This window comes from Emys orbicularis, chromosome 8 (genome assembly GCF_028017835.1).
Source record: "Emys orbicularis isolate rEmyOrb1 chromosome 8, rEmyOrb1.hap1, whole genome shotgun sequence".
Lineage (NCBI taxonomy): Eukaryota > Metazoa > Chordata > Testudines > Emydidae > Emys > Emys orbicularis.
In genome coordinates, this window is record NC_088690.1 from 102045280 (window position 1) to 102117368 (window position 72089).

The 72089-nt window shown below is 41.6% G+C and overlaps 3 protein-coding genes across 3 annotated transcripts in view; all 3 read left to right on the forward strand.

Moving 5' to 3' along the window:
- TXNDC15 (thioredoxin domain containing 15) overlaps nt 1-4248 on the forward strand; it is a 5408-nt gene extending 1160 nt beyond the window's left edge. Inside the window, exons 2-5 of the mRNA XM_065409548.1 lie at nt 1-35; nt 1639-1802; nt 2483-2613; nt 3642-4248. The exon at nt 1-35 is cut by the window's left edge and continues 441 nt beyond it. Of these exons, the coding sequence (XP_065265620.1) occupies nt 1-35; nt 1639-1802; nt 2483-2613; nt 3642-3838 (527 nt within the window). The 3' untranslated portion in view covers nt 3839-4248. The remainder of the gene's footprint in view (nt 36-1638; nt 1803-2482; nt 2614-3641) is intronic.
- Nucleotides 4249-7148: 2900 nt separating this feature from the next.
- PCBD2 (pterin-4 alpha-carbinolamine dehydratase 2) lies at nt 7149-46297 on the forward strand. Its single transcript, XM_065409480.1, has 4 exons — nt 7149-7185; nt 17619-17750; nt 42247-42327; nt 44396-46297. Exons 1-4 carry the CDS (start codon nt 7183-7185, stop codon nt 44489-44491), a joined length of 312 nt encoding a protein of 103 aa, XP_065265552.1. The 5' UTR covers nt 7149-7182; the 3' UTR covers nt 44492-46297.
- A 9887-nt stretch (nt 46298-56184) lies between these two features.
- CATSPER3 (cation channel sperm associated 3) overlaps nt 56185-72089 on the forward strand; it is a 19828-nt gene continuing 3923 nt past the window's right edge. Inside the window, exons 1-6 of the mRNA XM_065409990.1 lie at nt 56185-56297; nt 56909-57062; nt 59572-59811; nt 70110-70292; nt 70860-71000; nt 71771-71890. Coding sequence (XP_065266062.1) covers nt 56185-56297; nt 56909-57062; nt 59572-59811; nt 70110-70292; nt 70860-71000; nt 71771-71890 — 951 coding nt within the window. The remainder of the gene's footprint in view (nt 56298-56908; nt 57063-59571; nt 59812-70109; nt 70293-70859; nt 71001-71770; nt 71891-72089) is intronic.

Below are 72089 nucleotides of genomic sequence, written 5' to 3' on the forward strand. Positions count from 1 at the left end.
GAAACTTCACGCTACAAATCCTGAATGTTTCGCAAGTAAGTAGGAAATCATTCTGTTTGCTACTTTCTATGTTTATCTTGATACCTGGGTAGGTGTTACACAAATATATGTAGCATTTGGGTAAAAACTCTATAATCCTTCCAGTATTTGCCCTTGTGAGTTTAGTAGCACAAAAAGGATAACTTAAAACAAGTGTTTAGTGTGCTGGTGGGAGGGGAGTTAGCATACAGGGCAGTGCACTTTCCATATTGTTTTGAAATACAGAAATAGTAAGATATTCAATTCCACTATGTACCATGCCTATGTTCCCCAAGTCTAAAGGGTCTCACGGAACCCATCGTGACTTGTGCCAGCTTCCCTGCAGCACTTTTTTCTTTAGACCAATTTCCTTCCCTCAGGAATGCTTGGCAGCACTTGTTTCCACTAAATTCTAATTTAGGTGGCTTTACTTAAAGAGAGGGTAGAAAATAAAATTTAAAAAAAAAAAACAGATTTCAGATAAATACTACTATGAATTACAGCTGGTAGGAAAATGGAAACTTTTCACAAATTTTAGTTGAAATTTCATTTTGGACATTTCTGATCAGCTCTACTAAGTATGGAAAATAATTGAGACACCTTAAAAGTCCTTCAACTGACCCATAGTTTAAAAAGCAGCTTGTCTTGTTAGAATCTCAGTAAGGCATTCTTGTTCCCAGGAGGCTACAGCAAGTCTCTCTCCCCTTTGTTAGCTCCCAGCTTTGTCTTAAAGACTGGTTTAAGTATTTGAGATATTACATCACCCCAGACCAAACTATAGGGTAGCAGAACCAGTTTGAGTCTGGTTCATACAACAGAGGTTTCTCTCTGTTCCCCCAAATGCTGGGGAGATAAAGGGAGTCAGAAAGGAGCATGGGCCTGGGCACAGTTTATTTGAATAAGTTTAGCTTACCAGGTCCTTGCTTGCCTTCCTTCCTACCTACCCTTCCACAAGCCATCCTTGCCTGTGATTCCCTAGCCTGATCAGTTCTCTGTCCTGTGACTAAGTAACTTCCTTTCATATCCTTGTTCATCTCCCGCTTTCTCTTCTGGCCCTTCACTTGTCTTGTTTTAGGAACAGCTCCACTACCCTTTTATCCCACAAATTAGCTTCTTGGCCCTGTTAAGGCTTGGAATTCCCCTATTAGAGAAGAAATGAAGTGGTGGATCTCCTAATTTCCCCTTCAGAGCTGTCAGCCCCACTTCCTGATGAACAGGATTCAGCTCCTACATTACACATCTGCAGCCAGGGAGTAGGGCCTCTTAGGTAAGGGAGGAAAGAATGCCTTTTTTATTTAGTAATAATCCCCAAAGTATTATTTGTCTACCAAGGAGATTTTTACATTTGAAAAATGCAGTTAGGATTAAAATCAGTCTGACTAAATTTTGTTCGTTGAATGTTTATGTACTGTTGAAATATTGCTAAAAACAGACTTCTGACTGAAATGCCAACTCAAATTTGCTTATGATGGTACTACAGTGTTCTCCTGAAATTAATCTGTTACCAGAGTATTATGCAATGATATGTAATAGAACCCTTTTATGCAATGATATGTAATAGAACCCTTTAAAATATTTTATTGGCCCCTCCTTTTTAAATCAGCATGTTTTCTTTCACAGGACCTGATGGAATTTTTAAACCCAAACAGCAGTGACTGTACATTAGTCTTGTTTTATACACCCTGGTGTCGCTTCTCTGCCAATCTGGCCCCTCATTTTAATTCTTTGCCCCGAGCATTTCCAACTCTAAACTTCCTGGCATTGGATGCATCTCAGCATAGCAGGTAACTTGCAATAAATACACTTCTCCTTATAAAGCTTCACATGCTACAGTATTAGCACTTTGTTTCTGATTCTGACAAACCTTATGTTTTTAAAATGTATTGATGGAGTAATATGTACTCCCTGAGTAAATTAGAGTTCTCTGCCCCTCTGACTCTGCCTTTACTTCCTTTAGCTTTTCTTCAGGCAATTTTCTCCCTCATTCATCTTTTAATAATGAAGTTAATATTTTCTTAAATGTTCAAATGAACATCTTGCTCTTCAAGATGAGGGATTAATAGCACTGGCTAAAATTTGACCTAGTGTAGATTGATGCTGGGCTCTGCTAATTCATCTAAATCTTGACATGCAAATTCATTTCTGGGTTTCTTCTGAGCAGAGACTGTAAAATATGCCACATCCATTTCTCTGACCACTTCACAGTGCATCCTCAAAGGACAAGAACAAGACCCTTGTACCCTAAGACAGGATTGAAACATGGGTCTCCAAAATGAAAGTTAATGTACTAACCCACTGCAGAATTTTGAATTGCCTAAATTCACTAGTGAAACATTCCCTAATGCCATAAGAAAATAGTTGTGCCCTTGTTCTTGTTATTGAGTTAAATTAAATGTTAATTTAGTAAAGCAGACTTTTCCTTCTTGTATTGTGACCTCATTTCTTACCTACTTATTTCCTTCAGTTTATCAACCAGATTTGGAACTGTGGCCGTTCCTAATATCCTCCTTTTCCAAGGAGCCAAACCCATGGCCAGATTTAATCATACAGACCGAACCCTGGAAATGCTGAAAGCATTCATTTTTAATCAGACAGGTATGTAGGCTAAACTTAAGGTCAGGATCAGGTATAGCCTCAAACTGACTTCTCCCTTTTTTTTAAGAGGCTATATTAGGGCCTCCTAGAGCCTTCCTGCTGCCAGGAACAGAGCCTTAGGAAGTTCCTATTCAGTCACCATAGCACTGAGTGGAATTTCATGACAAGGTAGAAGCAAACAGCCCAGTTATCGAAAGCTGTTTTGGTCGGGGTGGGGGTGGGAGGGTGCTTGGAGCTCAGGCAGAGAGTGTAAGTAGGAGGATCAAGCACTTCCCCACTCCTGAAGTCCTGGATTATTCGGGAATAGTTCTGGACAGATATTAGTACTACCCTTATCTCCACATTCCAGGAGGGGAAAGGATCAGACTCCTATGTCCCATTGCTGTAGGCTAGGCAACAGGTGGGGGACATGGCAGCCTCAGTTCTTATGTTGGTGGGGACATAGGAGGAGCAGAGGGAGCCCTGAATAGTTTTCCTGTTGCTGGGAATCAGCTGTCCAGGCTCTGATCTCCATGGGCTGAGTTTACCCAGCTCCCCTCTCTCTTCCAACAGCATAATTAGCCTTATGAGAGTAGAAGAAAGAACATGCACTAGTATTGTGACAGATTAATGGAAGAGACTGCTAAATCGTTATTAAAGCAGGATTACCTTTACTGTTGTTGTAGATTCCCTGACTGGTACTTCTACCAAAGATTACACTGGGAATGGGGAGAATAAAACTCTTCTAATGACACAGTACTAAGGAAATATGTATTAAGATACTTTGACAGTTTGAAAATGGAAAACTGACTTTTAGCATAGGTCACTGAAAACAGATCTGTGCTGCTCTACTGTCTAAAACGCATGAGCAGATGCCCCATAGTTATATAGTAAAATCCTGGGACTATATGAACCAGAGTTGTGTTAAGTCCTGTAGCACAAGCTGCTTAATTTGGAGATGAGAATACAGTTCCTACAATGAACTAATCACCCATAGATTTAAAAAATGCCTATTGCTAGCAGCTTTTATCACTGGTTTCTTCTTTCAGGAATAGAAGCTAAGAATGATGTGGTGGTAACTGAGGAAGACCGAGCAGGCCCTCTACCGAGTGTCCTGACAAAAGGAATAGATTGGTTACTTTTATTCTCTTTATTGTTTCTGGTTAGTTTTATTATGTATGCTACCATTCGGACTGAGAGCATTCGTTGGCTAATACCGGGACAAGAGCAGGAGCATCAGGAATAAGTTGAGATAATGACGTGAGAACACACTTCATGCCTACAGATAAAGCAGGAATTTATATGAACTGAAATTGCATAAACTTGTACAGTGAATTAGATGGTTGTAATTTATAATCTTATTAGTTAATTTATAATAAATAATAAAATCACTTTTGTTCATTAACTACTGTATGTGTAAAGTCAAACTGCTGGTAATTAAGTAAACAAATACAAAAAGGTTCAGTAGAAGGGTTTTTATTTATTTATTTAGGAAGTACTAACAGGTTTACAAATCCTTGCTGTGTAAATATCAGAAAACAATAATTATTATGAAGATTGTTTTTTAATAAACTGACTCACTTTTTTAGGAATAATGTTAATTTGTTGCAAAATTTTACTTTGAACTTGTCGTTATCAGTAGTATCATACAGTGGGACGTTGAAATATTGCAGATGATCTTTATAGGGAAAGTAAGAGTTCTACAGCCAGCGGTACTGCTTTGGCAGCAGTAATATACAACCACTTCCATTATTTTGGAATTGAGGGATCTCAGCCTTTTAATGTGTTTTTCCTTTTCAAGACCCATGACTACAAATTAAAACTACATACATGGATAGATGATGTGTATTGTAGAAAACCACAGAAATTACTAGTAATAGGTGTAGACCTACATGGAAGATGCCCATGTTATTGCAAGAAGGGAGAAGCCAAAATAAAAGGTTAAAGGATATTATATGTCCTTAAATAAAGGTATCCAGCATTTTAAACAGAGGTCACTAAACAAATTCAAATTGGTGTTTTTCCACTAAGACAAGAACAGTAACACAAAGGGAAAAGATTACAGTAGAACCTCAGCGTTATGAACACCAGAGTTACGAACTGACCAGTCAACCACACACCTCAATTGGAACTAGAAGTACGCAATCAGGCAGGTAAGACCAAAACAAAACAAAAAGCAAATACTGTACAGTTCTGTGTTAAACGTAAACTACTAAAAAAAATAAAGGGAAAGTTTAAAAAAAGATTAGACAAGGTAAGGAAACTGTTTCTGTGCTTGTTTCATTTAAATTAAAATATTAAAAGCATTTTTCTTCTGCAGAGTAAAGTTTCAAAGCTGTATTATGTCAATATTTATTTGTAACATTTTGAAAGAACAACCATAATGTTTTGTTCAGAGTTATGAACATTTCAGAGTTACGAACAACTTCCTTTCCTGAGGTTTTTTTAACTCTGAGGTTCTACTGTATTTTTAATAGGGTTTTTAAATTGTTTATTAATATGTTTCACTAATATATTATTAAGAGTAGTTATTTCTCCCATCTTATATTTTAATGGTACCTACTGGAGGAAAGACCACTTCCAAAGGAGTTTAGTATTGATGTTTGGGGTTTGAGGAAAGTGTGTTTTGCACTTGCTGGTTAAGTTTAGCAATAATAAAAATCTTCATTTTGCAGCTGCAGAGACGGTGACCATGTGTTACATTTGACCCTGAGGCTGGATGTTGTTTGATATCCTTGGTTTACCATGCTCTGTGAGGGATCTGCCTTTCCTTTCTAAGGATTGTGCAGAAAAGGCATTTTATTGTGTATTTATTCTTCCTTGCTTCCCTACACACTTAAACTTCACTTCCTACTTGTTTTTCTACAGCAGGGTTTTAATGTAACTTTTGAGGTCAGAATTGACTTCCTTTTCTCTAGGTATTGATTTCTGGCAGGAATAAAAATGGCCATTCAGCATTCCATACAACTTCAAGTACTGATCTCCCATCTAAATAAGCAGGACCAGTCATGAGACTTGTTTGTATTTACATAAAACTTTGTTCATTGTTAGTTTGAAAGCCTCAGCTGCTGAGTGTGTAAATAGTTGATAAGCTTACTCTAATTATGACTTTTAGTACTAATAATCTGATTTTATTAACTTTGAGGCTCTAGAATAAGATACAGCTTAGCTTTAGACATACAGGGTCAGATTCTCAGCTGGGGTAAACTTGTGTAGCTCCCTTGGCTTCAATGGAGCAATGCTGATTTACATCAGCTGAGGATCTGGCCCACTTAATTTCCCTTTTGGCATGCATTATTCCTCACATGGTTAATAGAGATCTGTAGAATACTCTTGAAATTGTTCCATTTCTGCAAAAGACTAAAGATAAGATTTTCCTTAAGAACCTACACAATTTTATACTACATTGGGCTGTATTTACCCTCCTGGCTGTTGGCATGTGGCTATGTATTTAAAACAGCCTATGAAGTTTTGTCTATGAATATGCACTTAGCTGAAAAATATAGAACTTCAGAATGTGGACTTGATTTTGTAGCTACTCTTCCCTTTCCCCTCAGCAACATTTCTACCCTGAAAAGTGATTTGTAAAAAAGACAGGTCCATGTTTTATTTCATTCCATAGCAAAGGCAAGCAATTTTTTTTTGCATTGTTTTAGAATAGAACCATATTTTTCAAGGCCACAATTTATACCCAAGTTAAAACTTTTATAAGCAATCCTTTACAGAACATAAGCCCTATAAAGAATGGTAAAGTCCTCTCTTTTTTTTTAACCATTCCCTGCTGAGTGGGAAAGGCTGCCTTTGCAGATCTAAGAACCTGGACATGAAACTAACTTCACTGGCCAAACCGAACTGAATGGAAATAGGAACAACCCCCTTGAAGGCTGAAGATTAAAGGCCTGGCACTCCCTTGTTTTGATAATCGAAGCCACTAACAGGTGGTGATAGGGTGACCAGACAGCAAGTGTGAAAAATCGGGACGGGGTGGGGGGGGGTAATAGCCACTATAAGAAAAAGACCCCCAAATCGGGACTGTCCCTATAAAATTGGGACATCTGGTCGGTCATTCTAGCCAGTGAGGCGTTCTCCCTGCAGCTGCACGCTGCAGCTGGCGGTACCTGCGCCTTCTACTGCAGCTGCCATTGACAAAGGTGAAGGGTTGGGGTCCCGGGGAGGCTGGGGTTTTGCAGCAGAGGTGCATGGACCACAGCTGGGGGGAGAGTAAGTACCATTCGCCCAGCGCAGGGGTGCTCTGTGCAGATGAGGGGGTAAGTACCATTCTTGTCGGGGTTTGGGGGAAACCCCCTGACGGGTTTGCTGCGGAGGCGCGGGCGCAGACGAGCCTGTGTCCCTCCCTGGGCTGCGTGACGGGAGGGGCCGCGCTGGGGGTGACGGCCCTGGCGGCGCAGGCACTTGCGTAGGCCCCTGCACTGGGCCCTTCGAGCCGTGAGGGGGCGGGGCCGCGGCCGCGCTGAGGCGATGGGAGGCGGCGGGGTCGGGCTGCGGCTGGCGCTGCTCGGAGCGCGCCTGGCAGCGACGGCGAGCGCGGGGCAGGGCGGCTCGGGACCCGGCAGCAGGAGCCTCTCCGCCATGGTGAGAGGCAGGCGGCTGCCGCCCTGGGGGTGCGGGAGGGCAGCAGACCTGGGGAGCTCCCCAGAGATAATGGGGCAAGCGAGCAGCGATCTAGGGGCTGGGCAGGGCGAGTCCCCCAGGTGGCGGGGGGGGGGGGGGGGTGGACAGAGGAAAGCTCCCTAGGAGCAGGAGTCCTGGTCGTCTCTCCTAAGCTTAGCCCTAACCCAAGCCCCGCACTCTGGGGACCCCATTCCAGATGTTACTTGTGCTGGATGCTTCATAGTAGGATCATCCCTCTTCTTCCCTCTGTGCTGTGAAAGGGCGAACTGCCTGGACACTGACATCACCATCATTAGGGTTCAGAGCCAACGCTGCTGAGATAAATATGGCAGTTCACCTCTGCCAGAGCTTTTGTTTCATGCTGTCTGCAGAGGTAGTTGGGCGCCTACCTCTACGTAGGCGTGTTTTGTGATTTTTCTTTGCCTTTATAAGGATGTGATGCTTAATTTGTTGGGGTTTGTTTTAAATGAAAATTTTAATTGTGGAGCACAAAATGTAGCTACCATGAAGAAAATACTTTCCAGTCACAGCATCGCAAATTTGTTTGATTTGTTTCCTGCTAAAGGGCCAGATTAGGTGGGTAAGGGGGTGGCTTTCTGGGGGTCAGATTGGTATCAGCCCCTGAAGGCAGGCAAGAATGACTTCCCCAGAGAAATGGGGTGAAGGGTGAACAACAGCCTCTCAAAATGTTGCATGATCTGTTTTGTATATCACCAGTAATGTGCCAGGCGCGATTCACACTGAAGCAAATAACAATTGGTTTAAAAAGTTCTCCCAACTCTTGGTGCTTAGTTTAATTAAATATTCAAGGGGAAATGGTGGGAGATAATGGACTCAAATGCGCTTTTAAAATCCTCCCAAACTAAGGAACTAAGAAATTACTATTCTAATCCTCATGTGCTTGATTACCCATCACAAAACTTTTCCTGCTGGACTGACTTTGATGTTCCATTTACCAGCTGAAAGCTCATGATCTGTCAATGTGAGAAGCAACTTTGGTTCTTCATATCTGTCAACATGTGAATGGGTGGGTTATGTAGATTTGATACTGGGAAGCACAGGATTTATAATTAGGAGATTTGAGTTTTATTTCTAGCTCTGACACAAATTCACAATTTGACCTTGAGCAAATCACTTGACCTGTCTGAACTTCAGGTTACCCATTTTTAAAGTGGGAGTAATACCTGATTCCTAGGGTTGCACAGAAGTGCAATTCACTCATATTTGCGGCCCTGCCCTGGAAGGTTCTAAAGAAGTGAAAGGTTTCAGAGTAGCAGCCGTGTTAGTCTGTGGCCTGGTCCACACTACCCCCCCACTTCGGACTAAGGTACGCAAATTCAGCTACATTAATAACGTAGCTGAATTCGAAGTACCTTAGTCCGAACTTACCGCGGGTCCAGACGCTGCAGGCAGGCTCCCCCGTCGATGCCGCGTACTCCTCTCGCTGAGCTGGAGTACCGGCGTCGACGGCGAGCACTTCCGGGATCGATCCGGGATCGATTTATCGCGTCTAGACAAGACGCGATAAATCGATCCCAGAAGATCGATCGCTTACATCCGGACCAGGAAGTAAGTATAGACGTACCCTGTATCCGCAAAAAGAACAGGAGTACTTGTGGCACCTTAGAGACTAACAAATTTATTAGAGCATAAGCTTTCGTGGGCTACAGCCCACTTCTTCGGATGCATCCGAAGAAGTGGGCTGTAGCCCACGAAAGCTTATGCTCTAATAAATTTGTTAGTCTCTAAGGTGCCACAAGTACTCCTGTTCTTTTTAAAGAAGTGAAAATTATCTTGTGCAGGTTGTCTGAATGTGATTTTCCTGGGCAAACCAGTTGATGGAGTTTTCAGGCTGTGCCCAGTTTATCCATCTAAACCTTGATTGCCCCAGATGCTCTTCACACCCAGCCCAGCCATCCCATCTCCTAATTTCTCTGAACGCAGAGTCCTTTAAAAGCCACTGCGTGAAAAAAATGTACCAAGTATGTATTAGGCAGAATAGTAAATCTGCTAAGTCAAAGGAATACCAAAGTTAGGATGCTGCATGGGCCTAGGAGCCAGGATCCTGAGTAGGAGTATGGTAATTCTTTAGGAATTATCCTTGGGATAGTTGAATTAGCTCTTTATCTAGTATTGCTAATAACTAAACTATATCTTTAAATGTTCATCTAAATGTGGGTTATTGCTGTTTATTTACTATATGTACTGTATGACTTTTAAACCAACCTTTGTACTTTCACATAATTTAAGCACTATACCCAGATGTACAGACACTCTTTTCTTAACCTATGTATTATATAATTTTAACATTAGCTTTAATAAAAAAAATTAAATCTGTTTCAGTCTTGGATCTACCCCCTCTTCTCTCAGAAGATATATGATTATTTACATCCCCTGCATTTCAGTCTCTATAGAGCATAGGCAGTCTGACATCAAGTAATAGTAATACATAATTTTGCATATATGATTATCTAATAGCCGCCCCCATTACCCCCAAAACATATTTTATTATGCAAATCTTTGATACAGGATAATGGATGCTTTGGCATCAGACTCCTCTCTTTCTTTCCTGGACTACTTTCAAATAAAGCTGTTATTTTTTAACTAGCTTAGGGCCCATCATATGACAGGATATAATCAGTAAATCATGGGTCAGTTTTGTATGCTAAGTCTTATGTTTACATTTCAGTGTCCATACTCTGTTTGTTTTTGTTGTACCTTTCCACCTCTTCAGTGGGTTTGCACTGTGCTTCATTGTGTGTTACCACAGATACATACATGTGAGCATGTTTCTGGAGCTTGCACCTCCTTAAAGTTGTCTTAAAATAAATCAGCATGTGCTCAGTATACTGCTTTTTACTAAACTTTTTAAGTCAGTGGCAGGTGCACGTGTATTTGCAGCCAGAATGCAGAACTTGGCTTTTGCGACCATTATTTCTAAGTTAAATTTCTTCAGTGTCAAAAGAGCTGCTGTGCACCAGGACCAGGCCGGTGGCAAACAAAATAAATCTATTTATTAAAATCTGATGATTAGCTCTGAAATGAGTGGATGGACTCTCCATTACTCCAGTGGGGTTTGGATAAGGCCTCAAGAAAGCAACTGAAATGTCTTAACTGGTTCTAAAAAGTAAGAACACAAAAATCTCCAACAAAACAAAACAATTTTACCTCCTGGCTGACTATAAACATGATAAATTTAAGCCCAGAGACTATCTGTACATGCTTTAAAACAGGCTTAAAGGGAAATTCTAATCAATAAATGTTCCTATAGCAACACTAATATATATGTTTGTGGAACATTAATGTTTATTGTTCTTATAAAATATGAACTTTCATATTTTATAAGAAAGACTAGATAGACTAAATTGAAATGTTAGTTTTTGGATATTTAAAACTTGTCTGTTAGAATGGGTGAATCCAGTTGAAAACAATTGTTTAATTAGTTGCATTAACTGCATCTGTACAGAGTGCTCTTTTTATCCCCACTGTTAGTGAATGTGTTATATTTGGCTTCTTGGAGTTAATTAGTAGGTTACAGTAATAAGTATATTTCATCTGTAAATGATGCATGTGTGTTTATCATTACTTTCTGTGCCAATATCATTCAGTAATAAGGAACAATCTTAAAACCTTTCTGCTGCTTAATTAGAATTAATTGAATTAACTTCTGATTTGACATGCAGCACCATCTAGTGGTGAAGTGGTAACTTTATATTTATAATAAAGATGTGTACAAAGGTACAGCACTTATACACATACACAGCAGACTATATTTTCAAAAAAAGTTCACATCAACATTGCCAAATGAGTGTATAATTAAGTGTGAGAACATAGCAGGTGGACTATACATGGTCTGGTACTTCTAGAATGAAGTATACACACACTTTAAAACCGTCAAAATAAAAACTGTTTACAAAGTCAGATATATTGGGTGGAACTCCCATCTTAGATTCTATTTTGCAGTTTTTGGTAGATAATCATTCAGCTAATTGCCAGTAAGTTTTCAAAAATGAGGATGGTTGATTATTAATATATGCAAAGACAAAAGGCAACTGAGAATTTCTGTTCTACCTATTAATGAAGTGGGTTTTAGCCCATGAAAACGTATGCCCAAATAAATCTCTAAGGTGCCACAAGGACTCCTCGTTGTTTTTGTTCTACCTATTGTGTTCTTAGAATGAGTTTGGGATGGGTCTGTGACCAGGGACAGAAAATTGGATAATCCACCTTTGGATGAAATACTTGGATTTTAGCTAAGATCAAGTTTAATATCTCATACATTCTGTCAGAGGGAGGGAGTGTGTTCTGTATTTTCAGGGAGAAATTTAGTAAACTTTTAGGATCTTATTCTACTCTCAAGATCGGATTCTGACCTCATACCAGTTTTAGGTCCTGATTCAGCAAGGTACTTAAGCATGTGCTTAAATAGTTAGGTTTCAGAGTAGCAGCCGTGTTAGTCTGTATCCGCAAAAAGAACAGGAGTACTTGTGGCACCTTAGAGACTAACAAATTTATTAGAGCATAATAAACTAATAAATTTGTTAGTCTCTAAGGTGCCACAAGTACTCCTGTTCTTTTTGCTTAAATAGTTAGCGTGTGTGTAGTTCCATTGACCTCAATAGGGGGGTACTCATTTGCTTAAAGTTAGACAGATACTTAAGTACCTTGCTGAGTCTGGGCCTTTTAGTGGGAACTCTATTTAACTGAGGCCTGGTCTACACTAGGAGCTTATATCGAATTTAGCGCCGTTACATCGAATTAACCCTGCACCCGTCCACACCAGGAAGCTACTTAGTTCGAAATAGAGCTCTTTTAAATTCGACTTCTGTAATCCTCGAAAACGAGAGGAGTAGCGCTAAATTCGAAATGGCAATATCGAATTAGGCTAGGTGTGGATGGAAATCGACGGTAATAGCTCCGGGAGCTATCCCACAGTGCACCACTCTGTTGACGCTCTGGACAGCAGTCTGAGCTCGGATGCTCTGACCAGCCACACAGGAAAAGCCCCGGGAAAATTTGAATTCCTTTTCCTGTCTGGCCACTTTGAATCTCATTTTCTGTTTGGACAGCGTGGAGAGCTCAGCAGCACTAGCAACGATGCAGAGCTCTCCAGCGGAGTTGGCCGTGCAATCTAATAGAAAGAGGGCCCCAGCATGGACTGATCGGGAGGTCTTGGATCTCATCGCTGTGTGGGGCGATGAGTCCGTGCTTTCAGAGCTGCGCTCCAAAAGAAGGAATGCAAAGATCTATGAGAAGATCTCTAAAGCCATGGCAGAGAGAGGATACAGCCGGGATGCAACGCAGTGCCGCGTGAAAATCAAGGAGCTGAGACAAGGCTACCAAAAAACCAAAGAGGCAAACCGACGCTCCGGATCCCAGCCCCACACATCACGTTTCTACGAGGCACTGCATTCCATCCTAGGTGCGGCCGCCACCACTACCCCACCAGTGACCGTGGACTCCGAGGATGGGATATTGTCCACGGCCGGTTCCTCCTCGGAAATGTTAGGTGACGGGGAAGATGAGGAAGGAGATGAGGAGGACGAGGCAGTCGACAGCGCTTGCACCGCTGATTTCAACGACAGCCAGGAGCTCTTCATCACCCTTACCGAGATCCCCTACCAACCGTCCACAGCCCTTACCCCGGACACCGAATCAGGGGAAGGATCAAGCAGTGAGTGCTTTAAACATCTAAACATTTCATTTTAACATAAGTGGAATATTTATATTGTTAAGAATGGGCTTTTCAGTCACTCAGTTAAACATAGAAACTTTTATTAATAACAAAACAGGAATAATAACTATATCAGTAATTTGTTGTTCATGATTTAGTTGGCTTAGTAAACTTTTTTCTACTAACTATGTATAGAAAATCAAGTACTGTCCGGATATTCATGATTAGTCCACAACACGGCCCCTCCACTCTGTAGTCCGTTATGCTCAACTTAAAGGAAAAGGCGGTCAATGTGCCCGGGAATGGACAGACAGTCCTCCTGTGATAGCTCCGCATAGCTCTCCTGGAGGTACCGCTCCAGCATGCGCACGAGGTTCAACGGCAGGGCAATCTTGTTTGGTCCCCCGTGGTAGCACACGTTCCCAGGCCATGAGTCCATGAGGTAGTCGGGGATCAGTGCGCGGCACAGCATGGCGGCATATGGCCCAGGCCTCTGCATGCATTCACGCAGCATCCTTCCCCTCTCGGTCTCCGAGATCCTCATGAGGGTTATGTCACACATGACGCCCTGCTTTAAATTAGGGAGGGGAATGTTAGTATTTGGACTGCTTTACAGCCACGCGGTGGAGGCGGCAGAGGGGCAGCATACAGGGATCTTTCCCGGGGACAGCCGCGAGGTGGTGGGACAGGGGCAGAGCTCATGCTTCCCTGATTGCTGCCAGCAGAGAGTGGCCTTGCATTCAGTGCGAAAGGAGCCCAGTGCTACTATTACATGTTTAAGCTGCCACAAGTCTACGGCTTACCATGTTTTCCCGCAGCAGAAGTAGAGGTGTCCTGCAACGCTTCTCTGATCGCAACTGCAGGACCCCAGACACATAAGGCGAGGGCCGAAAATTCGACCTTGTCCTGAGTGCGCATGTGAAAGGTGCAGTGCATGGTGTTGTTCACAGAGAAAGACTATGCTCTTTGTTAGCAACTTCATTTATCTGTCTCAGGAATTTACTCCCTTTTTCCCATTCCAACAGACACATCTGCGAACGTCTCCCAACCCAGCCTGGCATCACACTCCCAGAGGCTAGCGCAGATTAGAAGAAGGAAGAGAAAAACTCGTGAAGACATGTTTTATGAACTTATGGAGTGCTCACGAGAGCAGGCAGCCCAGACGACACAGTGGAGGGAGAACTTGTCACAAATGCACAGAGCAGTCATGGAACGGGAGGAGAGGTGGCGCCAGGAGGACCAGCAGGCTACTCAAACCCTGCTTGGACTAATGAGGGAGCAAACGGAGACGCTCCGGCGCCTAGTGGATGTTCTGCAAGACCGGAGGCAGGAGGACAGAGCACTGCTGCTGTCTATCTCTAACCGCCCTCCCCCGCCACCAAGTCCCACACCCCCCTCACCAAAAGTACAAAGAAGGAGGGGCGGCAAGGGCCGTTAAAACTGTCAGTCGGCCACTGCACACTGCTGCAGCAATGGAAGGCTCTCGTTCCAAAGTTTGAAAAGTCCTTTCCTACCCATCTCACACTAGCCCATGTCCAAGTTTCCTTCCCCCCCCCCCCTTTTCATGTGCGGTTCGTAATAAAACATCGGTTTCTGTTAAGTACTGTTTCCGAGAGTGTCTTTTGGAGGGGATTCTGTCTGAAGGGGGGGAAGGGGTTTGTTACTTGGACAGGACAGTCACCTGTAGCAGGCTACAGAGGCGGGGGCAGGTCCAGCATCAGGACACATACACAGCACAGTCACCAGTTACCCTGGTCAGTCTGGGAGGCGGTTTTCTTGTTCTGGGGTGCGAGGGGGATTGATCTGTGACTTTGTGTCGGGGGAGGGCAGTTAGAGATCCTATGCCGCGGTCCTTATCCTGGATCACAGAGCCACGCAGCAGGGGATCTGTTACCCTCCGCCCCCTGCCAGAAAGTCACTTGGCCGACACATACATCCAGTCCCGCCCAGGACTGCTGGCAGGCTGCGTTGAAACAACCAATGCAGCACTGCGGAGCCTGTCATTCCCGGACTTTAGAAGCATCATTTGCATCAAAACAGTAAGCCCGCCCCCCGCCACAGTCTGCGTCCCCGGTTTAAAACATTCCCGCGAAAACAGTAAAAAAGAAAACCTTGTTCATTAACAGAACAGAACAGATTTTATTTGTTGGGAAGGTGGGGAAGGGGGTATGTAACTTGGAAGGATAGTCAACAGTAACTGGGTAAAGAAACGGGGGCAGGTTCAGCATCTGTGTCCACAAAGTAAAAAGTCACTGGAGACCCTGTTCAGTCAGGAACCTGACTTTCAAAGCCTCCCTGATGCACAGTGCGTCCCGCTGTGATCTTCTAATCGCCCTGCTGTCTGGCTGGACGTAATCAGAAGCCAGGCTATTTGCCTCAACCTCCCACCCCGACATATAGGTCTCCCCCTTGCTCTCACACAAATTGTGGAGCACACAGCAAGCAGCTATCACAATGGGGATATTGGTCTCGCTGAGATCACAGCGAGTGAGTAGGCTTCTCCATCTGCCCTTGAGACGGCCAAAAGCACACTCCACCACCATTCTGCACTTGCTGAGCCGGTAGTTGAATAGTTCTTTCCCTGAGTCCAGTGCGCCAGTGTAGGGCTTCATGAGCCAGGGCATTAGCGGGTATGCAGGGTCCCCGAGGATGACTGTAGGCATCTCCACATCCCCAACAGTTACTTTGTGGTCCGGGAAGTAAATACCTTCCTGCAGCCGTCTACACAGACCAGAGTTCCTGAACACCCTAGCGTCATGAACCTTGCCAGGCCATCCAACGTAGATATTGGTAAAACGTCCCCGATGGTCCACCAGTGCTTGCAGCACCATGGAAAAGTAGCCCTTCCGGTTGATGTACTGGCTAGCCTGGTGGTCCGGTGCCAGGATAGGGATGTGAGTCCCATCTATAGCCCCACCGCAGTTTGGGAATCCCATCTCGGCAAAGCCATCTCTGATGAGCTCCACGTTTCCCAGGGTCACTACCTTAGATAGCAGTAGCTTGACGATTGCCCTGGCTACTTGCATAACAGCAACCCCCACGGTAGACTTGCCCACGCCAAACTGGTTAGCGACGGACCGGTAGCTGTCTGGCGTTGCGAGCTTCCAGAGGGCTATGGCCACTCGCTTCTGGACAGTCAGGGCTGCCCGCATCCGGGTGTCCTTTCGCTTCAGGGCAGGGGACAGCAACTCACACAGTTCGAGGAAAGTCCCCTTCCGCATGCGAAAGTTGCGCAGCCACTGGGATTCATCCCAGACCTGCAGCACTATGCGGTCCCACCATTCCGTGCTGGTTTCACGGGCCCAGAATCGCCGTTCAACAGTATTAACAAGACCCAGTGACAGCGAGATGTCCTGGGTGCTGGGTCTCATGTTCTCAGAGAGGTCGGAGCTAGTGTCCGACTTCATGCCGTCACGGTAGTGCCGTAGCCTCCTCTCATGATTGATCTGCAGCTGCCTCTGGTACAGGTGGAGGAGAAGCTGCGAGGCGTTGAGAACTGCCACAACTGCAGCGATGGTCGCAGCGGGATCCATGCTCGCACTGCTGTGGCGTCCGCGCTGTCAGTAATCAGAAAAGCGCGCGAACTGATTTCCCGCCGGCGCTTTCAGGGAGGGAGGGAGGGAGGGCTTGAGTGACTGACGGATGACGACAGGCGCCCAAAAGCACCCTCGACACATTTTTTTACCCAGAAGCCATTTGGGGCTCGACCCAGAATTCCAATGGGCAGGGGGGACTGCGGGAACTGTGGGATAGCTGCCCACAGTGCACCGCTTCCAATGTCGACGCTTGCCCCGTTAGTGTGGACTCACAAAGTCTCACAAAGTCGAATTACTGTCCTTAGTGTGGACACACACGTTCGACTTAGTAATATCGATTCCACATAGTCGAATTAACTAAAATCGAAGTACTCTCGTAGTGTAGACAAGGCCTGAGTTACTTTTGGATTTGTAATGGAATGAGAGTGGCCCATGCTTCATATCCTTATACAGAACTCCTCAGTGCTGTCTGTGGAATGCCTTGGGCAAATTGGGGGTAGCACATATCCTTAGTGCCGGATTGTTTTTCTTTTCAGTGCCAGAGAGAAACTATGTTACTATTTGAGTTCAGTAACTATCTTGCTTTTTGTTTTTTAAACTTTCTTCTTAGGAAATACAGGGTACAATAATTATACATAATACACAGTGCTTTCTGGTATAATCTGTGCTTTTCTAATTTAAAATTGGTCATGCTTAGTATTTTTCAGGTGATATTCCCCTTTTAACTTCAACTAATTACTGTACATTACATTTAACTTTAATATTTAAATGAGGGGAAATGGCAAAATTGGATTGTCGTCAAATATTTCAAGCTTCACAGTATATGGATAATTCAGATAGGCCTAGTATAAATGAAAGTAATAATACTACTGGACAGAGGTATTATTGAGTCCATATTTCATCCCAGCAAAAGAGTAAAAAACTCTTATATGCAAGCACATAACTATTTTGGTGAATTAAGTTTGGTTATGTTTCATGGCTCAGTTAACTGGCAAGAGATGGTGTTCTGTTAAATTATAAAGTGGAACAAAACCGCACAGTAAATTTTCTACTTCTGTTGTCCTGAAGGATTATATTTTTGAAATGCATAAATCATAATTTCAGCACATAATTTTCTTATTGTTGTGTAAAGAAATGAGAGGACATTAACCCTAGTTCTGGAATGTATTTCTTTTTCTTTATAGTCTTCACAGTCTCACTGGTTGACAACAGAGGAAAGGACCCAAGTTTTACTTGACCTCAAAGCTTCAGGATGGTCTGAGCTGGGTGAAAGAGATGCCATCTACAAAGAGTTCAATTTCAAAACTTTTAATCAGGTAACTATTGCTATATATTATTCCTAATATAAAAGGAAATGTAATTATCCTAGTTTGTATTGTGTTCCTAGTGAAGAGATGTTCACATCCACAAATCTAGGAGTATTTGGGACCAAATCCTGTTTGCTTTCCTCATGTCAGTAGTGTCACTGAAGTTATCGGGCCAGTTACCTCAGGTGTAATTCATTGACTTTATTGGCATTGTTCCATGGTAAGGCAAGCAGAATTTTACTCTTGATATCTTTGTTATTACTAGCAGTCCTAACTCAATGATAAAAATATTTAGCTATCAAGAACTTTATAAAGGTGCGTAAGAATGAAAGTACTGATATTTATCAAGCCAAACTTGGGGGAAAAATGTGAAGAGAAGTGTCATAAAACTCACCTTTTATACAGGAAGGGAGTGTTATGGTACTGTCTTGAATGAATTGCAATAGACACTCTGTGAGGCTACCTTGGTACAGCAGATTGTAAACCCTGTTGGGCTTGAATTTTAAGTCAAAACCCTGGGCCATACTGTGTCATCAATTTTTAAGAATTTTTAAATTTGAAATCAGAGATGAAACCTGCTTTGAAAATTGGTGGCACCATATGGCCAACTATTATTTAATATATTTTCTTAAGATAAGATTGTCAACTAGATTCTTGCTACCATATCTCATTTCGGAAAGAAAATTTGATTTCTGATTAATCAAGTGAGACGTACAAAAAGATACAAGTTAGAAGAGGAATAATTAGCTGTATTATGGCCCTGCTAAATAAGACAAGAATTAGTCGTAACATACCCTTCCCATTTCAGTGCCATTAAACTTGGGTTTATTTGGAGAAAATGCATTAGTTTCAGTTATGTCTTATTTAATTTTCTCATTGCTCTTTTTTTTAAAACCTGGCCTTACTGATATTTATTGCACCTTTTATATAAGTGACCTATTTTTATTCTAGCTTGGATCTTCTTATGCAGATTTAGGGTCACATTATCAAAAGGTTAAAGCTTAGCCTTATAGCATGTGACTCTGCAATTGTGCACATGTTTGTGTGTAGATATCCACCCAATGTTTTTGAAAAATTGCCACTAAATGTGTTTGTTTAGGTCTCCTACTCCCCTTCCCCTCATTTCTATTGCTCGGGTACAGTCAATTTAACAATCCTCAGTTCTGATAAAAATAGTAGTAGATTGTTATATACTAATGATTAGCTGTGAAAGATCAGCTATTCTTACAGTTTTAGGCAGATGATAACCTACGTGTGGAATGGGAACAGATGAAGATAATTCCCAGTTCCTACTTTATTTTTGAAAGGGCTATGCTCTCCCAGGGGTGAAGGGTAAGATTACATTTTTTTAAAAAATGCCATATTCCTCTGAAGATATCTCTTCTCCTCCTTCCCCCCCCTCCCCGTCCCATCCACACCACACTCAATTTGCAGTGTAATATCTATCTACATTTGTAGACTGAAGCATGTAAGTGTTGTATAATGTGCTGTTTATTCTCATGGCCATAATATAATCCAGACAAAGGTCTTTAGCAGACCCTGTATGGTGAAATGTAAAAATGACAATTTGCAATGCCCACCCTTTTTAATATTTCAAATAGTTAATTGTCATAGTTAGGAAATTGCAGCCATTAGAGAGAACAGAGAATAAAATGTGTGTGAGGTAGGGAGAAAAGAGCAGCATCGCTACAATACAGAGCAAGAGCAGGTACAGAACTGCACGTGTGGAGCCCTGAGTACATTTTTCCTGAATTGCACTTTAAACCTGGGAGTTAATAATAGAACAAAACAAACAACTTCAAATAAAACAAATTATGAGGCATTGAAGGAGGGGGAAACTATGAGGGGGAGTTTACATGAGACCTGGGTGGGAGAACTGGAGATCCAAGGACCGAGGGGTAGCTACTCCTCTGCATCAAACTGTAGGTGCTGAGTTTACAGCTTTCACGCTGGGGGCACTCTTGAAAGTGTCCATGCAACGGTGTAATTGGAGAGCTTGTTGGCTCAGCATAGCTGGAAATGCTTTTTTAAAATTAGCGTAAAGTAGCCTTTGTATATTGCAAATAAGTGAAATAAATCATTTCTGCCGTTCATCTTTAGGCAGTGGACCTGAAGACTATATACCAAAGAGATGAGAGCAAACAGCCCTGTAATAGAAATCTGGAAAACCCAGCAGCTTAGATCAGTGAAGACATCAGAAGGAGAATTAAATAGTTTTTTTTTTTTTTTTAAAGACTTTATCCTTGAAATGTTACAGGGTAGAAATTAGTCAGCTATTCATAAAGTTGCAAGTCCGAGAGAGAGACATGAAGAGGATGCTAGAGTGGAAAGTCAAAATATATTTAAATGTACACCGTAGGTTATACTAAGCCTAAAGCTAATAGTCTGTTGTTTTTTTCTGGGTTCAGAATTGGCTAGGTCTCACCCCATCAAATATATCATCCTAAAATGGTCCTTTTTTGAAATGTCTATTCCAGTTGGGTGGAAGATATTGGTGGGTGCTCAGTGTGCCCCCATTCCTGCTTGACCCTTAAAAGTGTTAGATGAAAAGGGCTACGCAAGAGCTATTATTACTCTGAATGATTGGAAATTGGCTTAAGAATTCAAAACTTCTGGCACTTTCAGCTGTGTGTACCACTGGGTAAACTAACAGGGGCCAAACTGTCTACACTGTTTTCATTGCGGTCAAGGGGGCTACATGTACCTATATGAGGGCAGAATTTTGCCCTTAAGCATTTAGAAAATTGGGGCAGCTGTGGTGATGTAACATCGCCATTTGAAATTTCAGGCTGTAGAACAAGTTGGTGATCTCTTAGCCTTGGGGAATGGCTTAAGGTGGAATTTGGCTAGAGAATGCGTGAATGTTTGCAGAGAGCAAATGTTTGTCTCCTGGGAAGGTGGCACTGAAGATAAACTGAACTGGTATATTTTAATTCATCTACCAATGCTTACATTTACTAATGTCCCCATACAACATTTACTTATTTATTGGTACATCTCAAAAGCATATTACAGATCAGGGAAACAAAAGTGCCAAAAATGGAGCTAGCTACCTGCTTTGTAGAGTTTTGCAGTCAATATGCTGTCCTTTAATAAACATGGACTTTGAGGTGTAACTTTTTATTTAATAAATCTTCTGTTTACAGAACTTAGTGTGAATATTTAGTAAAAGTCAGACAGCCAAGAAATACAATTTCCTCTATGATCGCCATTCTGCCCTTTTACAGATGGCATAAAATCAGGTGTGTAAAGAAAAAAAAAAAAAAAAACCCCAAACCTGAGCAGTTGAACTGACATGAAAGGTATTTCAGATTTATGTTTTGCAGATGATATGAGTATGATTAATGTATTCATTGTTTCTTTATTGCTTCCCACAGATAATGTGCATGATGCATGGAAAATTCTGTGGCTTTAAAATCTATGCCAGGTTTACAAAGACTATGTATGTCAACAGATGTTAAGAATATAAACAGAGTTTTTATTATAAAGTCGCTCAAATGCGTAGACATGAACGTGGTTTATGTATATTATTTTCAGTATGAGGGAGAATTAAATGAAACTTCTGTGAAATGAGAAAGTTATTTAGATTCCTAAAGCTTTCAGACTGAGATTAACTTGCTTAAAAGCGATCAGAAATTACGCTTCTGGCTTGGGAAATTATTTTATTACAGGACTTCACTTGAAACCGCTGGTGGTGTTTGTTTTTTTGAAGATAAATTTTATAAAAATGGGCTTTAGAGAGTGATTTTCAGAAAATGAGTTGGAAAACAGTTTGAAATGTTCCTAAAATAAGTCAGTGACTGTACTTCCTGTTGTCAGTCCTTTTCTCTGCTATAATTGCCATTGCATGCTAGTTGTGATGTCCTGGTTTGAAAAAAATATTGATGTATATAGTGTCCTCCACCCAACCCTACCCAGAAAGAAAAGCATCTGGTATCCATTGCAGCTTGTTCCCCATCCCTCATTTGGGCAGCTTCTATGACTGAAATTTTAGTTTCCACTTTCTCCTCATAGCCATATTATCATCATTGCTGTTCACTCAATTCCCTACCAGCTGGGGGGACTGAGGCATAAGAAAATCATGGTACCTAATCACTTCAAATTTGTCCACAGTAAATCGCAGAATCCTGTAATAGCTCTGGAAGAAGACTAGCCATCATACATGGTCCCATCTTCACTGGAGACAGCCATCAGTACAGCCTGATATTGATGCATCCTGCCATGTTCACAGATTTTTTTTTTTTTTTACAATTACAGCTTCTGTTTTGACTGACAAGACAACAAACACAAGTAGGGTGAACATACGTCCCGTTTTGGCCGGGACAGTTCCCTTTTTAAGCCTTGTCCTGGATGTCCCGACTTTCTTGGCGAAAGTGGTCATTTGTCCCATTTACTTTCGCCAACTTATCAGTTGGCAAGACCAAATGGGACAAATGCCCAGTTTGCCAAAAAAGTGAGGGTTTCCTCCCTCCCTCCCAAGGGAGTGTGGAGGAACTTTGGGGGAAGCGAATGATGACACCAGACGCTGGGCCTCGGGCTGTTAGCCCTACGCCACAGGGAGAAGTGGGGGCCTTGGGCCAGCCCTGTGCAGTATCCCGTTTTCCTATGGGAAATATGGGCACCCTAAACACTGTTGTCATTGTCTGTTTTCCCGTTGCATCATTCCTCCATTCTTCTGCCCTCTATTTGTGTGAACTGGCAGGCTACAGATGTTTATGAGACTATTGCCTTTTAAAATGAGGCTGTGGAGAGAGATAGCGGAAGAAAAAGAAAAAAAGTAATCTGTGCTTTCAAGCCACTTTGTATTACATAAAAGAAACATGTTTTAAAGACTCTTAATTTCTATTCCCAAGTGACAGATACAGAAACAAAATGCCTTTTACTCACTGATAGAGCAACCAATCCATTTCAATTTGCCAAAGCAAAAGTCTGAGTCAATGAGAGTTACAAAAATACTGTCATTACTTCTGAAGCCTGACTAGCAATGTTTGCTAATGCATTTTTTTTTCTTCATTTACTGAAATCTCTGGCAAAAAGAAAAAGTTGAAAAGTTTTTAGTCTAGAGCAGAGGTCTCCAAATGGTGGGGCATGCCCCCCTACGGGGGCATGAAGGAACATTTGGGGAGGTGCAGCAGGGCCTGGGCCAGCCCCCATGGGGCGTGGGAAGGGAGTGTTACCTAGCCCCGCTCCGGCCCAGGCTTCCGCCCTCAGCCCTGCCCCCAGCCTTGGCCCTTGACCATGACCCAACTGGAGCTTCTGCTCCTGGCCCTACTCCCACCCCCAGCCTTGGCCCCCGGCTGCGTCTTTGGCCCCGCCTCCAGCCTTGGCCCCTGACCATGGCTCTGTTCCCAGCCCCAGACCTGCCCGCAGCTGCAGCCCCAGCCTTGGCCCCCTTACCCCTGTTCGTCCCCCCGTCACCCCCCCGGACCCAGCCACAACCCCGCTCCTGGCCCCAGCTCCTGCGGGAGCAAGGTGCAGACAGGTAAGGGAGAAGCGTGACTTTGAAAAGTTTGGGGACCCCTGGTCTAGAGAAAATAGAATTGTCACCAAACTGTTCAAAACTTGAAGATTCCTGGCCTGTATCTGGTCTGTTATAATTTGGCCTACTAATTTACCCTTATTCCGTCCACCCTTCCTTTTGTGGGTCCTTAAAGAAACAGACATAGGGATAAAAATTGGCTACTAGAGTGAGGTTCACCATCATGGCTACCACTATCACCATCTCCTGGGACTTCGGACCTTTGTCATCCTGATCCTGAGAGATGTCCTGACCAGACCAGGCCAGAGAGAGGGACCCAGATGATATGTCCACCTTTACTGGCTTCAGCTGAATCCCAAACACCATTTGGGATGAAACAGATTTCAACAACAGCTTCAGCCATCTTAACTAACGTCTTCTCTTTTCCCTGACAGGACAGTTTTTACCATCTTTGGTACCATATGAGAGACAACTTGTTATTTTTCCCAAAAACTCTCTCCAGCTAAAAGGAAAGGGAAAAGGGATTGTTGTTGTTAAAATGAAAGCCTTATTTAATACTTAATATTTCAAATGCTTTAACTCCTTAAAGACACAAAAAGATAATGTGTTTTAATGGTGTTTGAACCATGGTACTAAGCAGACTGAGGTCTCTGTATACCAAACCCCAAGCTTTGTTTAACACTGTTCAATGTTGGACAATGACTGGTTTTATACAGGGGTATTCCATCTAAATTAATAAAACATGTTCTACATAACTCTAAATTCTTGAAGAATCCCTGTCCACTATAGTGCAGAAGGATGAGTCACTTCCATCTGAAAATGTTTTTCCCTACTGCTTTTAGAAGGAACACCTAAAATTACTGCTGTTGAAAGAAGAAGAGGAAAAGTTGTTTCTGGTTTTTTCGCATAGGGTATGTCTATACAGCAACTAGACACCCACGGCTGGCCCGTGCCAGCCGACTTTTGCTCACGGGGCTCAGGCTGCAGGGCTGTTTAATTGCTGTGTAGACTTGAAGGCTTGGGCTGGAGCCTGGGCTCTAGGACCCTGTGGGGTGGGAAGGTCCCAGAGCTTGGGCTGTAACCTGAGCCCATAAGTCTACACTGCATTGAAATAGCCCTGCATGCCTGAGTCGACTGGTACGGGTCAGCCACGGGTGTCCAGTCGCTGTGTAGACATACCCTTTGGGTTCAGCCAGTTTCACGCTTACCCTGTATAGTCAATCAGTTTCCTCTGTTTGTGTAGGTCCATCAAATAGCAACAGGGGAGAGAGAAACACTTAGAACAATAGGACAATGTGGTTGTAAAACCAAAAAATTTGGCAGGGACGCTGAGGTTTAATACTTGTGACTACTTCAAAGATTTTTTTAAATGAATAAATTTAATCTTTTATCCATCACACTTTGTAGATAGGTGAAGTGTGTATGCTTGTGTACAAGAGTTCAGTGACTGAACCTTTATTATTAAGGTTAAGATTCTGTTATGGGGATTTTTAGTAAAAGTCAGGGACAGTTTGTGGGCGATAAACAAAAATTCACAGAAGCCCATGACCTCTCCCTGGTGGGCGGGGGACGACTAACAGTTGGAGCGCTGTTGGGCGCTGAGCTCCTGCAGCTGCACCAGCCCCACTGCTGCTCCTGTGGCAGGGGCTGACTGCTGCAGCTCCAGCCCCAGGGGGGCTGACCCAATGGTGGCCCCTGCTCCGGCGGCCCTGGGGTTGACTGCTAGCTGTTGCTATACGGCCCGTTGCTATGGCGGCCCCTGCTCCTGTGGCTCCAGGGCTGACTGCCGGCCATTGCTATCGTGGCCCCTGCTCCAGTGGCCCCAGGGCTGGCCGCTGCTCCGGTGGCTTTGGGGGCTGCTGCTCTGGTGGCCCTGGGGCTGACAGCTGCTCCAGCCCTGCCCCTTCAGAAGAAGTCGCGGAGGTCCCGGAAAGTCACGGAATCCATGACCTCTATGACAGAATCGTACCCTTATTTATTATATAAAGTAGCAGGTGGTTATATCCCATCTTAAGTCTGATTTTTTTTTTTAATTGTTTAAAGTATATTTTGCATTCAGATGACACAAGAACCTATTTAAGTTAAAAGATAAAACTCTGACTGGAGAAAATAGCAGGGAGACTGCCTGCTGTGTAGGGCTCATGGATCCTGAAAATCGTAGCAAATCTTGTCTCTTTGATTATTTGTTTAAAGGAGACTTGCACTGCTTCTGAAGAATTATTTCAGAAGAAATTAAATCATTGTAGCTCTTGCATTAAATTGGTATACTTCCCAACTCTCCTTCTCCAAACCAGTAATAACACCCAAAACTCAGAAAGCATCCACTGCAAACAGAGTTTCTGTTTTGTATGCCCTCTCTGTATTTCCAGCTACTTTGCTTTAACTGTGCTAGGGCATATTTATTTTTGTGCTCTCTAATGGATGGTCCCTGTTATCAGTATATCAAAACTAACTTGCTGGCTAAGCGATTTATGATCTTTATATAATTTAATCTTCTTACTTGGTGACAATCCCTTGGTGCTAGTCCTTTCTATAGGTACCTTCACCTTGATTAATGACCATGAAGAACTTCACAAATTTACCAAATCCCATAGAACTGGGATACAGGGAACACATTCTTAATGAATTAGTGCTCTTTTTAGTTGCTGTAATCACTTAATTTAGTTTAACTCACTTTGTAAAAATACTGAATATTCCTGAACTTAATCTGTGTTGATACTTCCTTTTTTCAGTTTCTCAGCCCATCACTTTGTCTTCTCTGTTGATCACAGGTTGGAAAATTTGTTTTTATGTGCATAGCCAGAGTATTTCATAGCTGTTTTACGAACTTAATATTTTGGCTGTTTGGCTGAAATATGTCTGCGCCATTTATGTATTGAAAACATAAACCTACAATCTGCAGAGGTAACTTGAATTTTATGTAAAATATTCACTTGTGGACCATATCTCCAGGTTTTTATATGCCACAGTGGTATTATCCCCCCTCCCCATTGTCTGTTAGTGAGGTCATTTTCAGTCCTCTGAGAAATTTTATTCCCAGCCAGATGCAGCCCATATATTAAAAGTAGCACCTGTGACTAATATCACAGCAGCTTACCATAAATTTACATGGTAACTAGGATTATGTCTGTCAAGACTGTTAAAAAATGTCTAGATTTAATTTGATTTCCAGTATTGAAGGAGCTCTCTAACATTTTGCTTCACAACTATATTTTAAAAGTTAAAATCACTCCATTGTTAAGTTTTATAGCACTCCCATTGCCCATTAAGTTGATTTGTTAAATGGAGGTCAGAGTAAAGCAAGTTGGCTACATTAGGATCGGAAACCAACCCATTTGTGACAAATTTAGTCCTCGCATGTGAATCTTCTCAAAGCCTCAGCCCTGATTGGTTTCAGGTGTAGCTTATGTCAGTTGTGTTTAACCTCAAAGAATGAGCAACATGAGTCCATTATTGTCAGTTTTGCTTATCAAAAGACAAACCAATTTCATTTATTTGGTGGGTTAACTATTTTTAATGTGACTGTTGACTACTTGCCCCTCTGTTAGACTTTTGTATTAGATTGCCTCTTGGATGAAAATAATTGGTTTTATATCCACCTAGGTAGGTGTTGTTTTTCTTATAGTGTTTCCTAGACTGCTCAATTTCCCATTGTTCTTCGAGTCCTCTCCCATATACTATGATTTGTACACCTGCAAAATTATGAAAGTATTTCTTTTGGTAGGTATGTTGTTTGCTAATGTCCTTGCATTTATGAATACAATAACTGATTTGCTATAAATCAAAATTATTTGAGTGGGTTTACAGAGTAGAGAAAATCTTTGTATTTGAAAATAAGGCTTGAATATTGAATTTTTGGCCTATCTGCCTATTTGTTGTTTTTCCTTATTAGAAACTGACAGTAAAATTTTCAGGCCTCGTGAAGATTAATTCAGGCCAAAATCTGTGAGAGTGAGCTGGCTCAAAACATAGTTTAGTAAAAATATATTTTTATACAATCACACCTTCCTTATGGTTATACTTGTGAATGGCTTAGTAAATAACCCTCTTGCCTCTGCGTCAGAAGGTTATAGGGTCAAGATCCAGCTGTGGGACTGGACACATTCCACCTACCCATATCCTAGTGTTGCACTGGGTCTGAAAAGCTAGGGTGCTTGACTTTTGGATGAAAAATAAATGGAGGTTCTCTGGAGATCATTCATCTGAAAATTTAAGATTCTCCTGCCCTGGCTTTAAAAAGACAAAGAGACAACAATGGTGTACTAGTCAGTGCAGCCTCTTTCCAATAATACTACCAGTTAACTGGGAGAAGTAGTTTTCTTATTGACCAGAAATGCTGCATAATTATACAGAGTCTGGTGTGATGTCAGTGGTCAGTCAGGAGCTACCAGATACAGATTAACTCCTTGTTGCTGGGAGTTTGGAAATATTTTTTATTTATTTACTTACTTATTTGTCATGGCCACTGTGCAAAATACAGAGTGAAGGATGTCTCTGCCTCAGTGTTCAGTCCAAATTTTTTAAATTACCAGCATTTTTTCCTACTTGTAAATAATTGAATCATCATATTACATTGGCAACTTTTGTCTTTACTTTCACCCTCCACACACCCAAATTTAGTCTTGCTGTACCTATCTGAGCTATTTCCTTATCGCAAGGTCTGTGCCCACCTTCAATGGGTGCCAGCAATGCCAGCCTCAACCGGCCACTTCTCCGACAAATACTTTCAAGTTTTCGGTCATGCTGCCCCTTGTGAGTGGAGAAAGCTTAGTAAGAAACCATCAAGCCACCTCTTTATCCTCCAAACTCACCTCTGCTGTAATGCATATAGAAAACTGAAGACCAAGCAGGTGGCAAGCTGTGATCACTGCTAGTCAATGGCTAAGAACTCTGCACATCCCACTTAACTGTCTTACCCCCCATTACATCTTGTTTTTTAGGTTGCAAGCTCTTTGGGGCATAGGCTGTTTGTACAATGGAGCCCAACCTGTTTGTGGCTGTATGCGCTATTGCAATATTATTATTAATGCCACAGTATTGAAATTAACAATACTATTATATTAAATTATATTTAAATGAATCATAATGACATTAAAGATTCAGAACATACCTTTGTATTTCGCTTTCTTGAGGTAGGAAGAGGTATTTATGTTTGTATCTATCAGGAGCAGCAGGCCTGACAGCCACAGGTAACAGGTGATATGTAGAAGTTCAAGACTCTTATTCTCCAGGTGCTCTAGAAACAGAAGTTGACATCAATTTGTTATTAGTTTAACTTAACTGTGACTTAGAATACCTTATCTCTCTTTCCTTCCCTTCATTCTAGGGTAAAAAATAAAATACAAATAAGGAAAGAATAGTGTATTTCCAAGGGGAAGAGGCTCTTCTACAATTACTGTGCATGTGCTGCATACCCTTGGAGCAGTTAGACCTGTGTTATCTATTCTAAAGAGGACCAGGAAGTTCTCCTCCTGACCTTTGGTCCACTTTGCAGTTGGCTCTTCTACCAATGCTTCTCTTAAAAGATTAGTGTAGATTTATGATCACTTAAGTGAAAATTATTATAGCATTTAATTTTCATCCATTAATCTGGAAATATTGTCTCTGGGGGTTGAATTTGAACTGGCTAAAGATTTTTGTAAATATACTTTTCACTTCTCACAAGTATTCATTTAGATTGAAAAAGAAAATGGAAGTGTCACACTATTGGCTGCTCTATATAATCCATAACTACTCTTCTAATGCTTGCTCATTGCATTTGAAATAAGGGAAGAAAATGGTTATGCCCACTGTGGAGGCAAGACTTTCCTTCACTCTTGTAAGATACCAAATGCCGGCATGTTGACTTTGACTTTAACTAAAATTTGGAATCCTCCCAGATTTGTTAACTCAGTGGTGGCAAGTTCTGTAACTGTACTGTTTCAGTTGGGGAAATCAGTAAGATTTACATTCCCTCTATTCTCAAGAATATCTTCATTCAGAATCACTTTTACTTTTTCAGTTAAAGAAACCTGCTCTCTTGTAGCTTTGTAATGCCCTGGGATAGCTATTATGAACATAGGGGAACTGGGAAGATACTAATTTGAGTACAGATGGTAAGTTCTGTCTCCAGTTTAATAGTGTTTAACCTCTTGCATCCCCTTGCTTTCGAAATGGTGAGCATGACCTTATTAATAACTGTAAATAGCGTTCTACAATAGTGGCTTTTCCCCCCAAAGAGTAAAGAAAAAGCATGTTTTGGAATATTATACTCTGCAATTGTAATTAAAAATGGACTCTGGCTGGTAAAAGGTAAAAAGTAAAATAAAAAAAATTACAATGAACCTATTTAAAAATTAACCATTACTTGCCAAAAGCACATCAGACCTACTTAGCGGACATCCGTTAATCCAGCGGTTAGCTGTTTCAGGCTTTAATGCACACTGTTTTACACGTTAACGGTTTTGAAGTTCCAGGCCAAGGTTGACCTTTCACATCTGCTCCTTTCACAGTAGGAATCTCCACTTACTGCTTCCTGTCAGAATGGATTAGAGTGACAAAGTGCAGAGCTTGCGCTGGCTGCAATTTAGTTTTTGATCAGAATTATTTCTTTCACAAACAATCACATTTTGCTAAAATGTTACATCTGCTCTGAAAAACCACTGGCAGACCCACAGTTGATCAGTGCGATGTGAGTATAATTTTTCATTTGTCTTTCATAAAGCTGTAAACCAGCTCTAAATGTATTTTGGGGACTGCCTCTTCCACTCCTTCATTTGCCATTTTCTTCCTTTAATTTTTGTTGGGTTGAGATTAAAACTTGCTTACGTCTTGAACTAACATGGAGCTGGCTGAATCCATTGAGGGATTTGTGTGAGATTGTTTTGGTAAAGCACATGTTGTTCAGTTAGGAGCCAGGGTTCTAATTTTGAGTCCTGTCGTGTGAGGTACTGAGTACGTTCAGGTTGTGGGGGTTGAGGTTACTCAGCACCTTTTTTTCTTTTTTTTTTTTTTCTCCTGAGAATTGTTCATGGTGGTGCTTCACAAAGAAACATTCTGGCACTGGGATTGAGTGGAGAGTAGTAGTTCATTTCATGGACTGGATGATTTAATCTTGATTGGGATGGTAACAGCAATAGCTATGTAAATGTGTATTTTGTATTGTTAGAGGAATCTCCATTACCTGGTAGAAGTGGGCATTTGGAGGCAAAACTTTATTAGCTTTACAATCTTTTGGTTGGTTACAGTTACACTTAGGCTTTGTCTTCACTACCCGCCGATCCGGCGGGTAGCAATCGGTTTATCGGGGATCGGCTTACCGCGTCTAGTGAAGACGCGGTAAAATCGATCCCTGATCGCTCTGCCGTCGACTCCGGAAATCCACCTCGGCAGGAGGCGGCAGCGGAGTCGGCGGCAGCGCGGCAGCGGTCGACTTTCCCGCGTCCTCACCGCTAGGTAAGCCGACCTAAAATACGCAACTTCAGCTACGGTATTCACGTAGCTGAAGTTGCGTATCTTAGGTCGGACCCCCGCTGTAGTGTAGACCTAGCCACAGATTGTAAAGTGTCTAATCTAATAAAAGTATACAGATGTTAATCTTTCTTACAAAGGACCATATTTCATCTCACTTACGTTGGATGCATCTTTTTTTTTAAATGTTATTTAAAAAAAATCCCTTGCATGGCTACAATCAGTTTTCACCATTCATGGACTGCATCTATTTCAAGGATGTATTGATTTGCAAAAGGGGTGTGTGTGTGTGGTGGTGGGTTCTACAAAAGGGAAAGAACAATTGTGGGTTAAAAGAAAAACCCCTGGAGTTTCCCCAATATATTGCATTACACATACTGTCTGGCACTTAGTCATAAATTTGGAGTACACCAAAAGTTTTTTCAAGACAGCTTAAAATATTGACTGTAGGTCATGTATCCTTATGCAAAATATTGCTAATAAAATTAATCCACTTTTGTTTTTAATAATCTGTTCTTAATTTGTCACTTTTTCTGTTCATTTCTGTATTTCTAGCCCCATTTCACCAGTTGTTCAAATATCAAGAACAGCAAGTGAAATACAATTAAATGTAATTTATACTGATTACATAACTTTTTGCATAAGGAAAATTGGAAATATTATGTAAGAAATGGTAACTGTCTAAAACAAATCAGTTTTTTTTTAAGTCTTATTTTTCTTTTTCTGTTTTCTCGTATTGTCTAGGAAGATGGTCCTTCTCTCCATACTCTTCTTTCAAAGAATGCATCATCACTAGATTTGAAATAAATACATGAAAAACACTTCATACAATTATTCAAATATTACAATTGGATACAAATTATGAGCTTAACAACCCGGACTCAGGCAAAACTCCCATTGGAGTCATTGGGTTACGATATAATCTCCTTTCCTGAAGTTTTATAGAAACTTGCCGAAGGCTTGAGAGAGAACTTGTCTCAGTATGGCTGGATACCATGGCCAGAGTGCTTTCAGCCACACGCAGTGGGACCAAATGACCTACCTGATTGGACCTGCAGATCTCGTTTCTCATCTCCTGTCAATTTATAATTTCAGACCTTTTTTCTGCTTTAACGTGTTTGAATTGTTGACATTGAGATATGCCTGTGCCGCCAAAAAAAAAGATCCCTGATGATGATGTGGGCCAACTGCTTCCTCTCTTCATCCATCCTAACAATAGTAATACCTAGTCTTACATAGCGCTTTTCATCAGCAGATCTCAAAGCGCTTCACAATCTTTCATGTATTTATCCTCACAACACTCTTGTGACTTAGGGAAGTATTATAAAGGGAGGCTTTCTTATTGTTCTTTGATGTCATTTTAGGATCAGAATTAGGATATATGCTCAGCAGAGACTATATTGGATATTGAGCTGACATTGCACATGATCTTGGCAACAGACCAAGAAGAACCGTGTATCATTGCTACTAATGTCATCAACTGCATGTCTGGAATGTGGACTGGCTTTTCATGTGAACACAGAGGAGTGAAATCCTCTATGTTCTTTGGGAAGTGAAAGAAATAGTTGGAAAACCAGCAGAATTTTGTTCTTTTTTCCTGATTTTTTTTTTCTGATACGACATAATTAGATAACTAGCGAATTTCCCTTGCATTTCTCTATTTGTTTTGGCCTGGCCTACGCCAAAAATTATATTGGCTTCTGTTGACATAGCTAACTTCATCTGGGTAGGTGATGTTTGTACGCCAATAGAAAGACCCCTTCTGTCTGTGTAGGCTGTGTCTATAACTACCAGTGTAATGTCCTTAGTATGGACATACAATTGGGCACCAATTCAGGAAAGCATTCCTATTCAAGAAAGCTCTTAAGCATGTGTTGTAAGTCCAATTGAAGTCAATGGGATTTGTATTTAAAGTTGGGTCCTTTCTTAAATTGGGCTTTTACAAAGTGCTTATATAGCCATATGTTTTGGTATAGTAATATATGCTCAAGCATTTTTAACATCTGAGTGGCAGAACATTGTAAAGTATAAAAGATCAGGGTGAGTAAAGTGAGGTAACAGAGCATTCAGGTATATACATTCAAAAGGTCTGAACAGGGCCCAGAGTGCATTTTATTACTAGTTTGTATAGTGTTTTGTTTGAGGGTTTTATTACAGTACATCAAGTGTTTTTATTTGCTAGACCAAGCATTTCTTTTAACAAGTCAAATTATCATTGTCCTTTCAGTTGCACAGCAAAGAGAGTTTATTATTTTAAGTAACTGATTGCTTTAACAGGTGCTCAGTTAATGAGGGTTTGGCTGTATTATTTAATTGTTTTGGTTGGGTGCACTGCCTGTTTAGTAAATAAAAAAGAAGTCCAGTTTCTTTAAGTAGGCATTTCATTTAGTGTAAACCTCTTAGTGAAAACTTTGTTTTTCATTTTTGACACAACTCACATTAAACCAATATGCTTGGGAAGAGGAAGGTGGAAGTTAGCTGCCTATTCTGGTTGGTAAGTGAGATTTTAATTCAGACATGGTGCTTCTTGATGATTTTTTTCTCTACTGAGTAACTGACATAAAATATCAGTAATAAAGAAAAATGCAGCTTGATACAAATTTTCTGTGAATCTGGGTAATATTTTAAAATCTGACATGGCTTCATTTTTGAAGAAATAATATTATAGTTACAAGGTAGCTCTTGCCCTAAGCATTAAATGCAAAATGTAGAAATCCTACCCATTTGCCAAATGTTTCTGAGTGAAATTATACATAACAAATAATGCCTTTTGGAGTGCTTTGTAAGCTTACATGCTTTTAGCATACTGAACTTTGTTTCTCATACTGGTAGTATGGAATTAACAATAAGTCAGTAAAGTATTATTAAGTCACAATTTTTTCCTTCATTTTCCTTTTCCTTCTTTGGACGCAGTGCGAAATGCAATATACAGTATTACCTAGACACCAGATTTGTGGTACAAAGTTGAAATTAATTTTCAGGAATTTTGTCTAGGGTCACTAGTAAAAGCCAGCAAGGTTGAGATTGTAAGGTTTGCCATTACATTTGCCTATTCAAAAAGAATTGTATTAATTAGTACGAGATTGTTGCAACAGACTTCAAAGTAGATGGCACAATAAAGGAGATTTTAATTGCTGCAAGCTAGTGCGAGTTAGTCGCTCCATTTCAAGCTGTGATTTTGTAACTCCAATCTTCTCAGTTTAGGAATCATACTTACTTTGCACTAGTCTTTATGGGCAAAGATAATTATATATTTGCCTGTGTAAGAAAACGGATACACTTTGTAATAAAGCGTATCAGACCATTTAGTTGTCAGGGCCAATGTGGCTTGTGAAGCAGGGCACTTTCCAATGGAGCATGAAAAGCTTTGAAATTTCTCAGCAACAGCAGAAAGTAGTTTTTGATGCCACTCGAAAACAATTGTTTGTCTTCAATCCAAGTTTATAAAAATTTGGTTGTAAAGTCTTTTAATTGAATCACAGTGAATAGGACCTGCACATGATTTCCAGTTGCATTCTGTCACCGTCGCATTGTAAAACGGGAAGAGGGAAAGATGATCTCCAAATAACATTGTGGTTATTTTGGAAGGCTGAAGATGAGGAAAAGGGTGATAGACCTGATACTCCTACCTTTAGGAGACTATCCGTAACATCAGTTACAAGGAAAAAAAAAAAATTATTCATAGGGCCAACTGCAGCAGTGATGCAAATCGGAGTGTAAGTTGGTCAGAAAAGCCAAATGTGTGGCTAGCAATAAGTAGTGCAAATTGCACATATTTGAATTTCAGGGAGTGTGCAAAAATGAGTGTAACATACACTCTGAGGAAATAGCAGGAAAGGAGAACAACTAAGAGAAGGGCTTAAGGGAGAGAGTCTATTTTATCTGCACCCTTCTTTTAATGCTTTTTCTTCAACAATCCCCCATGCCTCCTTGGCACAAAAATGGTACCCATTTGCACACCCACTGAATGCCAAATAGAGGCAAACTACACTTGCACCTGTTTTCTGACAAACGTATACCACAGTTTAGAGCACTGCTGAACTTGGCACATAATGTCTTTGACTCTGATTTATTTTGTAGAATTGTATCTTTCGTAACATCAAAAATATGTAGCTTCTAACACTGCACCTGATCCAGATTGTACAGAATGAACCTAATCTTTTTTTTTTTGCTGTGATTTTTTTTTTTTTTCCCTGAGAACAGAATTCTTGGAATTGCCTTCAGTCTCCTGCATTTCTTGACATTATACTGGTACCTGTGTGTGAAAAGTTCCCAGTGTAAGAAAGGCCATGCCTCCTAGCTGCAGTTCTGTTTCACAGCATTTTTTCTTCATGTTTTTAAAATGAGTAAATCATATGACAATAAACAGAAATACCCTCAGTGAAGAGAGAAGGGGAAACTGTTGTTTATCTGGTCAGGTGGTTTAGATTAGCAGTGATGCTGGTCTGTATTATGTTACTTTAAATCATAGTGTCCCAACAGGATATAAATTATGAAGATTGTTACAGTATGTTTCATCCAATGTAAGATCAACAAATTGGAATAATTTTTTTATAGGAAAATCACAGTGCTTTGGCAGGGTTATTGTTAAAGAATTTAATTTAACTTCAGATTTACTCACATTATTTCTTTATATAAAACACTATTTGCATGATGTATGAAGTATAAACATTTGTAGAATCAAAGGCAAGAATGCCTTTTCCAAGATTACATAGAGTGGCAAACTACTTAGAATAGATCAGTGTTTGTGCTTTTGCTGTCAAAATGTTTGATATAGAGCTGGCTAGCTAGTTTCTTCACCGACATAATTGTAAACAAGTGTTGCAAGCCAGAGACAGCCTCCTTTGTGGAAAAAAGTGTAAAGGTTTTCAGATATTTTGAAAGCTTTAACATATAACTTGGGGTATAGAATTTACAGCTCTAATATTGATATATAATTTTGTTTTAGGGAGCAAAGCAAACAGGCTTCAGTTTTGCATAAATGGGATGTGATGATCAAGGATGGAAAACTTCAGCAGCCAGTCCTCATTTGATTTCTAATATGATATTCTAAATTAGGAAGAATATAGACCAATAATTGAGGTTAATATTTCTTACAAAGTAAATATTTTTTTAGATGTTCCAATACAAAATTCCATGTCCATGCATGCCTACATGTCATTAGTATTGTACCCCCACTGTTTCCCTCCATTAGTATTTTTCATAGTTAAGCGCACAATCTTCTAAAGTGCTGAGCAGCACCTATGAGACGAGAAGAATTTAGGGTGCTCAATATATTGCACGTTCAGGCCCTTTAGGTGTCCATAGCTTTCACTAAACCTAAATGATCAGGTAGTGTTGGCAGAAGAAAAACATAAGTTCACCTTGTTTGCTAGGAAGTGCTGATGTTCTGACCCCAGTGGTCTATGCATTAGGCACCTCCAATATGTATTAGTATAACTGCCTGGGCCTGAACATGCAAGCAATGCAAAGGCTCCAGCTTGTGTTGAATGTGGTAGCCTGCCTCCATGGTTGCTGTGCAACCATCACCCCTGCACTATGGTCCTTCCACTGGCTCCTGTCTGTTTCTGTTGCCAGTTCAAAGACATAGTCCTGATTGTCAAATAGGTCAGGATATCAGCAACTGCTTCTCTATCCATAGGGTGAGCAGATGTCCTGATTTTGGGGTCTTTTTCTCACATAGGCACCTATTACCCCCCACCTCCTGTCCTGATTTTTGACACTTGCTATCCGGTCAGCCTATCCATCCAGGACACCTCAAGGCAGCTGCACTTTTCTGGAGCAATGCAGCCCACAAAGTGCAGGAGAAGGTGTTTGAGAGGTGGAGATAAAGTTCTCTGGGTCAAGGAAGTTCAGTTGTGGAACTTGCTCCCAGAAGGAGTCAGACTATGCAAGAGTGTGATTATATTTAGGGCATGCTTTAGCTACCTCCTTTTCTGAGCGAGCTTTCCCACCATTCTTGCAATGATATTAAAAACCATTTTGTATGTGATGATTAATGTAAAACCCAGCCAGGGACAAGGAAAGGCAGTTCCATGAAGACAGCTTCTTAGTGCTTTGTAGCTCTAATTTACCTAGATATTATGGTGATGGACACAATAGAGAATCTTTAGATGGATAAATAGATAAAGATTTGATAACAAACACCTCACCAAATGTCTCTTCCTTCCCTTTTTAACATTGGTGGAATTTTTAGGTTTTTAAAAACTGAATTAACTTTTTAAAAAAATACCATAACCATGTAACAAGATGTGTCTGTTTTAACAAGGAAAAATCTTCCCTAAATGTAGTCAGTAGAATTTTTAAAAATGCAGATTTCACTTGGAGCACAACAGAAAAAGTAATGAAACTAACTTAAACAAAACCAAGTGACTGACTATAAACGAAGGTATTGTACAGCATACCTTTAATTTAGCTCAACATTAAGCAACTTCTTTTCTCTGCCTGCTGACCCATAAATAAAAGTTAGCTAGTTACAGGAATGAGTGAAGTAGGTTGCATGCATGGAAGTTTCACAATTTGGAGCTGAGGCCTAATGATGTGTAATTCTCTTTATTGTTCTGTAACGTAGGGAGTTAAACTGCATGAAGAACAAAGAGGACAAATGCAACGCATAGTGTTCAGTGAGAATATGTAATGGTACGAAGTGAAAGCAAACATGCTAAGCACTGTATATTCTAAAGTATAAATGCATTATTATGACTTGTATTATCCATTATGTACGTGTATCCCATTAATAAAGGATATAAAATGTTTTTGTTATTAAATAGTAATGCTGCAAAGACAGGTAGCCCTTACACCACATAAGGTCAAGGTTAATACTGCCCCCAGCATTATAATGACAGATTGGAAATAAAAACCTTAATGTATTTGTGATTAGCATATGTTTCTCTTGGCTGAAAGATTTAGGAGGTCCGGGGACCCTAAGTTCATAACCTTTGCATTTAAAAACAAATAAATAAAATGCTTGTTAAATTGCTAGGTCTCAAAGCTATTTTTCTTGAGGAGCCCCATCTTTTGAGTAAAGAATTGTCTGAATTCCGGTGATACATTATGGTACTCTATCACTGGGAACTCACCAGGCGGTGATATATTAGCACCACACATAAGCCTGCATTGCTTTGATGTATTAATCATCAGGCTAATGTTGGCAAGCATTGTGCAAAAGCTGTATGTTTAAAAAGTGTTAAGATGAATTGAGTCCTTGCTTAAGACATGTGAAAAGAAGAAGAATAGCAGATTAGCAGAGAGACTCTGCAAGCCTCCCAAAGCTGTTAAATACTCTATAGTGCAAAGAGGTAGATGGAATTTCATCTTTCCATTCACTCCTGAAAGCAAGGCATATAGCACAGTTTTTTCCCTTTTCTCAGGAAAAGCAAGTTGCATTAAGCCATATTTAGTGATAGCATGTTCTGTCATTTTAAAAGTATAGTTGGGCTGTCCCAGGGCACAGCTTGAGCAAGAGGTACCAGCTGAGCTTGCTTAAAACACTTTCTCAATATGATTTCTTCTTTCAGGAGTGATTTAGCAAGGAAATATTTTCCCAAAACAGGCATGTCAAAGCTGGGAGCATCTAGAAAATGAATCTGTCTTAGAAATTGCAGCTGAGCTACTGCTGCAATTTCAGTAGTTTTTTAGTTATTCCTTTCATGACTCGTAGAAGATAGAAATGGAAAAGACCCGTTGGATCATCCAGTCCATCTCCTTGCCAGAGCAGGATTGTTCCATACAGTAAAATTTCTAGTGTTGTTTCCACTCTAATTTAAGTGTTGCTTCCAATATTTCCCTGGGGAAATTTTTTCACAGGTTAAGAAATGTGTAGAAACCTATATTTCTAAACTTTATTTTAGTAAAACATTATCTAAATATAAACTAAAATTACACAGTAAAAAAATCTATATAAGGTATTCCTGTGGCTCCTATTACCGCAGTACCAGAGTACCTCACAATTTTTAATGTATTTATCTTCACAACACCCCTTGTGAGGTAGGGAAGTACTATTTTATCTCCATCTTATGGATGGGGAACCAAGGCACAGAAAGACTGTTGATCTCCTCTGGTATGGTATTTCCTTTATTCAAAATAGCTGCTTTTAAAAATTGATGCACAGATTTTAGAAAATGCTGCTGAGGTTCTGTGTTGTGGATGATATATATATATATATATATATATATATATTTTCAAATTAAGATCTTAAAATGATGTCATCAGTGGTTATAGCTGCCACAAACAATCTGCTAAGGTCAAGGCCATGTAGGGACTTGTCAGCATAAATAAAACACTTATCCACCTAGCAACAAGAAATGTTTTGGCTGTCTGGTAAACTGTACCCACCAATGCCAAGTGACAATACTGTCATGTGACTCATGCTTGATAATGATCTTGCACTGCAGACTGCTTAATAATTTTCATTATTTTTAATTAAAGTTGAAGAAGTGCAGACTCCAGCTCAAAATAAGGTTGGTTATGTTGCCGGAATCAGGTAATTACTTTAATTGATCACAAGATAGTTTCCTTGATCACCAATTAGACCAAATTACCGATCATGTTTCAAGACGTGAAGAAATGTCCAAACTGATTGTGTAATAGTGTTTTCATATCTAATCAAACCTAAATATCTTTTCCTCCAGAGCCAATTGTATTTTGTAAAAGGAAGGTTATGGGCCTACAAACATAAAGGTGATCCATAAACAATAGAGTTCTAATTTATGTAATTAGAAAAGGATGTATTTAGGGGCTTAATGGAGATTGCACTGGTGAAATTACTCAGCAGAGCTGCTGCTCATTTTCTTAGTGGGAGATATGTGCTCTTTTGTGCATAATTAAAATAGGCTATAATCAAAACAGAAAAAGTAGTTTATTTTAGTAACGTGGAGCAGAGAAGATTGCTTTGGGTAAAGCAGGGTTATATGTGTATGTATGTACATACCCCTACGTGTATATAATTGCACACACAAATGACGTATGTATAAAATCATAGTTATGGGATCCTTTTAGCTCTGAAACCTCCAAAAGCCTCTGCTGTGGTAGTTATGTCCCACTGGAACGCTCTTACTACCTGTTCCCAGGATTGAGCTCATAGGAAAGGACAACAGGACATTCTCCATGGAGGGCCCAGTGCTTAGGAATTCATTCCCTCTTGTAGTTGATGAAAACCTGAGTTTGGCTATCTTCAGGATGAAGTGCAACTTTAAGATGACTTTCCATTTTTAGCTGTGGTGGTGGTGAGGGACATCAAGGTCTGCTAACTGCTGATTTCTGGTCAAGTCGGTGGTGCGGGGGAAGGCACAGGGAATGGTCTGGTAAAGTTTAATGGTCATATTTGGTCACCAATTAATTTGTTCTTTAATGTTTTTTCCATTTGAACTTAAGAGTGAGTGGTGATGGTTATGCAATAAAATAAAAATATCCATGGAAAAATATATGTATGTACTCGTGTGTGCACACACACACGTGTGTGTGTCTGTACATAGATATAGATACTGGCAGTGCATATATGAATTTGGTCAGATTTTTCATGAATTCCCTCCCATTTTACCTGCACTGCCTGACGATAAAAAGGCAATCTAGTTTCAGATGCCTTTTAAACTACCCTTTGGAAGCAATTTTATGTATAATTTGGTATGGTCTTGTAAATAAAGATGTTAAGGCAGTGGGTATTTAAAAAAATATTTAAATAAAATGTAAATCTTAGAATTTTTAATAAAGCTGTATATTCCCTAATGTCTAGTGCTGAGTTTACTGCTTTATACTTTGAAGCATCTTGTTGCAATGCTTGAAATTTTTAAAACGTAATTGTTCACTCCAAGTAAAATTAAACCAAACTAGAGCTTCAAGGGAAGTTAGTGTTCCCAATTTTTTCGAATGTTCTTGGGTCAAAGAAAAAAGCTTTTTAATTGCTGACAGTTTGGTGGTTTCCAAATGACAAACCTCATTGGAATAATTTGCTCTGATTGTAACGTTTGCATTCATCTGACTGGCAAAGTGACTTACAAAGTCATACTTCATCCAGGCACTGATTCTTTTTCTTAAAGTGTTTGTAATTTGTGAGAGAAAAAAAGACTGAAACTATTACCAACCATTATGTTATTTATTGACCACATGTTTGTTTGAAATGGCCATTGCTTGATGGGCCATATACAGGCTAGTTTATAAATTAGTGCTAAAAATGATCTAAACAGGTAGGTCTATGTCAAGATACTAACTTATGGCAAGTATTTTAATATGAACCAGATTATGTATGTGGATAGGGGTTTTTTTGCTTTGCAGTTTTAATTTAGGCCCTGATCCTCCCGGATGTACTCCTACATCTGTGCAGAGCCCATTGACTTCCCTTGGTCTCTGGGCAGGCGTAGGGGCCTACCTACATGGGTCCTATCGTAGAGTGAGTCCTTGATTTGCATGGAGTTCTTGTTGTTGTTGTTGTTGTTTTTTATAATGCAGAGATTTTCTGCAAATATTTTTGGCAAGGGCTTCCCACAACATTTTCTCCTTGAGCCTGTGATTAAATCCTGTATCACGGGGGAGTGTGAAGAGAAGAGGGTGGGGGACTGGGAAGTCTGTATTCTCTCATTTAAACCAAAACATTTTCTCATAAAGGAGAGAAGTGACCTCACGTGGCCAACCTCCCTCCTCCCCCCCTCCAAAACAAAACAAAACTGCTTACATTCAGGGAAAGTCACTGGAAATGAACTCTGTTCCTGAAAAATACACTGGGTATATCAGAGGTGGGCAAACTACGGCCCTCCATACAATTTACGAAACGTGATGCAGCCCTCAGGCCAAAAAGTTTTCCCACCCCGGTGTATATTGATAGTATAGCAGAGTGTTTAACTTGGAGGAAAGGTGCGGTGAAGATCTAGGGGCATAGGGGTATCTCCCTTGGGTGAATATTTAAAAATATCTGATACCTGTTGCACACCATAGGCAAAATAATTGTTCTTAATCGGTATCTTTGGATAAGTCATTTTGGATAGAACGATCGACCAGTATCCAAAGAGGGAGAGAACTCTATCAGCAGCAGGAAAATGACCACAATCCCTTTAAGTTGGTAGTAAATTTTTAACAAGGGGACCATGACTTGGAGCAGTATCCCACTGAGCAGAGGGGGTTGTAACCCATTGCAGGAAGAAGCCAGCTAATCAGAAAGCCATGATCTCTGGGAGTTAGGGTGACCAGATAGTAAGTGTGAAAAATGGGGACGGGGTGGGGGGTAATAGGAGCCCATATTACCCCCCCCCAAATATCAGGACTGTCCCTATAAAATCGGGATATTTGGTCACCCTACTGGGAGTTCATCCCTGGAGCATGTGCTGCAGAATGCCGCTTTAGTAAGGGAACAGTGATGATAGAATGGGGAGTAATCCAGGGAAGGTGGAATGCTCCAAAAGGTGACGTATCAGAGTACTCAAAGGGATAGGGTACAAAAAAAATTATCTTTAGGTCCCAGTACACAAGGGCCATCCCTGTCATTACACATCACTGGGCTTTTGGAATATATCCTTGTAGATCCATAACACTAACCTTAACGCACGTTCCTAACAGATGAAATATTTCTCTGTATTCCTTTTATCCTAGGCTTTTGGATTTATGACACGAGTTGCTCTGCAAGCAGAAAAGATGAATCATCATCCCGAATGGTTTAATGTGTACAACAAGGTAATACATTGAATAACTTTTTAGGTACCTTTATGAACAATTTACTAGACCAGATCAGCGTATAGAACATCCATTTCTGTCACTCCTTTTCACATTAGGAAGCTTCTGTACATCAAAAGAGGTAGTGACTTTACCTATCTCCTTTGTGGATTTTAAAAGAATATTTGCAAAGAAGATCCAGTCCTGCTGATGGGCAGAATAAATTAGCATTTTGTTCTTTTTTGTGTGTGTGGGTGTTTCTTTTATCTTAGACTAGGCTGATTTTCTTCCTGTTGTCATCATGGTAATGTGCTTAACATTTGACACACTGTATTTAAACCTCAAATTGTTCCTACCTTTTAAACTTGTATATTAAATAGTGAAGAGATTGTCTAGTCAGTGGTTAGAGAGCCAGGACTCCATAGTTCTCTCAGATTTCTCACCACAGGCTGTGGGGCTTGGACACATCATGTAACCTCTTCAACCAAGATTTCCTAAAATCTAAGCCTAAAGTTAAGCCCCTAAATCCATGTTTAGGCCATCTAAATAAATGCTCTGATTTTCAAAGCTACTGAACACTCATCAGCTCCTTTTGATGCCTGTGGAAGATAATGGGAGTTCAGAACTTTGGAAGATCAAGCCACTTGTTCCGGTGCCGAAACAAGAGCCTGGAAAGCTAATTTAGGCCTGGTCTACACTGGGGGCGGGGGGATCAATCTAAGTTACGCAACTTCAGCTACATGAATAACGTAGCTGAAGTCAATGTACTTAGATCTACTTACCGTGGTGTCTTCACTGCGGTAAGTTGACGGCTGGCGCTCTCCCATCAACTCCGCCCGCGCCTCTCGCCCTGGTGGAGTACCAGAGTCGACGGGAGAGCGCTCAGCAGTCAATTTATCGCGTCTAGACTAGACTAGACGCGATAAATCGACACCCGCTGGATCGATCACTGCCTGTCGATCCAGCGGGTAATGTAGACAAGCCCTTAGACTCATATTTTGAAAATCTTGACTCCGGTGTCTCAGTGTAGCTGCCTGTAAAGTCAGTTATAAAACGTATTTAATTCGTAGTGGTTTCATGAGAGCAAATATTAGTCAGGTGCATTGAGACCCTCTGATAAAAGGCAATACTTCAAGAGCCAATTATTACTATCATTTTATTTTCTAATAGTTCTCATTTTGTTCTATTAACTATTTTTTCTTTAGTCACTGGTAAATATATACCATGCCTATCTAAAACAAAACAAGGGACAAGCAGAATGATGATGCATACACATAAAGCAATGGTTTTTATCTGACTGGCACAAAGTGCCATGTGTATTTTTTTCAAAATGGGGATTAATTGGCACTGAAACGGTCTAATTCTTTTTTTAAACAATAAGGCAAAATTTAATACATTCTAACTATTTAAAGAGAGACATTAAGTGATATTGGACAAAGTGCTTATCTCACACTCTGGAAGATTGTCTTGACTTCCCAGGGTGTTTAGATTTTCTTTTTTGCAAATCCCTGCTACACAGGAACAACTAACAAAATGTAGCACATGACTTTTCATCTGGGTAAGTCTAAACAAACTCATACAGGCAGCCTGTATCATAGCGACATGCACACCAGTCTGTTTATTTTTTCCTTTCAAAACTAATCTGCAAAGAGCTCACCAGTTTCTTCACCTTTAAGATACTGATTTTTATGCTCCAGTCACTTTATTTGGTGTTAGCCACTTGGTCAATGACCTGAATTCTTCATGAAACCAATATGTGGAATTTAAATGTAATTAATGAGTAATTTAATCGGATGCTGCCTCTTGGATGAAACCCAAGAACATGAAGCCAAAATTACTTTTTTACTCTGTGAAGTGCCTCTTTGGTTAGTCTCCAGATTCTGCTGAGCCTACTCACCTTGCAGCTGACTCATATGATGTCTTACAATTTGAAAGATTCCTACTCTTCGTCTGCAGGCAGGATTTTCTTTTTAAACCAATTCATTAAAGATCACCCTCCCCACAAAAAATTTCAAATTGAATTCTGATCCGTCTTCATTGAACGCTTGGAATGTAAATTGTAATCCACTTCCTTTCCTTTTGCTTACAGGTTCAGATAACTCTTATTTCCCATGACTGTGGAGGACTGACCCAAAGAGATGTGAAGCTGGCTCAATTTATTGACAAGGCTGCTGCTTCTGTGTAATAACTGAATGTTGAAAATAGCATTGCCTTCAGACCGCTTTATATTTGAACTTTATCGTTCAGTGAAGTGTTCTACATTCTAAATTGCTGCTGCCCCTTGTAGTGTAAAATGATTTGTAATAAAACTAGGTTAGCAGCAGCATTTAAAAAAAACAAAACTCATCAACCTTAGTCTGAGAAAACTGCCAATACCTCATACTTATCATTACTGGTCACATGTACAATACATCAGACAAAGCAACAAGGGTAATTTTGAACAATCCTTCCTTAGAAATTAAAATAGACTTTTCACATTAAAAACCCAAACCAGAAATGTGATTCGCCATTATTCCACAATGGATAAAGGCCAGAATGACTGCTGGGATCCTTCCAGAGTGATAGGATTCTCCAAGCCCATAGCCTAGTAACCCTGCAGGGAGTAATAGCACTGGGGTACTGCCAAGTGAGCGTGCCTTATTCTTGATCCCAGCCGGCAGGACATTGGGTAGCTTTCTTTCTCTGTACTCTTGTATGCAGACACCAATAGTGGTGAGGTGCTTTTCAGACCTGTCACCTTCCCAATAGCAGGATATTGAGGGCTTGATCCTGCAAGCTGCTGAGTACCCTGGCCTTTATCCGTCAAAGCACTTAAGGACATATTGAACTTTAAGCACATGAATAGTCCTGCTGAAGTCACTGGAAATACTCATGTACTTGGGTGAAGTGCTTAAATATTTTGATGGATTGGGGCCAGAGAACTCAGTATTTGAATCCTTATTTTGTGATAGCATTCTCATATTTTATTAAAGCCCATCTATAGGAAAGGGGAGTGTGGACTAAGCCGGGTTTCCGTCACACCCATAAGTGCTGCCAGCAGTAAAGGAAACAACGTTAGCAGGGTTCTCTTGATAATGTGGGCAGGGCTAATCTAAAGTTATGGTGACCCATTTTCTTATAGTTAAAAAAATTTGTTTGTAAATCTTGTTCTAAGAGCTACAGATCCTACAGATCCAGCTAGGTTTAAAATCCATTTCTCACAACATCCCAAAGGTCATAAAGTCTATGGCCTTTATTCTCACTCAGACAAAATTCCCACTGATCGCAGTGGGAGTTCTGCTCATGTAAGTATGGAAAGAACCCTCTCTGCAGTACTAAGTGTACTCAACATGCACAATCAAGCCTTTCTAATAATTATGTTGCTGCTTAACTACCGGGTTAATTGGCATCTTATAAATGCCTAGATACATAGATAGAATGACACCAGAGGCACAATTACTAACTACAAAGAAACTAGATCTATATTGATTCATGTCATTGTCAAAGCCTTTTTGTATGTATTAGATATGTGCTCTCCCAATACTTTTTGGATGCAGTGCAGAAGCTGCCATCCAAATATTCCCATCAATACATTTGTAAAATAATGAAGCACAAAATAATTAACATATGCCGTATCATGCACTTATAGACGACAGTTGTTGATTGGTAAGATTTTTGAACCGAGAAGTTTTTTAAGTTAGCATCCATAGGCTACCAAGTTAAAACTAAAGGGAACCAGTCTAGGTTTTATGCTCTCAAATGCCCGTCCCTTAAAATCTGTTTGTATTTGTATGAAACTAATAATTTCTTTGACATGATTTTAAAGTGATCACTGCTGCAGGGAATTACTTGAAAAAATAACTGGTGTCTTGTGTTACCCACGGATAAATAAATCTGGTCCTGAAGGTTTGACAATGCCTCTCTAATAAGCTCTGAAAACTATTTTTGTTTTTTAGAAATGAGATATTATGGGAAAGCTTTAGGTAAGAACAATAAAATCTAATTCCTCCTCTGTAATTTTGTTCCTGTATAATTATTATATACATGCACATATGTGACAAAGCTGTTTGGCATTCGCATAACTTATATCTAGTTACTGGGAGGTCTTGGGTTTAAAATATTAATATTTATTTACATTCTCTTAGAAAAAAATCCCCACAAATTCATTTAGAGCTCAGAGCAGTATTCTCTAGTGACGCCAGGCTGTGCAGTGTTGTTATTTTTTTGGTCTGCTGCTTGGTGATAGAGACTGAGTGAAATAAATAGAAAAGGTGAGCAGCGTATTGGAAATACTCTTACTTCAGCATAGCTTTTTGGGATAATATTTGTTTGGCTTCTGCCTCCTGCTCCTCTCCTGGTTATTGCAGAGAGCTGTGAGGTGTCCTCTGTGCGTATTGCTGTGTAAACTTTGCTATCTTGTAATGAAAATAGTAGTGAAAAACTGCTCATGTCTGTTCAAAGACTGTTGACTTCAGAGACCGAATCTAAGGGGAAAATCCTGGCTCCTTTGAAATCTGTGGGAGTTATGCCATTGGCTTCACCTTAGCCTCAGAGGCAATTTCCTTTCCTCCAGTTCCTCTTCAATCTTTTTGCTAAACTGCTATTGGCTGCTTCTCTCTCCTGCACTCCATGATACCTGCAGCTCCTCGGCACAAAAAGCAATGATGTTCTCCTGGGCTTTGGTTTGCCTTGCAGACACTAGATCCTCCTTTCATTACCGAAGTCCAGTTTTTAGGTTTTGACAGAGTTCTTAGCATTTTTGAATTGCATCCAAACTGTGTTGAACCTTCATCACACCTCCCCCGCCCCCCAATCCTTAGCTTTTGTAATAAACTAGCTGCTTTCTGTGAAGCAAGTGGCAATGGAATCTTGGCACTCCACTAACTATGCTGAAAAACCTCTGGCTTCCCTTTCTGTATCTGGGAAAGATTAAGGAAGCATAAATCCGCCATCTAGCTCGAGTTCGCAGTTTGTGCATGTGTCCGTCTCTCTCAAAATACGTTCCTGTACATGAGTCTATACGCTCTTGTTATACATTGAGAGGATGTGTAGAGATATTGAGAAGTTGGGAGAATAATCGTTTCACTCAATATTGACGCCTCGGATGGAGCTTAGCGACAGTGTATAGCAACTTTAACCAAGGAAGTGAACAGTGCCATGTCCAGTTGAAACTTTATGGGAAATTTATATAGGAAGAATTTAATTACAGGTATTGCGTTTTAGTCAGGACATTTGGGCTAATGCTTCTCTTGTGAAAAGTACCAGTGGGTTTTGGATGACCCAAAGTGGCCAAAACTTCAGTTTTTAGTCTTGTCTGAAAAACAGAACCTGTAGAGTCCTAATGCTCCATTACATCAGGCTGGTTCAATAGGTCAAAACACCCTATTGAATCACAAATACCACTTCTGCGGTGTCCTAATTTTTTTTCTAGTAGCTTTCACTTTCTAGTACTGACGGGTGCCTGCTCTGCTTGGCCTTCAGAATAACAGCCCACTGCAGCATGGTGACCCTTTCTCTTACACTGGCAATGTTTCCCTGCTCGGTCAGCAACCACTAGGTTATATTTCATTGGAATGTTTTTGTTTCCAGGTTGATTGTGGTGTTGATGAGTGTTTGGATTATCTGTCATTAAACAACTGTTTCCTTGAAGGTAACTTCCCTGCATCTGGATTAATCTAGACCTGTTCCCAGTTGCCAGTGGGATCTCCAGTTTCACAGGGCAGTCTGAAACAAATTCAGTAAATTACCCCAAAAGCAGGAGTCCTCAGTGGGACTGTTCAGCGAACCATGCAAACACCACATTGGGTCTTGGGTCTTGGTGAGGTAATTAAAGTAGTGATTATAATCACTGGCAGGAGTGCTAGCTTCTGCTATCACAGTGCAACCCTGATGCTATCCCGTACAGTGCTAATATCACCAAGGTCACCAAATGTTCCCCATTTCCCACTGGCCTGTGTGTTTGCTCCCACTTTGAGCCGTCATCTGATTATAATCAAAGAGAACTGACAGAGATAAAGACATTCTCCTCATCGCAGAATATGTATGAAAAGAAAAGTAACTTTTTCCTAAAAAATTCCTGTGGAATACCAGAGGCAAAATAGAAAAGAAAAAAAATTAAAGAAAGCCTTACAAATGTAAGTAGATGTAAGTGAAAGGACACAATCATTGGACTTTACCAGATCAAACAGGAAGATTGGAAGTAAACCCATTCACCATTGAAGCATGTCCATCTGTCTATAAAAAACCAAACTTTTCCTAATCCTTCTTATTACTCAATTGTAGTGATGGAAAGACTTTGGGGTGGTTGCTGAAGAGAAAGGTGTCTTTTTCTTTTGGTATTTCTTTTAATTAAATTTCAGTTTTTGCAAGAATAGCACAGAAGTCTGATACGCTAATAACAGAATATCCATACCCATTCCCAATAGCAGACTCCTCCGGTACTGAATCGGGAGAATAAAGGTCTTTTAATTAAATATTGTTGTATTCTCATTTCATTCTCAAAACTTGATCTGTGAAACATTTTTCTGTTGTGCTGTGATGCCCAGATCTCTATATCTATTCCAGGAGATAGAGATTAGACAGATTTATCTGTGGAGGATTAGACAGTATTCAGAATTTTCAAAGTATAGATTCATAGGTTTTAAGGCCAGAAGGGACCACTCTGATCAACTAGTTTGACCTCCTGTATTACACAGGCCGAGGAATTTTCCTCAAGTGGTTCTTCCATCAAGCCCATAACTTCTGGTGGAGTTAGACTATACTTCTTAGAAAGTCCACTCAGTCTTGATTTTGAGAACTTCAAGTGACAGAATCCATTACATCCATAGGTAAATTGTTGCAGTGCTTCTTAACCCGCACTGTGAAAAATGTGCACCTTATTTCTAGACTGAATTTGTTTAGCTTCAGCTTCCAGCTATTGGAACTTGTTATGCCTTTGTCTGCTAAATGTAAAGCCCTCTACTGTGTGAAGAGGGATTGAATATGGCAAGAGAAGTGAGTAATGGTAGAAAACACCACTCATACCATTACCTTCTGTGCTGCAGAAATTTGAGATTAGTGTCCCTCTCCTTGCCCTTCTGCCTTATTTTTAGAAAATATAATTAGACTGAGAGCAAGGAAAAGAAATGGCCCTCTTAAAACTTAAGCATATAAACATAAAAATGAGTTATAATTTCCCAACATACTTCTAATGCTTTCAGATTGAGGCTGCTGCTTTTTTTTTTGAGATAAAGCAATGAAATATTGAGTAAACTCAGCCATTTGATTGGTGGAATGCTCTTGGGCACCATTCGATTATATGGCCCTCATTCAGCAAGGTGCTCAAGCACAGGTCTAATTTTAAGCTTCAGTTGAATTACTCCTGCTTCAAGTTAGGTCCGCTCTTAACTGTCTTGCTGAATTGGGGCCTTCAGCATATACAAAGAGATCTTTGTTTACTATTTGCCTCATTCCTGAATAATAAAAATCCTCCTCCAACAAATTGTTGCTGTAAGGCTTGTATCCAGCAGTAAAAATGTCTTTCTCCCACTGCTTTGGCTCATCACAAAGCATAAATACTAAAAATGAATGTAATTTCACCTCATTGTGCAGATGTCTGCAGTTTTTAAAAGGATTTTGCCAGGCTGAAATATAAATTAAAATAGAACAAACAGCAAAATTGCTTGCCTGACTTGCTCACATTCTTTTAGAATATTAAAGCATAACAATTTTTTTTTAAAAAACTTCATTTTCTTTCCCCTGTTTATGCTGTCTGTTTGCTTTTCTCCGGGGTGAGACAGTGAAACAGGATTAGTTAATTTCACCTTTGTTTTTAATCAGTTTTATGCTCTGGTCCTCCTGCACCATGTTAAATTGGAAACATGATAGGGAAATGTAGGGCTGGATTAAGGCAATCCAGGGCCGTAGACACACTGTGGCCTGGTCTACACTACGACTTTAATTCGGATTTAGCTGCCTTAATTCGAATTAACGCTTGACCCGTCCACACAACGAAGCCATTTAATTCGAATTAAAGGGCCCTTTAATTCGATTTCTGTACTCCACCCCGACGAGCGGAGTAGCGCCAAAATCGAATTTGTCAATTCGAATTAGCGTTAGTGTGGCCGCAATTCGATGTTATTGGCCTCCAGGAGCTATCCCACAGTGCACCATTGTGACCGCTCTGGCCAGCAATCTGAACTCGCATGCACTGGCCAGGTGGACAGGAAAAGCCCCGGGAACATTTGAATTTCATTTCCTGTTTGCACAGCGTGGAGAGCACAGGTGACCACAGAGAGCTCATCAGCACAGGTAACCATGCAGGCTGATAATCGAAAAAGAGCACCAGCATGGACCGTACAGGAGGTACTGGATTTGATCTCTATATGGGGAGAGGATTCAGTGCTAGCTGAACTGCGTTCGAAAAGACGAAATGCCAAAACTTATGAAAAAATTTCCAAGGGCATGATGGAGAGAGGCCACAATAGGGACACAGATCAGTGCCGCGTGAAAGTCAAGGAGCTCAGACAAGCCTATCAAAAAGCAAAGGAGGCAAACGGTCGCTCCGGGTCAGAGCCGCGGACATGCCGCTTCTACGCTGAGCTAAATGCATTTCTAGGGGGGGCCGCCACCACTACCCCACCTCTGACTGTGGATTCCGAGCTGGGGATAATCTCATCAGGTACACCTGATGATTCCATGGAAGGGGAAGAGGAGGAGGAGGAGGACGAGCTGGCAGAGAGCACCCAGCTCTCCGTTCTCCCCAACAGCCAGGAACTGTTTCTCACCCTGACTGAAGTACCCTCCCAAGCCTCCCAAGCCAGCACCCAAGACCATGACCCCATGGAAGGGACCTCAGGTGAGTTTACCTTTTAAAATATAAAACATGGTTTAAAAGCAAGCATTTTTAATGATTAATTTGCCCTGAGCACTTGGGATGCATTCGCAGCCAGTACAGCTACTGGAAAAGTCTGTTAACATGTCTGGGGATGGAGCGGAAATCCTCCAGGGACATCTCCATGAAGCTCTCCTGGAGGTACTCCAAAAGCCTTGCCACAAGGTTTCTGGGCAGTGCAGCCTTATTCCGTCCTCCATGGTAGGACACTTGACCACGCCATGCTAGTAGCAAGTAATCTGGTATCATTGCCTGACAGAGCCTGGCAGCGTATGGTCCCGGTGTTTGCTGGCATTCAAGCAACATCCGTTCTTTATCTTGCTGTGTAATCCTCAGGAGAGTGATATCGCTTAGGGTAACCTGGTTGAAATAAGGGAATTTAATTAAGGGGACTGAGGTGGCCGTTCCTACTGGGCTGTTTGCCTGTGGCTGAAAAGAAATCCTTCCCTGCATTTAGCCAAGTGCAAGGGGGGGGGGGGAGGATTGGCCCAGAGCTTTTCGCGTTTTGCTAGCAGGGATCTTCCCTGATACCAGCCAGGCGGTGGGGGGAGGGATAAAGCACTCATCCCAGAGAATTCATGGCGGGTGGGGGGGGGGGGTGTTAGTTTGGTTCCTGCAGGGATCTTCCCTGATACCAGCCACGCGGTGGGGGGAGGGATAAAGCACTCATCCCAGAGAATTCATGGCGGGTGGGGGGGGGGGGTGTTAGTTTGGTTCCTGCAGGGATCTTCCCTGATACCAGCCACGCGGTGGGGGGAGGGATAAAGCACTCATCCCAGAGAATTCATGGCGGGTGGGGGGGGGGGGGTGTTAGTTTGGTTCCTGCAGGGATCTTCCCTGATACCAGCCACGCGGTGGGGGGAGGGATAAAGCACTCATCCCAGAGAATTCATGGCGGGTGGGGGGGGGGGGTGTTAGTTTGGTTCCTGCAGGGATCTTCCCTGATACCAGCCACGCGGTGGGGGGAGGGATAAAGCAATCATCCCAGAGAATTCATGGCGGGTGGTGGTGGGGGGTGTTAGTTTGGTTCCTGCAGGGATCTTCCCTGATACCAGCCACGCGGTGGGGGGAGGGATAAAGCACTCATCCCAGAGAATTGGATGGGGGGGGGGGGGTGTTAACCTTCAGCAGCAGAAAACAAGCTAACAGGAAAACTGCAGCACAACGGGCTTTGCTTGGTATGTGGGAAAGCAGGGCGCAGAAGCCTAAAGACAGTGGCTTACCATGGCAGCATGCAAGGTGAATTCTGTTGCCCCGACCTGCGTCTGTGATCTCTAGCAGCAAAGCCACAGGCACTCAATATTAAGAGGCAAAATGCGACCTTGCACAGAAATCACATGTGCTATGTAATGTGAATAGTATACACCGTGAAAGAGTATAAGCATTGTTCTGAAAAATGTATCTTTTAAAAAAATTCTCTCCTTTTTTCACTCCCTCCAGCAGGTGCAAATGTTTCAAGCCTCCCTCCTCCTTCCCGAAGGCTATCCCAGATAAGGCGTCGTAAAAAAAAAACGAGAGAAGAGATGTTTTCCGAAATCATGCAATCCACCAGGAATGAAAGAGCTCATCTGAATGAGTGGAAGGAGACGGTTTGCAAGTATAGGAAAGAAGCCAGTGACCGTGAGGACAGGAGGGACCAACGTGAGGACATGAGGGACCAACGTGAGGACAGAAGGGACCAACGTGAGGAGAGGAGAGACGCTCGAGATGAGAGGTGGCGGCAGGAAGATCAGAGGAGTCGGGAAGCAACGCTGGGGCTGCTGCGTGAGCAAACAGACATGCTCCGGCGTCTGGTGGAGCTTCAGGAACGGCTGCTGGAGAACCGAGTGCCGCTACAGCCCCTGTATAACCCCCCTACCTCCTCACCATGTTCCATAGCCTCCACACCCAGACGTGTAAGAACACGGGGGGGGAGGCTCCGTACACCCTCCCATTCCACCCCAGTGGACAGCCCAAGCAAAAGGCTGCCATTTTTTTAACCTTTTTTTACTGGGCTTTTCCTTCCCGCAGATCCTCCTCCCAAACCCCACTCAGGTTCTGTGTCGCTACAGCCCCTGTATAACCCCCCTACCTCCTCACCATTTTCCATAGCCTCCACACCCAGATGTGTAAGAACACGGGGGGGGGAGGCTCCGTACACCCTCCCATTCCACCCCAGTGGACAGCCCAAGCAAAAGGCTGCCATTTTCTTAACCTTTTTTTACTGGGCTTTTCCTTCCCGCTGATCCTCCTCCCAAACCCCACTCAGGTTCTCTCCCTCTTTTTATAATCAATTAATAAAGAATAAATGATTTTTAAACAATGGTGACTTTATTTCCTTTGAAAGCAAGCTGGGGGAAGGGGGAGGGTGGGTTCCTTACAGAGAATGAGTCAATAAAGGGGGCGGGTTTTCAGGAAGGATAAACAAACATAAATTTCACACTGTAGCCTGGCCAGTCATGAAACTGGTTTTCAAAGCTTCCCTAATGCGCAGCGCTTCATCGTGTGCTCTTCTAATCGCCCTGGTGTCTGGCTGCGAGTAATCAGCAGCCAGGCGATTTGCCTCAGCCTCCCACCCTGCCATAAAGGTCTCCCCCTTGCTCTCACAGAGATTGTGAAGCACACAGCAAGCAGTAATAACAATGGGGATATTGGTTTGGCTGAGGTCTGAGCGAGTCAATAAGGATCGCCAGCGACCTTTTAAACGGCCAAATGCACATTCTACCACCATTCTGCACTTGCTCAGCCTGTAGTTGAACAACTCCTGACTCCTGTCCAGGCTGCCTGTGTATGGCTTCATGAGCCATGGCATTAAGGGGTAGGCTGGGTCCCCAAGAATAACAATTGGCATTTCAACATCCCCCACGGTTATTTTCTGGTCCGGAAAGTAAGTCCCTTGCTGCAGCCGTTTAAACAGATTGGTGTTCCTGAAGACGCGAGCGTCATGAACCCTTCCCGGCCAGCCCACATGGATGTTGGTGAAACGTCCCTTGTGATCCACAAGTGCTTGCAGCACCATTGAGAAGTACCCCTTGCGGTTTATGTACTGGGTACCCTGGTGCTCCGGTGCCAAGATAGGAATATGGGTTCCATCTATTGCCCCACCACAGTTAGGGAATCCCATTGCAGCAAAGCCATCCACTATGACCTGCACATTTCCCAGAGTCACTACCTTTCGTAGCAGCACCTCCGTGATTGCTTTGGCTACTTGCATCACAGCAGCCCCCACAGTAGATTTGCCCACTCCAAATTGATTCCCGACTGACCGGTAGCTGTCTGGCGTTGCAAGCTTCCACAGGGCTATTGCCACTCGCTTCTCAACTGTGAGGGCTGCTCTCATCTTGGTATTCTGGCGCTTCAGGGCAGGGGAAAGCAAGTCACAAAGTTCCATGAAAGTGCCCTTACGCATGCGAAAGTTTCTCAGCCACTGGGAATCGTCCCACACCTGCAACACTATGCGGTCCCACCAGTCTGTGCTTGTTTCCCGGGCCCAGAATCGGCGTTCAAAGCCTATAACCTGGCCCATTAACATCATAATCTCCAAAGCACCGGGGCCCGCGGTCTCAGAGAATTCTGTGTCCGTGTCCATGTCCTCATCACGCTGGTCGCTGCGCTGCAATCGCCGCCTCCTCCTCCTCCTCGCCTCTTTTTTCTGGTCCTGTGTAAGCATAAACTCCACGAGAAAGCGCGAGGTGTTTATAATGTTCAAGACTGCGTTCTGGAGCACAACGGGATCCATGCTTGATGCAGAATGGAGTCTGCAGAGTTCACTCAGGAAAAAAGGCGCGAAATGGTTGTCTGCCGTTGCTTTCAGGGAGGGAGGGGGAGGCTGTACCCAGAACTACCTGCGACAATGTTTTTTGCCCCATCATGCACTGGGGTCTCAACCCAGAATTCCAAGGGGGGTGGAGACTGCGGGAACTATGGGATAGCTATGTAAAAGCTACCCACAGTGCAACGCTCTGGAAATCGATGCTACTATGGTAGCTTGGACGCAAACCACCGAATTAATGGTGCCTAGTGTGGCCGAATACATTCGAATTTACAAAATCGGTTTCCTAAATTCGAATTATATAAATTCGAATTAATCCTGTAGTGTAGACATACCCTGTGACTTGTGACTCCACCCTTGTAGCCTTGCCCTTGTGCCATGGTGGTAGCAGGTGGGCCCCCTCCTCTGCAGGCAGTGGCAGTGGCATGAGGCCCCTTCTTTCCCCTCAGGGGCAGCATCAACATTCCTCCATTCAGAGAGGAAGAGGTTGCAGCAGCCCCACCTCCATGTACACACCTCAGGGGTGTATCTGCTTGGATGGGTGACTGGATTCGCTGCACTTTTCTCCTGCCTCACACACAGTCCTCTGCTGGGGTGGTGTTGACTGGGTCTCACCGAGTGGCACGTCTTGGAGTTAACATTCCATTGAGATGCATGGGGAAGTTCACACCTTTCAGGCCATCTGCAGACTCAGGCAGACATCACTGAATTGGTTACATCTGGGCCACACTTTTCAAACTTTTCTTTATAACTCTGAGGACTAGAAACTTACTAATGAAAGCTGTGGTTTTGATGTAATAATCATGTGGCTCCAGGATGCAGATGCCTAGGGCTACAGTGTCTATGGCTTAATCTGGCCCTAGAGAGAAATCTTTAAAATCGAACAAAAACTTACACTGAATAAAAAACATTTCTATTAATATTAGATTTGTATGTACTTTTAAACAATCCCCCTCCGATTTTGTGCCTAAGGTGCTGGGCAATGTTAATCCAATGTTGCATTATATTTTCACAGCAGTGAACGTTTATTGCCTTCTTGTCTTCCTGACTCTTCACAAGAGTTTTCATTTGTCCAGCACTTTGTTTCAAGTGCTGACGTATCATTTTTATGCCTGGAAGTGACCTCATAAAGTGATGATGTCAAATAGAAAATTCCATTCTTTTCTATATAGAGTATTTCTGTTCTCTGTGCTTGGCCTTGTGCACGCTGAGTTACTTAAGGGAATACATAATGACCACCTAGATCTCTTAAACTAAATAATCTGAAAGTGTGAGTATGGAGCCTACAGAATCTTTTCATCAGAGACGACTTGTGTCGAACTTGGTTGTTGAAAATTTTAAATCCTCGTCTGATGCTGACGTGAAACACACTCTGTTCTGGCGATTCAGGTAAGTACTTGACCAAGTCCTTTAAAATATGTATTTAGGGTTTGATCTACAAAGAAGTTACAATGAGTCAGATTCATCCTCCATATAACTCTGTCACTGGCTGGAGCTACCAAGTGATGAATTTGACCATTATTTCTTTATGTATTAAACTAAAGGCAAGGGATTTTTGCTTTCTGTTTGACTAAACCTCGGTGATTATATCAGTAAGAGTTTAATGAGGGAGACTGTTCATAAATATGCATTTAAATTAAATACCAAACAATTTTTGCCCTAGTGCCTTTAAATTAATTGCTAATAAGACTGGGCATCTGCTCATCTGGATATCCTGGGAAAAGAATGGGAATTTCTTTGTTGTCTTGGAACTTTCTGAAAAATACTGGGAGCTTCTCAGTGATTCTGGATTAAAATAAAAAATTACCACTGAACATGCAAATCTATTTTTAACTCATTGTAGATTTCACAATGATTAACTACCCCTGAAGGGAAAGGGTCCACCTTTCCTGACCTTGCTCTCTTTGAAGTCATTGGGAAGGAGAATCAGCCTGTCATTTGCCAGACTCTTAATGGTCCTAGAATTTACCCTATTTTTTGTCCCTTAAATTGTTTGATAGGAGACGGGACATTGAATTTTGTGCATATATACGCAGATTACTGCAGAATCCCCTGTTCAACTCAATCATGATAAGCATCATCTCACTCAATGCAGTGTTCTTGGCCTTGGAAACTGATTATGCTATTAAGCTTAATTCTTATGCATCTCTGGAGGTAAGGAGCTGGGCAATGGAATGGGTGGTAAGTTCTCCTTTCATTTCACTAGCATCTGCTGACGATGTAGCAAGTTTTTTAAGTGTTTTTTTTTCTATCCATGAATAATTGAGTAGTAAAGTGAAACAAAAATGGGAGCCTGCATTACAGAAACCAATATGTGTCCACTTTTCCATGTGCAAAGCACACCAGTATCAGCAGACATTGGGCCAGATCCTCAGCTGATGTAAACTGATGTAGCTCCATTGACACTAGTTTGCATCAGCTGTGCATCTGGTCCAAGGTGCACAGAAAGATCGTAGAAAGATTAACTCTAAAGCAACCTCACTGAGATGCTCTGATTGATGCCAGCTGGAACTGGCCCCTCCTCACTATTCCCCTACCTCAGGGTCACTTTATTGTTCTCTGGCCTAACCCCATTCTTGTCCCTGGACTGCCCCAGAATATCTTTATGCCCATAATGGCTGGCTATGCTGGTTTTACACCACTGGGGCATTTGACTACATCAGGCAACTTTGTGTCTCCTTTGTGCTGCTGGAGTGACACCCAGGGCATTACTCAGGGCTGAGGCTCTGCCCCCAAAGGTTTAAATAAAAAAGTCAATCTTATTTTATTTTCTAAAATTAAATAAATGAATAAACACAGTGGTTGAAGCCCCGTCCCAGCGACTAACCCTACAGTAACACTTTGGTGGGTGTGACTCTGCCCTGGTGAGTACCCTAGTGTGGCTCTAATGGGGATGGGGCTAGAGCCAGAAAACCCAAGTCAGTGTCAAGTTTCACAACCATTGATTATTACTAAATTATTTTTTAAAATACCATGACAGGGTCCTTTTAGTTGTCACCAGTATTTTTTTTTAAACCTTAAGAAGTTAACACCACTAACTTGAGCTCATATTTTCAATATTCAGTTTTCATACTGAAAAATACTTATCTCCCAAGCACACCTTAATTTTCTTGTCTTACACAAGTCAGCTACTCTAGACCAGTGTTTTTCAACCTTTTTTTGGGCAAAGGCACACTTGTTTCATGAAAAAAATCACGAGGCACACCACCATTAGAAAATGTTAAAAAATTTAACTCTGTGCCTATATTGACTATATATAAAGTAATTCTCTTGAATAGGAATCAAATAAACACAAAGAAAGTATTTTATAATTACTTTATTATGAAATAGTAAGTAAACAGAAATATGAAAAATTATAAAATACTTTATTCAGTGCGCAATATTTTTTTCCCACGGCACACCAGGCAACATCTCGCGGCACACTAGTGTGCCGCGGAACAGTGGTTGAAAAACACTGCTCTAGACAAATCTCTGAATCTTTATAATATATCCCAGTAATGTGGAAACCAAAAGACAGGCCTGGCTAATGTCAAGAAGTCCATTCCCGTGTTGGAAAGTTTTAGAAAACTCCACTTCCAGAAGTAGACCCTGCTCAGGGAAAGGGAGGATGCATCATCTAGAGGTTAGAACAGGAGATGAGGTATCAGGAGACTTCAGGTTCTGTCCTTGGCTCTGCCACTGACCTGGGCCAAAACACAACCTCCCCGTGCCTCAGTTTCCCCATTTGTACAATATCCTGTGAAGGGATAATACAACTCTCAATAGCAGATAAAAATGGTTTTATGATTAATGACATATTTGGCATTTGCCTGACTCCCTTAAATAAACATCCTCATTCCTCTTCAAGATCAGTTTGCATTCTTGATGACACTCATGAAGTGTGAGGTGGAGTTATATTATCAGGTTTGACTGGCTCACCCTGGCCCTCTGCATGAGGCAGTAGATAAGACAATTCCCTGAGTGAGACCTATTTTGTTCTGTCAGTTTTAATAGTGTATTAGCAATTGTTCTCATTTCAAGTTAGTATTGCTCTGGGACCTGTTAGCCAACCCAATTGTTTAGACAAGCAAGAACTAGCCTAAGAATTGACTCAGAAGAGGAGGGAGCATAATGGTCCACAAATACATTGGGTGCCATTATAAAAGTGGTATTTACTGCCCTGTGGTATTTATGGTATTCCCTGCACTTGGAATGGTAAATTTAACTCTGGTAAATGTCCAGTTTCTAGTGTGCTCAGCGTATTTGAAGAGTGAAAACACCAAGGATGGAGAGGAATTCTGCAGAGTGGTACATGGCAATACAATTAAGACTTATTCTGGGTGGAACATGGCAGTGTAACTAGGAATATTGGGGTGAAATTTAAACTGTTAGGGAAAACTCCGATTGCCCAAGAATGGGGCTCCATGTTATTTTAGGACATTTAAATGAGAGTGGATGAAACACTAGCAGGTGCCCTGGAAGGAGCAGCCTTGTGATGGCAGTAAGAACTAAACGGCTTGACTTTATTTGCATCCCTGTGTATCTAAGAGTAGGATAGAGCTGTTGGTTAATCTAATTCAGGGTTTAACAGGAACAACCGAAGGCTCTTTTCTTCTGTAATCAAAGCCTTCCCTCCCCCGCCCCCGCAATTACATGTTCATGACTCATATTGTTTTCTTTTCAGCTGGCCGATCTGATTATTATATCCATCTACACCACAGAGATTTTGCTGAAGTTTTATGTGGATCCCTTGAATTACTGGAGGAGTGGCTATAACCTGTTTGATGTTCTCATACTTCTCATTGCTTACCTCCCATATACCATTGACAAAAATGACATCAAACACTACAGAACATGGGACATAATTAATGGTTTCCAGGCACTCAAGATTCTGAAGCTTATCTCCTACAGCAGAGGCATGAGGGTAAATTGATTATCTATAATTACCGTGGAAACACACTTCTGATTTTTATATCCAGGCCATTACAACTGCACTTGTAAGCAGTCATGGGATAAGAGGGAAGGTTCTCTCATGGATTGGTAACTGGTTAAAAGATAGGAAACAAAGGGTAGGAATAAATGGTCAGTTTTCAGAATGGAGAGAGGTAAATAGTGGTGTTCCACAGGGGTCTGTGCTCGGCCCAGTCCTATTCAACATATTCATAAATGATCTGGAAAAAGGGGTCAACAGTGAGGTGGCAAAATTTGCAGATGATACAAAACTACTCAAGATAGTTAAGTCCCAGGCAGACTGCGAAGAGTTACAAAAGGATCTCTCAAAACTGGGTGACTGGGCAACAAAATGGCAGATGAAATTCAATGTTGATAAATGCAAAGTAATTCACCTTGGAAAACATAATCCCAACTATGCATATAAAATGATGGGGTCTAAATTAGCTGTTACCGCTCAAGAAAGAGATCTTGGAGTCATTGTGGATAGTTCTCTGAAAACATCCACTCACTGTGCAGCGGCAGTCAAAAAAGCAAACAGAATGATGGGAATCATTAAGAAAGGGATAGATAATAAGACAGAAAATATCATATTGCCTCTATATAAATCGATGGTACACCCACATCTTGAATACTGCATGCAGATGTGGTTGCCCCTGCTCAAAAAAGATATATTGGACTTGGAAAAGGTTCAGAAAGGGGCAACAAAAATGATTAGGGGCATGGAACTGCTGCCATATGAGGTGAGATTAATAAGACTGGGACTTTTGAGCTTGGAAAAGAGATGACTAAGGGGGGACACGATAGAGGTCTATAAAATCATGACTGGTGTGGAGAAAATAAATAAGGAAGTGTTATTTACTCCTCATAACACAAGAACTAGGGGCCACCAAATGAAATTAATAGGCAGCAGATTTAAAACAAACAAAAGGAAGTATTTTTTCACACAACTCAGAGTCAACCTTTGGAACTCCTTGCCAGAGGATGTTGTGAAGGCCAAGACTATAACAGGGTTCAAAAAAGAACTAGATAAATTCATGAAGGATAGGTCCATCAATGGCTATTAGCTAGGATGGGCAGGGATGGTGTCCGTAGCCTTGGTCTGCCAGAGGCTGGGAATGGGCGACAGGGGATGGATCACTTGATGATTATCTGTTCTGTTCATTCCCTTTGGGGCACCTGGCACTGGCCACTGTCGGAAGACAGGATACTGGGCTAGATGGACCTTTGGTCTGACCCAGTATGGCCGTTCTTATGTTCACTTTCCTTTCTTTTGACTTAAGGTTTTTGTTTTCCAACATTTTTGTTGCTCTTTGGATCACATTCACCATAAATAACTGATGAGGGAACAGCATAGGAAGAGCGGTCCATCATGCAGAAGGCCTAGGTTCCGTTACCTAGCCTAGGTTGCTTTTTAATCCTAATTTCTGAAATGGCGCTGAACATGAATTATCCTGGGCGACTCGTGCAACTAAACTGTGTTCTGTATCAGTTGAGCTGCAGCCATTGCTGGTACCTGCTGTCAAAAGCAGGTAATTTTCTTAGTGTAGACAAGGCTTCATTGCCCGGAGCAGCGGGCAATGCTTAGGGAAGCATGCTCAGGGAGTGGTTGACGTTGCTCCATAAGGAGCCCAATCCAGTATTATAGGTCATTGTGATTTGTAATTATCCCCCCTCCTCTTAAATTTAGTGGAGTTTTCAGCAGAGGCTCTGCAGCCTTCTGACAGCATTCCATAGAATGCTAAAAGGGCAATGAAAGGGTCACTGCACTCGTTATTTAACAAAGGCAGGATAAACTGATGAGAGAGCGTCCGCACACAAAGTCACACTAGTTTAAGTAAATCGATGCAACTTTAGGTGTCGAGTAGGGCTTGGTCTCTAGTTAAAATGTATACCGGCATAGCTGTGTCAGTCAGGGGTGTGAAAAACCAATACCCCCTGACCAACAAACACAGCTATGGCGACAGAAGTGTGCTTGTGTAAACATAACTAACATCATTTGGGAAGGTGACGTTCCTATACTCACAGAAAAACTCCTTCTGTTGGTGCATGCTGCATCTACATTAGGGGACTCTGCTGGCCTAGGCTTTTGTAGCGTAGAGCTAGCCTAGGTCTCAGTGATCTGCTAATCCAATGCCTGTGACGTTGTACTGGAAGTAAATGCAGGATTATGGCACCACCAAATGAATCAGGCAGGAGTCTGAAGCGATTGTGGCTGCTTACAAAGGAGACAGCCTGTGTTTGTATAAACTTCCCAGGTTAAGATGCACTCCTCTGCTTTGCTGCCGAGGGAGTGGGATAGAAGAATGAATCAGGACCGTCAGGAGAACTTCAGTGAAGCCTGAACAGACCACCTTCTTCGGGAGCCACTTGTCTAAAGAATCCCCTCCAAAGTAGCTTGATGAGAACTGAGTACAATGCAGCCCTAACAATTAGAAAAATCACCTATGGAATGCAAGCAATTTTTGTTAGTCCCTTGAGTGATCATGGGTTTCACTGAATTTGGTTGTAATATAACTAACCCCTTTAGCGGCTATAGTTTCTGCTGCAGCATAGAGGTAGCTGTAACATTTGCAGTGTTCTCTGTATGTTAACAGTGTGTGCTGAGCCTTCTGGAATGATGTTGGTTGTTTCTTGAGTATGGTGCGGGGAGCTGAAGAAATTTAATATTTTTGAGTTTTATAAAGTCCACAGCATGAACATTATTTGCTTTCTGCTTCTCCCATGTTCAGGAGAGATTTTCCTTTCCATTTTCATTTTACCACAGTGCTATGACTGGGAAAAAATAGCTATTAACAAATAAGTCACACATGCTATTTTAAACAATGAGTTTTTCTCTCAAGCACACCATTTCTTACTTAGTTTTCTCCGGACAACCCTGGAGGTTTATTTTTTAGTAGGGAGTTAATGTGGGTAGTGACTGCTCAGCCTGCATCTCTGCATGTAATTAATTGGTTGGGTAGCCCACCAGAAGTGGAACATTTATGGGCATAAGGCTCTTATAATGTTCACTTCTGAGCCTTCCTTCCTCTAGTTTGGATAGTAAACTTCAGTGATTGCCAGACTTTTTACATGTTAATTATTCACTGTAGCTGGAAGAGGGGACAAAATTGAGGTATGTGAAATAATGAGTGTGTCAGGTGCTGCTATTTATCCTTTCTGATAATACTAGACCAGTGATTCTCAAACTTTTGTACTGGAGAACCCTTTCACATAGCAAGCCTCTGAGTGCAACCCCACTTATAAATTAAAAACACAGTTTTATATATTTAACACCATTATAAATGCTGGAGGCAAAGCGGGGTTTGGGGTGGAGGCTGACAGCTCGTGACCCCCCATGTAATAACCTCACGACCCCCTGAGGGGTCCTGACCCCCAGTTTGAGAACCCCTGTACTAGAGCAAGGAGAGACACAGCAAATGAACAGACATTTACATTTTCTAAAAGCTTTTTTTTAAACAACAGTGGATGATTAACTTGTGGAACTCATTGCCACTGGATAGGAGTGAGACCAAGGTCTTACCAAGGTTTTAAAAAAATAAAATAAAATAATGTAAGGTAAAATTGGGCATCTAACTCACATTAGGCACCTAATCTGATTAGGCCCTTTTGAAACTCCCACTAGACACCTATTTGCAACTTTGGGAGCTTAAATATCTTTGTAAATCTTGCCCTTAGGAGCCTAAGATTTATTGAAAGTCAATGGGACTTAAGTTCCTAAGTCTCTTAAGTACTTTTGAAAATTTACTCTTGGGCATTTCTATGGATAAGAACATCCAGGGAATAGGATAAAAATGGATAAGGGCTGTAAATCCTCAAGCTTCAGGGTATAAGCCTGCCACTTCCTATTCCAAGGCAATTAGAAAGATCCTTAATGAGCAAGTTATCCTGTAATTATCCATCATGATGTTTCTTGCATCCTCCTCTGAAGTATTTGGTACAGGCTGATACTGGAGACAGGTTACTCAATGGACAATTGCTCTGATCCAGTCTGGCATTTCTTGTGTTCTTAGTGACCGAAACTCTCTGCTAAAAGACATTCTTTGTAAAATATGTTACAATCTGCCCCAGTGAGCTTTGCTGAAGGGGTGGGAGGTTGTTTGTACCTATATGTGTATTATAATGAATTAATTGAAGTCTATATTAGCCTTTCACTGGGGAAACTGTATTTAATGCTGAAAACTCAAACATGTGCCACATTCTTGGCACACGTCCCTTTATTAATTAAAAAACTCTTTAAAACACACTGCCTTACACCTTGGGGCAATAAATTTCCACCTTGAGGAAATAATTTCCTTGCTGTATTCCATACAGAGCAGTTCTGTTAGCTGTGATCCCAGTCGTCATGTAGGCTCCATTTATCCTTATTTCAATTTGAAAATAAACTTTTTAAATGCCAGGTTGTTCCAAAAATCAACTTTTCTGCTTTTTTAAAAATGTATTTGGGATTAATTTCAGCATATTTACAGTTTAGGAAGACCATGAGCCCACAAAGCTGCGTCTTAATAGCAGAAGCACAGAGGACCTGTTATGGATTTCTGGAGGTGTACAGGAACCTCAGGATGTGCCATAGAAACTGAAAATTATTTGATGCTTCTATACAAGGGGCACTTGCTAGACTGCAATCACCAATGGCATTTTATGGCTCTCTTGTTACCTTCAGCTATAGGTGATTGTCGTTTTTTAGGATCAAGTGCACAACCCGCATTTGCTGAACACCATGACATACCTTGGTAAAAATGTCATATGTTTTTTTGTGTAAATGGCTTTTGTTCCTACTCCCAAACACAGATACAAGAATAAAATTAGGCATTGAGTGCTTGGGACAATCAGGATTCAGGTGATGGCTAGGTTTCCGTGGACAAAAGATGAAGGTGACCAGTGTGGGTTACATTAGAAGAAGCAGTGTCTGTACCCAGATTTCTGAAATGTGTCATGCTTTGTCTGTTGTTAGCAGCACTCTACAAAGTGTTCCTTCCTGTAAGAAAGGGCGCTCAGCTTCTATGTTCTGTAGCTACAAGATGTTGACATGATTTCACGCACCTAAGCAGCTCTGACATTCCATCCAGTAGAGGGCAGTAGTGTTTACATGCAGGTGGGAAGAATCCCAAGGAGTTGCATAAATTATAGATGGGACTGGTAGCACTGCCTATTATTCAGGTTGCCTGATACTTCCCATTATAACAGTGGTTCTCAACCTTTCCAGACTGCTGTACCCCTTTCAGGAGTCTGATTTGTCTTGCGTGCCCCCAAGTTGTACCTCACTTAAAAACTACTTGCTTACAAAATCCGACGTAAAAATACAAAAGTATCACAACACACTATTACTGAAAAATTACTTACTTTCTCTTTTTACCATATACTTATAAAAATAAATCATTTGGAATATAAATATTGTACTTATATTAAAGTGTATAGTATATAGAGCAGTATAAACAAGTCATTGTATGAAATTTTAGTTTGTACTGTCTTTGCTAGTGCTTTTTATGTAGCCTGTGGTAAAACTAGGCACATATTTAGATGAGTTGATGTACCCCCTGGAAGACCTCTGCTTATCCCATGGGTATGCTTACCCCTGGTTGAGAAGCTCTGCATTATAAGACCCCATTTTCAGTTGATAACTGTATAACTTTGCCAAACTTCAGCCATTCAGGCTGAAATTTTGCATGTTGGCAGTCTGCCTCAGGCTAAATATTTTTCAAAACTTCAGCCAAAATGTGTCTGCCATTTCCAAGAACAAGGCTAGGGAAAATATATCATTTTGCTCATGCTAAAAAACTCTGGCAATCTCTTCTTTGAAAAGCTCTAGTGCTCCTATGCTTTTGAGCAAGGGCTGTATATTTAGTGTGATGGTGGCCTTTATGACAGAGATGAGTCTTTTGCTGTGCCCATGAAATTCTGCCCAAATTATAAGACTTTCTTTGCATATTCTCAGTAGAGATTTCATAGATTTTAGCAGCTAAAAACTCCGAATCTTCACTGAGCAAGCTCCATCCCTTCACAGGTCCTATGTGTGATCGGACTTTGCATGCCTTACCCGCACAGAATGACTGAGTCCAGGGCGATAGGGGCTCAGAAGGACTTTCCCTGTAATGGTTGCTCCCAGCTGCTCCAGACCAGGGTGGGTCCGGGCATTGGAATTGAGATCAGGGAGCCTGTCTTTCCTGTGTTCTCAATGACCCCTCCCCCCTCTCCCCTGATAGCACACTGGCAGCGAAGAAGAGGGGACAAAACAGGACTTGGGGAGGGAAGGAGTAGATTAGACCAAGGAGTCTGGTGAGATGGGGACTGTGGGGAAGAGAAACTGGGACGGGGAATGGCTGGGCAAGGAGCCTGGATGGGGAACTGGTATCGGGGAGGGAACTTGAGGGGGGGGGGGTAGGCTGGAACTGGTTGGGCAAGAAGACAGGAACTGGGAGCCAGTGAAGGAAATGCGGGGAGGGACTGGGAGTCTGTTGGCTGAGGGAGGAACATTGAGATTGATGAGGCAGGGTGGGAGACTGGGACTGGCTGGTCAAGGAGACTAGGAACCATTGGAGCTATAGTCTTTAATTACATCATCACATCCTATTTTTAACCCAGGACCTCTGCCTCATTCAGTGTGCGCGGCCCTCGGCCACACTGTTCAAACCCTGCTCTGAAGACAGGATTATTGATTTCGTCATGGGCTTTTCTGTGGTGCTCATCACTACAGTATCTTGAGTGCTTAAGAATATAAGAATGTAAGAATGGTCGTACTGGGTCAGACCAAGGGTCCATCCAGCCCAGCATCCTGTCTGCTGACAGTGGCCAATGCCAGGTGCCCCAGAGGGAGCGAACCTAACAGGTAATGATCAAGTGATCTCTCTCCTGCCATCCATCTCCACCTTCTGACAAACAGAGGCTAGGGACACCATTCCTTACCCATCCTGGCTAATAGCCATTAATGGACTTAACCTCCATGAATTTATCTAGTTCTCTTTTAAACCCTGTTATAGTCCTGGCCTTCACAACCTCCTCAGGCAAGCACAGGTTGACTGTGCTTCACAAACAATCCCCTGTGAGGTGACGGGGTGGCGTTATCCCCATTGCGCAGATGGGGAACCGAGGCACAGACCGATTAGGTAAAAAGTTTCTACTAATTTTGGGGGTCCAAACTGAGACCCCTAGGTCCTGAAATTCCATGGTATTTAATATTATCTAGCACTTTATATGTTCAAAGCACAACATCCCATTGACCAGTTGCAACTGTGAGTGCTCAGCACTTCTGCAAATCAGATCCTAGGTATCAAGTTTGACATAGAAAATGCGGGACGTACTATAAGTAACCATCTGTGAAAAGTTTGGTTTAAGTGATTTCTCAGCATCCCACAGAAAGTCTGTGGCAGAGGCTGGGATAGAATCCAATTTTCCAGGGCAGAATTCAACTGCTTTAACTATGAGATCATCCTTTTTCTTCCTGCAATCCTTTGCCTCATTCACTTCACACCTTCCAACTTGTGCAACAGATAAATCAGGGGTCTTACAGACAACAGCCTCTTTTACTACACAGCCCTGATTCATTGCCAGAGCAGGCCCATCCTGTGCACTGAATGAGGCAGGGGTCCTATAGAAAAAATACTTTGTGGTCATGTAGTTAAGACTGTCATAATGTGTACACACAAAGGGGCCTAATTAAGGTTATGCAGGCAATCTTAACTTTGGCTTTTCCTAACTTCTGAGTGCTTCCATTTGCAACCTTAATAAAGCTCTTTCTTTATTACAAAATATATATATATATATATATATACAGATATATTTTCAAGCATTTTTATGTTGCAGATTGCTTGAAAGTATCTTATAGCTGAATATTGTGTTACTTTTCTCAGATTAAAAAAACAAGGTTGTTTTAACCTTATTGGGCTTTAAATACGTTATTCTCTTCCTCTGATTCATACTCAGGAAAAAGTAAAACAGAATTCTTTTTAGCTTTACATAGTGTATGGTGTATGACCAATGTTTAGGGCTTTGTAAATAATGACCAGCACTTCAATTTGCAACAAGGAGTAATTAGCAACTAGTGCAGAGACAGCAATGCAGAATATTGTTTGCTCTTCTTTACTTAAAAGGTGAAGTAGCAGCATTCTGCACTAGCTGAGGCTTTTCAGTGGCTGCAGCAGGATGGCAGGGCTCTGTCAGCAAATAGTAGAGCCCTACATGAAAGAGTTGATGTTCTGCTGACTTATTGTGGTAGATGCATCCAGGTAGAACAGCAGTGGGAGTGGCTCTCTAGAAATTGGGAATTAGTGGAGATCCTGGAGGGAATCTTTAGGAAAAGCCAAGGTCAGGGAAGAAGCTCAGATGGAGGTTTATGATGTGTTCTTCTCTTTGTTACCCATAAAGCCAAACTGCACAAAAGAAGTGAGTTTGGACCTTAACTCCAGGTCTGTGTAGTCTGTTGACACAGCATTTAAAACAACAGTAGCGGGTCTATGCTATCTCTCTCACCATTGCTATCATTGTTGGAGCTGCCACAGTCAAAAATTTTAGGGAAAAAGGCTAGTGTAGATGCTGCCCTCATATAAAAAAGGTTCAGCATCTTGTCACATCTGACCTGGATGGAAGCTAGCTGCATGAAACTCAATCCATATAAAATGGAGGTGATGCCTAGTGCCAGAAGGAAACATCTGGAGGAATTAGCCAGGGTGCGACTGCTTCCTAAATTATTGATGTGAGTATATATTTCTTAGGGCAGACAAGGTTTAGGAAAACCTGGAACTATCCACCTGATTGCAGGGGAAATCCTTAATCCATCATAACAAGATTAACTATTTGGCAATCATAGGGGATTGGAAAGTACATCTTACGTTAGCTTTGCACAAACCTCTTAACCAGGAAGTGCCACCTCAACAGATCAACTGTGTAGATTATGGAGTTTTAACTTGAGATGCTTGAGACATTGTCTAAAAAGGAGTTGATAAATGGATATTCCCTGAACCAGTGCACTGCATGAGATCCTCCGGCATTAGCACATTTTTCATAATCAGGGGAAATCATCAAATCCATTCATTAGCTAGTGTCTGGAGTAATATAACGTTGGTGCAAGAGGCTGTGTGTAGTTTTCTGCAACCTAGAGTTAATAGAAATGTTTGCAATTTGGCAGAGATCCATTACCAATGGTCTGACTTAAGCTGTATTCCCAAATCAGTATACATCAGTTCCTAAGAGCGCCTGGTGTACATATTGGTGTCATCCGTAGGATTTGTTCTGTCTCTCAGGCTGTTCCTGCCTAGTGAACCCCTGGTTTTCAGTGATTTCTTACACAGGGGTTACCATAGTGGAAAAGACCATTGACCCATCTGACACCCTGATTCTGATCAAGCAGTATTGGACGCATCTAGTCACCTATACAATGATGATAGGGATGGGAATTTCTTCCTGACCTCAGTTCATGAGCAGACTCTACACTGAAGCATGAGGATTGATAGCTTTTGTAATTTTTATCCAACTAATTTAATACAAATGTTCTTCTTACAAAGTGTCTAATCTTTTATGAACACAAAATATTGTGCAGCAGTGAACCCAACAAGGTAATTAAAATAGGTGTGAAAAACTGTCTTTTTTAAATGTGCTCCTTTTGAATTGATTGAGTGCCCTTGGTTGTTTTAAAGGACACCACAAAGCGCCTTAATTTTTCATCTTTCCACTTATTTGTACATTTGTCCTGCTTAATAGTAGAATAAACAAAATGAGTGGTAAATGCACTGTGGACTGCACGGCTGTTAGCTAGAAAATATGGAAGGAGGGATGGTGTGATCTTGACTGTCTAGCAGCTGGACTCTTGAGATGATAATGAATAATACTCGACACTTCTATAGTGCCTTTCGTTCCAAGACCACAAAGCATTTAAACATGAATGAATGAAGATTTACAACACCCTATCCTAAGGTGTAACGGGGAGTCAGTGACTGAGTTGGGAATAGAACCTCTAATTGCATAGTCCCTGTCCCAGGCTCTCACCTGTAGGCAATACTTCCTTATTGCTGACAAGTAAAAAGCACTCCTGTTGTTTGAGGAAGAACTGTGCCTGTAATGGCCACACATGATCAGGACCTTGGTGTTTTCAGTGTCTCACTACATAGACAGGCCACCTCCCCCAGCGCAGCACCCTGGGGGATTGGCTCAGAACAGGCTCAAAGGGAAGAGTGCCACTAGCTGAATCACGGCTTTCTGGGAATTAAACAAGCATTTTCTTTCGTTTAGAACTGCTTGTCTCCGCTCTAAACTGCACACATTTGTTTTTCTCTATTGCAGAGTTTGATAACAGCTCTAGGCCAGACTGTGAAGACTGTGATCTACGTCCTTGTCTTGCTGTTTCTGTTAATGTTTATCTTTGCCATTTTGGGTTACGGATTGTACGGAGACCCTGAAACCGGAGACAGTAAAAACTGGGGCAACCTAGCATCTGCCCTTTTCACGCTCTTCTGTTTAGTAACGGTAATTTCTGCTGTCCTTTCCATTTGATGTCTGCCTGTTATAGAAACTATTGTAAGTAACCACTACCTCTGATTTTGGTCGGGATGTTGGGGAAGTCATTTAATTAAACTGTGATTGTTCTCAGCATTAAAGGTGGTGGGAGCTGTTCCCTGGGTTTTATTTAATGTCAGATGGTTGTGAAAATTCAGCTTGATGGATAGATTCATTTTTTTGGTATTAAAGACTCAGAGGCGAAAGCTTGCTGAGCTGACAGCAATGGGATATTTAGTAGCTTTCATATGGCATCAAGTATCAGAGGGGGAGCCGTGTTAGTCTGAATCTGTAAAAAGCAACAGAGGGTCCTGTGGCACCTTTAAGACTAACAGAAGTATTGGGAGCATAAGCTTTCGTGGGTAAGAACCTCACTTCTTCAGATGGCATTTGAGTCTGGAACTCTAAGCAACTGGGGGAAAACAGAGTTCAGTTTAAAAAAGAGAGAACGAGAGAGAGAGAGAGAGAGATTTAATCTGGTCTGTGAGTCAAGCTGTGGTTTGGAACTAACTGATCAGAGATTCAATGCATTTGCAGGTTGACGGCTGGACGGACTTTCAGGATGAATTAGACCAATATGGTTTCAGTGCTAGCCGAGCCTTCACAATAGTGTTCATCTTGCTGGGGTTCTTTTTGTTTTTCAATATGTCTATTGGAGTTGTGATTATGAATATCCAGGTAAGTTGGGTTTCCCTTATTTTTTGTGTGTGTCTAACTACGGGGCCATTTGTCTGAAAACTAGTGTGTGCACCTTTTGAAAGCTGGCTTTTTGACACTGCTGGAGACCGAAGTCCTCTGTCCACTGCACAAGAACAAAATACCTTCCCCACATAGCCCTGCTGGTTTGCCTCAGACCAGAAGGGAGCATCTTCAGGGGAGAATGGTAGTGAATTCACTGTTCCCATTTAGGGTCAGTCTTAGGCATAAGTACAACAGGCAGCTGTACAGTGCCCTGGCCCTTGTCTGTGTCATGCAGAGACAAACAGAGCTAGCCAGAAACTCTCCATCCTCTCCTGTCCTTCCAGTCCTGTCAGCTGCCAACACCTCCCATATATGAGCATAAGGGAAATTTGCCTGAAGCTCCACACACTGCAACAAGGCCCATCAGAACGAAGGGGAAATTTGTGTCTATTTAAATCCATGGCCTACTGCAGGGTTTCTCTGAAGCATCTGGTACAGGATACTGACCTAAACAGACCGCTGCTCCAATTTGTTATGACCATTCCTATGTTCCTGGGTCATCCCGGGTGAAACTGCTAGCAAGGGTGCCAACTGTCAGGTGGAAATCTGCTGGACTGACCCTACCAAACTCAGCAGGTGGTAACCGCTTCGTTGCTACCAGTTTGGGCTTGATTTAGATCAGTGACTTAAAGGCGAAAGTGTCTCTGATTAATTGCCTGAGTCATCCGGTTAAGAGCATTTAACATACACTGTTTTGATATTTATAGGATTCCACTCAGAATTATGAACGAGAGCTTAAAGCAGAAAAACAAGCTGCTCTTCGGGCAAAAAAACAGGCCATATTACAAAGACAACAGGAAGAAGTAAACATGCTAATGCACCAGCAGGTAGATGCACTGAATTGTATTTACTTGAAGTTTATTGAACAGCATAAGTATTACAAACATATGTAAGATACAGTTTAGTGATGCAAGACAGCATAGAGTTATCTTCAATATAGGACTTTATAGTCATTTCTCTCACAGAAGCAATTTTCTAAGCTTTTTCACCTTTAGAAATGAGCCAGGCCATAGACCTTCATCTGTA

Bases quoted from the DNA above. Each gene is read 5' to 3' on its own strand.
- PCBD2 (XM_065409480.1), top strand. The intron at 17,751-42,246 runs GTAACTATTGCT...CTTTTATCCTAG, and splicing joins ATTTCAAAACTTTTAATCAG to GCTTTTGGATTTATGACACG. The intron at 42,328-44,395 runs GTAATACATTGA...TTTTGCTTACAG, and splicing joins GGTTTAATGTGTACAACAAG to GTTCAGATAACTCTTATTTC.